This window comes from Lampris incognitus, chromosome 18, assembly GCF_029633865.1.
Source record: "Lampris incognitus isolate fLamInc1 chromosome 18, fLamInc1.hap2, whole genome shotgun sequence".
Lineage (NCBI taxonomy): Eukaryota > Metazoa > Chordata > Actinopteri > Lampriformes > Lampridae > Lampris > Lampris incognitus.
The window spans coordinates 37,382,830-37,454,024 of NC_079228.1; the positions used below are offsets into that span (position 1 = coordinate 37,382,830).

Consider the following 71,195-nt stretch of genomic DNA (forward strand, 5'->3'; position numbering starts at 1 on the left):
GCCAAAACATTTCTAAGTCCCAGAAATTTTTTTATATAGGTGAAAAAATCATAGATGCTCAGAATCACCTGAAACGCCAAGAAAAGTGGTTTTTAGCCATTTTAAAAAAAAAAATGCATATTTTGCATAATTATGCATAATTATCATAATTATATTTTAATTTTCTGCTATTTTTCTGGTCCTCTCTGGAACAATACCTACCACCTCCAAAAAAATGAGGATCATAAGTGCATTTTTGCAAAAATGCATTTATTTTGCATAATGCCAAAACATTTCTAAGTCCCAGAAAAAACATTTTATAGGTGAAAAAATCAGATGCTCAGAATCATCTGAAATGCCGAGAAAAGTGTTTTTTAGCCATTTTTAGAAAAATGCATATTTTGCATATTTATGCATAATTATGCCTAATTTTAATTTCCTGGGATTTTTCCCCTTACTCTCTGAGACAATACCTACCACCTCCAGAAAGAATTAGGATCATAAGTGCTTTAGTTTTCGGTCCCGCTATCCACACTAACACCACACACACACATGACGAAAATATGAGCAGATTGTGTATTCGAGGACCTCACCTCCTGTCCAGAGGGGGGTGGAAGTGAACGGGCCTACACGGACGGTGGCAGGACCAGAATCGCACTCTCAGAAGACCTGCTCCGCAGACACGCTGGCTGCAAAGCGTCCCGTTGAGGCTCCTTTCTCGCCTCCTCGCCGTCTCTCGCCGACTGCTGGTACTGATCACAACTACTTGGCCACGCTGCTTTCAATACATATTTATTGTGTGTCAGCAGACTGCGGGTTTGACAAACGTTGCTTTGACATTTATATTCACGTGTACAGAGCGGGGCGTTCAGGTTTCACGCCTGTGATGAGGGGAAATGTGCCAACCATTCACCCCCCCCCCCATCACTTAAATACCTCTTCTCCCCTCATCGTCTCTCACAAAAAGTAGAACACACTGGCCCACACCCGTAATTTTAGTTAACAATCAAGCCAACTGGTTCAGTTAAGGCCGTGTCGGAGGATTTTATTTGTATTATTTTAGTTATTTATTTTTGCCACGTCGTTGTCTACTTGTCTTCCTGCAGAGGACATGAAGAGATGGAAACGGATGATCAGCTGTGGCGCCCCCTAACGGGAGCAGCCGAAAGTAGTGTAACCGGTTATTTTCTTGCCCGGTGCGGGATTCGATACGAGGTGTACTGCACCACAAGGCGACGTCACTAACCGCTCGGCTAAAGGGTCAGACCCGTTAGCTAGAGGCTAACGTGTCTTATTAGTAGTTTACAGTAGTCACCCTCCCCGGAAGCGCGGCGCCCTCGCCTTTTGTTATTCCCGCGCTCCGAAGAGACTTCCGGGGATCTGCACACTTCCGGATCCCACCGCTGCCGCCAAGGTAACCGGTTATTTTCTTGCCCGGTGCGGGATTCGATACGAGGTGTACTGCACCACAAGGCGACATCGCTAATCGCTCGGCTAAAGGGTCAGACCCGTTAGCTAGGGGCTAACTAACGGGTCTTATTAGTAGTTTACATTAGTTATTTATTTTTACTACGCCGTTGTCTACTTGTCTTCCCGCATGGAAACGGATGATCCGCTGTGGCGCCCCCTAACGGGAGCAGCCGGAAGTAGTAGTAGTGTCTACTTGTCATCCACCCATTTTGTTTGGGGGACACGTGGTTTTAGCCTCCTCGCTTAGCGCCGGCGTCTCGGGCAGCGGTCACGCATGCGCGAAATGAACCCTGGCGAATATTCGCCCTCCCGTTCACTTCCGTTCTGCGCCAGCGACCGGGTGAATAATGAACAGTTTATTAATCACGCCAACTCATATTTCGCGGTATTCGAATACTTGCACGCCAGTGTTCTTCGTCTGTATTTGTTCGTAAAACTATGGCAACGCACACAAGCGAGACGCTTAACTGAAAAGATTCCTCTTACACCTTCTCGTCGCGAAACCAACGGCCGCTCAAAACGGACTACGAACCGGACAACGGACTTCCGTGTGCGTCACATCCTGCACTGCCCACATTCAGCACGACACAAGACACGAATTTCGCCTCGGCGGGCGACGGCCATTCACCTGCTTCTGCGCATGCGCGGCCGTGGCTTTACAGTTTCTGGAACGGATTTCTTTTGCCGTCTTGATTTTTTTTTATATTCCCATTAGTTTTTATTTTTATTTTACGGTCAGCATTTTCAAATACATATTTTCTTTTCTTTTTCAATTTAATCAGTTGTTTCTATGTTTAATCCTTAATATAATCTTCAGGGATAATCTTACATTAAATTGATGTCACACAGGGCAACTTTTGGGGCAACTCCGCCAGGCAGCAGTTTTCCACATTGTGGCCACGTCACAGAATATCATTTTGGAGGCTTGTTGTTGCTAGGAGATGAGGGTTGCTAGGATATTTTTGACACCGTCTCATTTCACCGAGGGTGTCGCTGGTATGTGCTGCCTCAAATATTGCCCTGTGTATCACCGTTTCTTGTGTTAAACATTTCACAACTTCACAATCTCTCATTCGTCTCATTCTGTGCCTCATTCACCAACAAAGCCCCATTTACCTCCACCCTTTCCCCTCAGTCCCAACCCTCCTCCTCACTCCCTCCTTTCCTCCATCTGCCCTCTGCCAGTCTCTTCCTCCCGAATCGAAACCCGAATCCTCCTTTCTCCCGGCTAAAAGCTTGGAGCCCCCCGGCGATGGAGGTGAGAGCCTCGTTCCTCTTCCCACCTTCCCCTTCATTATCTCCTCTCCTCTGATAATGAAGGCCTTCCAGCGAGAGGTCCCTGGGAAAAGGCAAAAGTGGCCAGGCCATCAGCTCCCCTCTCTGGCTTCTCTGGATCACCTCTAGCCCCCTGCCCCCCCGTCCTCCTCCCCCTGGCCTCTGGAGTAGCAGCCCCGACCGTGGGTCCTCCTCAAGCCTAGCAACCCTGGAGTCTGGATGCCTGAGGCGGTCTGTTTCCCCAGGAAGGCCCAGTGCAGCGTGGAGCTGGAGGAGATCCCTCTCCCCGTCAGGCGTGTCCAGGGTGGGGGGTACGGCTGTGGAGAAGCCAGTATGTGGAATCACAGTCCCCGGTATAGGGGTGAGGAGCACCACCGAAAGGAGGGTCAGCATGGGCTGGGAGGTGCAGGGAGGGAACGACAGTCTCATCTGGTGAAGGAAAACGAGTTTGTGACGTCAGCGACTCCTTACATCTTTTCATTGCAGACTTTACCAAGGCGTTTCATTTCAGCACTTACATCTAAACACTAAACCAACCTGAATAATCAAGGGGTCATTAAAAGGTCAGAGGATGAGCCATTTTACAGAGGTGATCTTATAGTGAGGCGCAGAGAAAGACTCAGTTCAGGGAACATCTTTCACGGACAGACATCAACAGTAAAACATCTTGGGATATCCAATAAGTACTATTTGCATAATCAGACATGAATTAATATTGTACAGCTGTGAGCTACTCGACTGGAAATCACAGTTTTGCAACTTTTTTAAATCGACTTACTATCCGCTACACATCGCAGGTCCTTGTTATTCGTGTCCGCTCCTCTGCAAGTCTTAACGGAGATATCGTTTGCAGCATTACTCTTCACTCACCTAAACCACTTTCAGAAATGATCATTAGCTCGTTTTAAACTTGAAGTTAACATTTAAAAGCTTAACTCTGGTCAACGTAGGCTGTCTACAGATTCTCCCGTGTTATCCAAACCTCTGTCTCTTCTGTCCCGTAATACTTTTAGTCAGCACTCTCCAGGTAATACTCTCTACATATCCTCACCGTCTTGACTCTCTAACACAGTGGTTCTCAACCTTTTTGGGGTCCTGGACCCCCTGTGTATTTTTGATCTACCCTGAGGACCCCTCCACCTGATCTTGGGGGAGGGGGGTTGCAATTTGATAGAAACAGTAGAAACTGCATTTTAAATTGCATTATAGCATTTATTCACTCTTTGGGGCAAAAATAAGAGCTTTCAGTTGTAACTTAGATATAGTTAACAAAACAGAATATGTATTCAGTAACTTTCAGATATATGTAACAAAACAGAATATGTATTCAGTAACTTTCAGATATATGTAACAACACAGAATATGTATTCAGTAACTTTCAGATATATGTAACAACAGAATTTTTATGCAGTAACTTTTAACAATGCAAACGGGAGCGAGATCTCTTATTAAAATACAACAAATTACACTTGTGAAACAGATGTAATTAGAGAAAAAGTCCTGTTACCCTTTATAGTTTAGGTAGATAAAGGTCTCAGTCACATTTGAGTAAAATAATCCTATTTCTATAAATGTCATAGGATCTTTTTTTTAAAGATATTTTATTTTCACGGACCCCTTGCAATTACACCACGGACCACTAGGGGTCCGCGGACCCCCGGTTGAGAAACGCTGCTCTAACATACACGCCGTTGTTTTGCTGGTCTCCGAGTTTCCCTCCCAGGTGTCAGTAGTGTAAATGTCATCTTACCTTGCACGGCGGCGGGGTAAACTCGCCGACTCCTCTTGGCGTCTCCTTTCCCACTGAACTCTTAAATATCTCCCCCCCGGCTCGACGACTCGTGCAACGTTCTGGCTCCTCTCGCCGCCCATTGGTCCCTTCAGCCCTGTGACGCAGTGTGGTTATAAACCGCTGTCTTCTCCACATTCTTCCAGCTGAGAGACCGAGGGCCCGCCTCGATGACGGGGCCGCAGAGTGTCCCAATTATCGTCGCTTGATTGGGGGAGCCAATTGATGAGACGGCGGTGACCAATTCATTAAGGCGTTTGAGGAGAGAGGATTAGAGAGGGAGTGGAGGAAGAGGGCACAGTCGGTGTTTTGTCAAGATGTCATTGTACTGAAGGTCATCTCGCAGGGGGAATCTCATCGTCCTGTAAGAATGTCACACGGGTCTCTTAATTGCACAGAATTCTGTGAATGACGAACTGTCGTTAACGTAACGCTGGTCACTTGTGCGCAAAGTTGCCGAGGCTCAGCGATGTCCTCCCTCCCCCCCCCCACCCCCACTTTTTGTCTCCCCAATTGTACTTGGCCAATGACCCCACTCTTCCGCACCGTCACCTCCTCTGCCGATCCGGGGAGGGGCCGCGGACTACCACATGCCTCCTCTGATACAAGTGGAGTTGCCCGCTGCTTCTTTTCACCTGACAGTGAGGAGTTTCACCAGGAGGACGTAGCGCGTGGGAGGATCACGCTATTCCTCCCCATTTCCCCCCCGAACAGGCGCCCCGACCGACCAGAGGAGGCGCTAGTGCAGCGACCAGGACACACACCCACATCCGGCCTCCAACCCGCAGACACGGCCAATTGCGTCTGTAGGGACGCCCGACCAAGCCGGAGGTAACGCGGGGATTCAAACCGGCGATCCCCGTGTTGGCAGGCAGCGGAATAGACCGCCAGGCCACCCGGACGCCCCGATGTCATTTTCTTAATGGCCGTGCATCCATTTATGAGCAAGGAAGACATGTCCTATAAGGGCCTCAGTTGTGGCAGAGTTTGGCCTTTTTTATCCTATTTTGACCCCTGAGCTCACGTCCAACTTACTCAGCCCTCAACGAACGGCAGTAAAAGAAACCGGCCCGTCGGTCTGAATCTCCAGAGCTCCTGGGAAAGTCTGTCTGGAGCAGGTGTGAAAGTACTAAATATATTAACAAGCGCTAAACATACACAAGTATACAAGTAACCCTCGGCTCTAAACCCACAACTGCTCCGGCGGCCGTCAGCCAAGGTTATTCAAAGCTCGTCCTCACCAGAAAGTCTCAACACAGTTTACGTCAAAGGACGAGGCAAGCGCAGCAGGACAGTCAGGGGTCACGGTGGGCCAAAAGAAAGCGAGAAAACAGCCGAAGTCTTCAACTGCCGCAGCTTGTGGTTTAGCCGGCTGCCACGTGTGAACGTGGAGCCTACGCGTTGGACGCTGAAAGACAAAGCTGCCGTCTAGTTGTGAGCTTTACTGGGTTTCTTTTTCTGCAATTTCACTCATTTTTCCTGCTGTCTTTTTTTTCCAGCTTGATTTTACGACATTGATTCATTTACCTATGCATGCATTTGATTAATTGAGCACACATTCCTTCAATTAGGACTTGGATTTGTGGTTTCTTGATAGTGAGTAAAGGCATGTATTGGAGCCTCTCACGTGCCTGGTAGGAATATAAGAAATGGTGGTTTCGACGGTAGCTTCCCGCTCTGAGCGGTTTCGAAGGAAGTGCAGAAATGCAGGGATCAGCGTCACAGCTGTTCATTTATTCACCACTCAAGTGCAAAGTCAAAGGACAACAACCATACGGATCTGTACACAACAACGGGAGACATCTAATGAAGCTAGCCATCTTTAGTATATGCAGCACACCTCTGTTGTTCTACCAAAACCGCGAGTCTTCAAAATCTGCTACTTTTTTTGGGAATGAGAAAAAAATACTTATTTCGTCAGGGTTGCCTAATTGTTCCTGAAGACAGACATCAGGATTAAACGAGCTCTAAAGGGTTCAAGGCTAAATACATGTATCCGAGGTGTAGGTGACTGTTAAATTCAGTCAAACGAAGAAAACAACACGGGGGCAAATGGAGGGTAATGGGTTTTACCTGACGTGAGTATTTCAAAGTCTCTCTAGAAGTGAAAATAAAGCCATCTACAGCCGACGCATTTCATTACACCAGTCCTGTTCCTCAGAAACAGCAGTCAGGACTCACGCTTTCTCCACCGTTTAAGAAGTTTCGTTTTTTTGGGTGACCCAAGGCCATTTTTTACTTTTTTGTCCAAAATGATCTCATCCAGTGTGTTCCTATTGGTTTTTATCTAACCTAATCTAACCTAACCTAACCTAATCTAACCTAATCTAATCTAACCCAACCTAATCTAATCTAATCCAACCTAACCTAATCTAATCTAACCTAACCTAACCTAATCTAACCTAATCTAACCCAACCTAACCTAATCTAACCTAACCTAACCTAATTTAACCTAATCTAATCCAACCTAATCTAATCTAACCCAACCTAACCTAATCTAACCTAACCTAACCTAATTTAACCTAATCTAACCCAACCTAATCTAACCCAACCTAATCTAATCTAATCCAACCTAACCTAATCTAATCTAACCTAATCTAACCTAATCTAACCCAACCTAACCTAATCTAACCTAATCTAACCTAACCTAATCTAACCTAATCTAACCTAACCTAATCTAACCTAATCTAACCCAACCTAACCTAACCTAATCTAACCCAACCTAACCTAACCTAACCTAATCTAACCCAACCTAACCTAACCTAATCTAACCTAATCTAACCTAACCTAACCTAATTTAACCTAATCTAACCCAACCTAATCTAACCCAACCTAATCTAATCTAATCCAACCTAACCTAATCTAATCTAACCTAATCTAACCTAATCTAACCCAACCTAACCTAATCTAACCTAATCTAACCTAACCTAATCTAACCTAATCTAACCCAACCTAATCTAACCCAACCTAATCTAATCTAATCCAACCTAACCTAATCTAATCTAACCTAATCTAACCTAATCTAACCCAACCTAACCTAATCTAACCTAATCTAACCTAACCTAATCTAACCTAATCTAACCCAACCTAACCTAACCTAATCTAACCCAACCTAACCTAACCTAATCTAACCTAACCTAATCTAATCCAACCTAACCTAATCTAATCTAACCCAACCTAACCTAATCTAACCCAGCCTAATCTAATCTAACCTAATCTAATCCAACTCATTTCACAGCTAGTAAACTACTGATTAGTTTTTCCTTCAGCCTGCTTTATGCTTGGCAGCATAAAATAACCGCTTCAGTTAGAAACCTTTTCTTAAATACAGCAAGTCACCTTTCCATGACCGACATGTAGGTCCTTCATCGGTGTTTGAAAGAATCAAGAACAGTTTGCTGACATTTCTGTCACGTACTTGCACACACAAAAGAAACAAAATTTTGTTTCACCCAGCCCACAGCAGTGCAACACAAAAGATAAAAACACACGTCCAAAACTTCAAAAAATGACCCCACCAAAAACATACAAAAACAGAGAACAAAGCAAAAAACAAACAAACAAACAAACAGTCAACAACAAAGTGCACTCAGTGCAACAGTCCAAAAATTCCACTGTCCAAACTAACCAACAAAAAAAAAAAAAATCACTGTCCAGGAGGACAAACGCCAGGCAGGATGACTGTCAGAACTGGCAGTCTGCATACGCTAGCAGTTAGCTTAGCTTGCCCCGCTTCCGCGTCCTGTCAGACCGCCCTCGGTGCCTTCCCCCTGGGTGCAGCTCCAGGCAGGGCTGTGGTCCCTGAGCCCACAGGACGCAGCAGACCAGGCTCCCCCAGCCAATCCAACGCCAGCTCTCCCTGCCAGACACCTTCGACACACCTCCTCGCGCTCCACACGACGACACTAAAAACACAGTCAAGGCTACGCGAGGCCGCCACCAGACCGCCCTCGGTGTTATCGGTACTGCCGGTCTGCATGAGCTAGCGGTTAGCTTAGTCTGCCCCACTTCCGCATACTGTCAGGCTGCCCTCAGTGTTACCTCTTTGGGCGCAGCTCCAGGCAGGGCCGTGGTCCCTGGGCCCACGGGACGCAGCGGACCAAGCTCTCCCAGCCGAACCAGCGCCAGCTCTACCAGACATCAAATGGAGAAAAGAAAAAATCAAAGCTCAAAATAAAAACTTCACACGATGACACAAACTTAGACGCAGACGTAGACATGGACAAAGACACTGCATAGTCGGTGCTGAGTGAAGCCGCTGCAAACGTGAGTTCGTGCCGCCATCTCCCAAAGAAAGACAGCTCTTTCTCCACACATTTCAGTCCACCCCAGCCTGAGCCCTGACACACAATGAGAGACCTTTACTAAAAGACTACCTCACTAACAGTCAAAGAGCTTCCTAGGAAAATAGGCAACACTAGTCAAAGCCCCACTTCATTATCAACATAGTTACGTAGCCACACGTTCACATGGTAAATCGGTGTCAGGGGAGGAGAACGGTGATGGGAATGTGTGTGGGAGAGAGCGAGAGAGAGAGAACCTGAAAGACTTGGAATGAACCTGGATGGGATTTTAGCCAGTTTATAGTCCACATTGTATCCAGAAGTAATTTGTCTACGCTGCATTTAGGCTACATTTATTATCCGGCGGCTATCCTGTAGCGGGGCAGGGATCTGATATCACTTCCCCAAGCATTCCTAAACTATGGGAAAATTCTTTTTCCTGGATGTGTCTTCCTTGTTTTGGGGGGGGCACAGAGACAACGTGTGGTTTTGGGGATCCGAATACCTTCCCCCCCCCCCAATAATTGGATTATATCTGTCCCAAATGCATCTCATGAGCATGTGCATGTGCGTTTTTACCCGAATAAGCAACTGAGTTAACCAAGATGTGTTTCAGTACCCGGTGTAAATGGGGTCTTTTCCTTGTATTCAAGTGCTTAGATTCCTGCCTAACAGTAATAAGGCCTAAGAGCCATGTCAGAGTCCTCATCTCTCTCTGCTCCCCCCGCCGGCTCTCCAAACTCCCCATAGGCCTCCCGGAGGGAGCTACTGCCCGATGCAACCTGGGAAACACAGTCCAGGAAGAAGGAGTCTTTTAGCTCTTGTGACTGCTCAAAGGTTGGACTTTGGGGCGGTATGCCGAGCGGGGCAGTGATTAAGGAGAGCTGTAGATGGTCGATGGTGGTGGTGTGGAAGGCCTGCGATTGGCTGGGGAAGCAGGTTGGGGGCGTCGAGTTGGTTGCCATGGTTTCGGCTCCCTGAAGAGCACAGGGCGAGTCGTTCGGGGAGTCGTCAGACGAGAGGGACCGCCTCAGTTTGGCCCGAGCATTCTGGAACCACACCTAACAGAGTGTGTGAGTTGCGTGTTGTTTTACACACACATATATATATATATATAGATATACATACATACACACACACACACATATAGACAGGTGACAAATGAGAGTAAAAACCCGAATGCTGTGGGGGGCATTTTGATGGCATGGTTTGGGTCCTCGTGCCCTTATGCCCCTTTTCCACTGCGTGGTACTGGCTCAACCTGACTCGACTCTATTCGACTCTACTCACTTTACTTTTTGGGATTTCGTTTTCCACTGCGGATAGTATCCCCTCATGGCGAAGCCCCGCTGGTCATTTGTGGGTGTGTTGACTAGTTTTTTTTTATTTATATTCAAATAAATAATGTACATATATTTATATTTTATTTATTTATTTAAGGTGGTATTTTCATGTCACCTTTTAGTATCGGCTCAGCTCACTTGGAACCTCGCCGGAGGTGGTACCAAAAAAAAGTACCTGGTACCGGGTACGATCCCTAGCTTTTGCCTAATGGAAAACCAAAACTAGCGAGTAGAGTTGAGCCGAGCCGGTACCATGCAGTGGAAAAGGGGCATTAGAGGGAAGGGTCACCGCAGAGCCTTACAAAGTTATTCGGAGTGATCACCTTTATCCTATGATGAAACATTTCTATCCTGATGGGAGTGGTCAGTTTCAGGACGACAACGCCCCCCATCCGCAGGACACGAGGGGGTCACTGAACTGAACACCTATGGGAGATTTTGGACTGATGTGTTGGACAGTGCTCTCCACCACCACCATCCAAACACCAGATGAGGGAATATCTTTTGCAAAACTGGTGTTCCATCCCTCCAGTAGAGTTCAGAGACTTGTACAAGCTGTGAAAAGGAGCACCGAAGCTGTTCTGGAGGCTCGTAGTGGCCCAACACCACACTATACACTTTACGTTGTTCTTTCCTTTCATTTGTCACCCGTCTGTCTGTATGCGTGCGTGTGAATACACACTCATGCTTTCATGTATGTGGATTTTCCTACATGTGGGTGAGAGTGCATGTGTGTTTGGGTGAGTATGTGTGTTTAAAGCCATAGGAGTGGGTTGCACAGTATTTGGTTGAGTGTGTGTATATTTGAATGTGCGTTTGCAAGAGTGCGGTTGCGTGAGTTGGTGTGAAAGTGCATGAGTTTGTGTGTAGAGTATGTCAGTGCATCACAGGTGATCAAATGTGTGTAAGTATCTGTGTGTATGTACTCTTAAAATAAACTCTGTGGCTTCTCCTTTACAATAACTGAGCCCATGCCACGTTTCATATCAATTACTTTACCTTACTCGTTTCTATGTGTACACTACATCAGCAGTTCTTTTATTGCTAATTTTAGGGGCAATGTGAAATGAAAATTAACTTTTTTTTACTTGTTAACTCTTTCCCCAGTCATATTACGCACCTATTCAACAACTACTGCCAGTAATATCATAATAAGAGGCTCCTAAAATTCAGCCTTTATTCATTTCCATCTCACCTGCAGGACTCTCTTAGGCAGACCGGTCTTGTGGGCAAGGCAGGTCCAGTCTTTGCCGTCCGGATTGTGTTTCTGGGTGAAGTACGACTCCAGCGCTCTAAGCTGTTCGCTGCGGAAACATGTCCTGATTCGCTTGGTCCGCCTGCGGACCCGCCCCTCTGCCGCCCTGTCGTCCAATCGTGGCTCGGGGCTGCTGAGGGACTCCTCCCCTTCGACCGAAGCTGGATGAACAATCCGAGGGGATGGAAAGGATGAGGGTGAGGCTACGACAGGGACATGGGCATCGGTTTGATGTGAGAAGTGCTGGGGACAATGACGGGTTTGACATAATACAGCATGGTAAGGTAGACGGATTTGCGTCTTTTATTCTAGTGTTTTGAAAATCACGGTCATGTAAAACAATAAAACGTTTATGAAAACCACATAACCGACACGTCCACGTTATGTCTGTGAAGCACAGCACCTGCAAGCCATCAGTGCTGACATCAACAAGGTTGTCACCGGTAGAAGGTACATCCATCGTCCGCCCCCAGACATGCTGACATTAGATAGCTAAGTGCAACACAGTCCCTAGAGTAGATGAAGGATATCCCAGAGGCGAATGCAAGCAAAGGACAGAGTAAAGGTTCAGGATACCAAAATGACCTGTGTAGTTACTTATCCTTTCTCTGCTAGATGCCAATATGAAAATCAGCTGAACTTGCTATACGCATCAGTCTGAGTGTACACAAAATAGCCCAATATTTATCTTATTGTTGCCTGTAATAAACAACCAGCTTAGTTAATGTTAGCTATCTAGCACCAGCACCTTCTTGCTGCCTACCTGTAATACCCATGTTTGGCTAGGATAGCTAGCTAGTGTAACCGGTTATTTTCTTGCCCGGTGCGGGATTCGATACGAGGTGTACTGCACCACAAGGCGACGTCACTAACCGCTCGACTAAAGGGTCAGACCCGTTAGCTAGGGGGCTAACGTGTCTTATTAGTAGTTTACACTAGCTAGCATTAAAATACCCCAAGCAGTTGTTGGCAAATACACGTCGAATTTAGCAAACAACAGCAAAGCTTATTAATAAACCAGTCTTGCTTTCATATGGTCTCTCTCTCTTAATATGCACCAACGTGATTTTATTCATTATTAAGTTCAACTAACTAAAGGCTTTCAACAAGCGTTGGGGACGAAATGGACCGCGACAAAAAGTGGTGGGGACATGTCCCCAGGGTAAACGACGCCTATGGTTGGTACATACATCAAGAGAGAGACCCAATAGGCTTACTGATGGGCAAATCTAAATCGTAACACTTCCGTCACTGCTGTGCACTGTATGACACAACAATATAGTTTTAGTTTAAACACTACCCCCCCCCCCGAGGTAACGTCACACCAACAAATGGTTGCTGTCCGCAAGCTGTATCTGTTATAAACAAATCCACACATCATTTTCATATTCATTAGCAAGGACAAGGCCTTGTCTTTAAAATTTAGGTCAATTTATTTTGAGGCAGAAACAACCTTTCAGTCACCAGGTAGGAGCTGCAATCAGTTTTTGGCGGAAGATCACTTTTTTGGCACAACACCGGCCTCAGCAAAAATGAAAAGGAAGGAAGAGAGTTTATGAGCGGCCGTATGCAGAGCGTGAGATCTCTTAACAGAATGAAAATTCCAACTGAAGTTCAACGTATCCGTATCGAGAAAAAATGCCTGGCATTAACTTGGTGATTTTTTTTTTTTTTTTTGCCCTCATGGATCTAGGGATTGGAAGCCGCATTGCTTTTGGAAAGCATCATACTATGAAACAAACTATGGACACCAAATAATGTGTATTTGCCAACAACTGCTTGGGGTATTTTAATGCTAGCTAGCTATCCTAGCTAAACTTGGGTATTACAGGCAGCAGTTGACAGCAGGAAGTATTTGGTGCTAGATAGCTAACATTAGCTAAACTGGTTGTGTATTACAGGCAACAATAAGATAAATATTGGGCTATTTTGTGTACAGTCACAGACCGATGGGTATAGCAAGGCCAGCTGATTTTCATGTTGGCATATAGCAGGGATAAGATCAGTAACTACATGGGTAATTTTGGTAGCCTGAATCTTTACTCCACCCTTTGCCTCCATTTGCCTCCGGGATATCCTTCATCTATTCTAGGGACTTGGCCATTAGTGTCTAAGGTCCGCGTGTTTGGGGGCGGATAATGAATGTCACTTCTACCAGTGACAACCTTATTGATGTCGGCACTAATATCAACATTACTTGTTTCTAATATGCTGCAATATGGCTTTGAGTAGTGGTATCTATAAGTCAGACACAGTCTCAGTATTTGAGAAAACATGCATAGGTGGTGTGCTTGACAGATAACTTAGACATGTTGGTTATGTGGCTTTCATACATAAACTTTTTGTTTCCTATGACTGTGACTTTCAAAACACTAGAATAATAGATGCACCTTATCATGCTGTATTATATGTAAGGGGGTTAACGCTGTAGCATCATAACACACATAAAAAGTGCAAGCAGCTTTTAAATGAGTAATGAGTCAAAATTGGAGCTCCAGGCCTGCCTCGACTGCACTGACTGGAGTATTTTTGAGGCTGCATCTACAGACCTGGACGTACTTACTGACACTGTGACATCTTACATCAGCTTTTGTGAGGACATGTGTGTGCCCACCAAAACCTTCTGTACCTTTAACACAAATAAGCCCTGGTTCTCATCTAAACTCAGGCAGCTTCGTCAGGCCAAAGAGGAAGCCTACAGGAGTGGAGTTAGGATTCGGTATAACAGCCAGAAATACACTCACAAAGGAGATCGGAGTGACAAAAATGTGCTATTCTGAAGGGCTGAAAAACCGGTTTTCTGCCAACAACTCATCATTAGTCTGGAGTGGTTAGAAAGACATTACCAACTACAGGAGACCATCCCACCACACTGTAGGGAACCATCAACTGGCTGATGACCTAAATGGGTTTTACTGCAGGTTAGAAAAAGCAAACTTTCACACCCCTCACCCTCTCCAAACACTATACACAACCAACTGCACTCCCTGCCAGCCACTCTCCCCTCCCCATCAATTCCTCACCCGCACTCAGGATCTGTGTTGAGGACGTGCGCCAGCTCATCCAGAGACAGAAGACCAGGGAGACACCAGGCCTGGACGGCGTGTCACACTCCTGTCTTAAAAGTCTGTACTGACCAGCTGGCCGCCATTTTCACACTGATCTTCAACAGATCACTGGAGCTGTGTGAAGTCCCCTCCTGCTTCAAGAGCTCTACTATCATCCCGGTTCCCAAGACACCCTGTATCACAGGATTAAATGACTACACCTCGGGTCTGCGGTGGTGTAGCGGTCTAAGCATCGGCTTTGTGTCGATGCAGTTACCCACTGGGGACCGGGGTTCATGCCCCGGTCTCGTCAGATCCGACTATGGCCGGATTCGATGAAGCAGCAATAATTGGCACCGCTGTCTTCGGGAGGGGGGTGGAGTCGGCTTGTGTTTGTCACATGAATGCGTCTCTGTGTGTGCGTCGGAAAAAGCAGTGGTTCGGCCTGGGTTCACCTTGTCACGAAAGTGGCAAGGCGTCTCCTTCGAGACTGCCGGCCGGAGAGACGCAGTTGGCGAATGCATGCGGTACGAGGGAGGGTTTTTGAACAAGAATAGGGAGCGATTGGCCACTAAATTGGGAGAAAAAGGGAAAAATCAGAAATAAATGGAAAAAAAAGACTGCATCTCGACCCCCCAGGGGGACACATGCAAGGGTCCTGTTTGTGGACTTCAGCTCAGCCTTCAACACCATCATCCCAGATATCATCCACTCCAAATTCACCTAGCTCACTGTACCAGCCCCCATCTGCCAGTGGATTAAAAACTTCCTGACAGACAGGAGGCAGCTGGTGAGGCTGGGGAAATCACATCCAGCACCCGGACAATCAGCACTGGTGCACCCCAGGGATGTGTGTTCTCCCCTCTACTCTTCTTCCTCTGCAAAAATGACTGCACCCTAGGGCTTGCACAGAAAAGTCGACTTATCAACGCGTCGACGTCACTACCACAAGTTGACGCCTACCGGGAGACGTCGACGAGTCGTTGACCACTTTTCTTTTTTCCTGTTAATACATTCTTATTCATACATTCTTCCTTCTTAATACTTTCTTAGAATTGTCTACAATTTCCCCTCCCAATTTGGTAGCCAATTGAACACCTATGAAATCTCCGACCCCCCCCACCCTCGGAGCAACGAGCCAATTTGTCGCTCCTATGCGCCGGCCATGAGTCGTTGACCACATGATCACACAGCATTATTTTTTTCTGCAATCACCGCAAATGCAGATGCCGGTGGGGGGGGAAATTAAGCGATTTCACACTGACACACACACACTAGAGGTCTTGTCAATACAAGTTGCTCATTTTTGGACAGCCCATTCTGTCTGTGTTTTTTTGCGTGCGTGTGTATGTGATGACGTCATCAACGACGCGTCGACGTTACGTCGACTTTATTGATAGAAACGTCGACTTGAAAAAATCAGAAGTCGTGCAACCCCTACAGGTGACCCATCTGTAAACTCCTGAAGTTTGCAGATGACACAACCATCATTGGCCTTATCCCGGATGGTGAAAAGTCTTCATATAGACGGGAGGTGGATCAGCTGGCCCTCTGGTGTGGCCATGGCAACGTGGAGCTGAACAAGCTCAAAACAGCGGAGATGACAGTGGACTTCAGGAGGAGCCCCCAAACTCTGTCCCCCCACCATTCTCAACAGCACAGTGTCTGCAATGAAAACCTACAGATTTCTGGGTTCCACAATCTCCCAAGACCTAAGGTGAGCATCCAACATAGACACAATCATCAAAAAGGCCCAGCAGAGGATGCGCTTTCTCCGCCAGCTCAGGAAGTTCAACCTGTCTCAGGAACTGCTGATTCAGTTCTACTCTGCAATAACCCAGTCTGTCCTCTGCACATCCATCACTGTCTGATTTGGATCAGCCACCAAGACAGGGACAGACTACAACGGAGTTAAATCGGCAGAGAAAATCATTGGTGCCAACCTGCCCTCCATTCAGGACTTATACATGTCCAGACTCAGGAAATAGGCAGGCAACATCACTGCAGACCATCACACCCTGGTCACAACCTGTTCCAACTCCTCCCCTCTGGCAGGCGCTACAGAGCACTGTACCCTAAAACAACCAGATATAAAAACAGCTTCTTTCCACAGGCTGTCATTCAAACGAACACTTAATAATGTCAAATAAATCCATGCATGTTGTGTATACTGGACTGTACATTGTATGTATACTGGTACACTCTGTCATGTCCTCTACCTCAGGCATGTATGTAAGTAACCTGCCATCATCTATTTCAGCATTTCTGATATATTCTCTGCACCACTGCACTTTATTGCCTCTTATTTCACCTGTATAAGTTAATCCTTATAAGTCAATCCACTACAACACAACAACCTTCAGATTGTTGTGTTGTAGTGTTGTTATTCTATGTTAAGTGCACTACAGCCACGAAACCGGAGTCAAATTCCTTCTATGTGCAAACCTACACGGCCAATAAACATGATTCTGATTCTAAAGGGATGCCGTTTACATCTATCAGCAGCATACGGCCCACTGAAAAAAGGTGCGACCATGTCAAACCCGTTGTTGTCCCCAGCACTTTTCAGAACAAACGGACGCCCGTGGTACCAACGTGATTTTATTCATTATTAAATTCAACTAACTAAAGGCTTTCACAAAGTGGCGCGTAAAAAATGGGCCACGAGAAAAGGTGGCGAGGACATGTCCCCAGTGTAAATGACTCCTATGGACAGGGACCCTCTGAGACCCCAGTTCCAAATTCTTTGTATTACCGCTCAGTATCTGTAAACCCTTCAGATACTATGTCAGTTTCCAGACTGGTGAAAACACATCTTCCTTCTTTTTATCTATGTTAATGGTTTAGCAAACATCCCAGAACCCCATTAACCATAAACGCTAAATCTTTAGAGAATTCAGAAAAACCCAATTGTTTCTCAACCTTGATACCAAGTTATGTGCAAAATATCTTTTATCTCTTTGTATAAACAACTCATTAAGGGCAAAATGCTTATTATCTCAGTCACAATTATAATCCAGAAAATATTGTCTATTTTAGGAATCAAATTAAGAATGCTTACTTTCTTGGACAAAGAATTAAGCTATCCTTAAAGAGTGCACTTTGGGAGGACGGTTTATTTCAAAACCCCTTAAGGTCGCGGAACTTTTTTTTCCGAGCTAAAAAATGTAAAATATCACTCAGGTGTTTTCTTCGAGATGGGATTAAATGTACGTTCTGTTTACATACAGAGCCCAGGAGCGTGTCTATCACTCTGCTGCTTTTTTAAAAAAAAAAAATTCCCACTTTTTCTCCCCAAATGTACCTGGCCAATTACCCCATTCTCCCGAGGCGTCCCGGTCGCTGCTCCACCTCCTCTGCCGATCCGGGGAGGGCTGCAGACTACCACACGCCTCCTCCCATACATGTTGCCAGCCGCTTCTTTTCACCTGACAGTGAGGAGTTTCACCAGGGGGACGTGGTGCATGGGTGGATCACGCTATTCCCCCCAGTTCCCCCTCCCCCCTGAACAGGCGCCCTGACCCACCAGAGGAGGCGCTAGTGCAGCGACCAGGACACATACCCACATCCGGCTTCCCACCCGCAGACACGGCCAATTGTGTCTGTAGGGATTCGGACTGGCGATCCCCGTGTTGGCAGGCAGTGGAATAGACCGCCATGCCACCCAGACGCCCCGCTCTGCTGCTTTTTACCACGTTCACATACACACCGGTTTAGACAAGCACATGTGCACAAACCGGTACACGCACCTCTTGAATTTGGTTTAGGGTGAAGATCGTGGGATGGCTGAGCACTGCCGTTGCCATGGTAATGTGACTGACAGTAGAGGTCCTGGCCTTGCATGCAATACAGGCTCCCAGGCGTCAGTGTGGCATCACACTCCTTCAAACATAACAACAGAGTACATGCATGGAGTTTAGTGACCGTGACGTTAACAGACGTGTCCACCATACGGCGCTCTTCCTCACAGTCCGCTAACACGCTGCCAAACGAAAGCGGGGAGAGGAAAAGGGGACGCTCGCGGTTTGTGAAACCTTGTGGATGAGAGGGGTTCTCAGTCCTGTCCGCCCTGTTAAATCAGGTTTCCCACTATTTCCAGGGGGCGCTGTTCTGGGTTAACATTGTCCTGTGACCTCCCCGTGGAGCGGGGGGTGGGGTAGAAAGAAGAACCGTCCTCTGTGGAAGAGTGAAGGGCTGTGTTAGCGTCCCTTCACTGGCTACAAGCTTTTCTTGTCATAAGACTGTTGATCTGAGCTGGACACGGGACCCCACCTTCCTTCTGAAACCATCTCTTAGACAGAAATGTCTTAGTGTACAACACATTCACTCTCCTTACTTGCCCTAATTTGTACTTCAGGTTTTGTCTTATTTTATTATATCAGGTGAAGGAGTTCAAGTATCTCGGGGTCTTGTTCACGAGTGAGGGCAGGATGGAGCGGGAGATTGACAGGCTGGTTGGTGCAGCATCAGCAGTAATGTGGACGTTGTACCGGACCGTTGTGGTGGAGAGGGAGCTGAGCCGGGAGGCAAAGCTCTCAATTCACCAGTCAAGTCTTCGTTCCAACCCTCACCTGTGGTCATGAGCTGTGGGTGGTGACCGAAAGGGTGAGATCTTGGCTACAAGTGGCTGAGATGAGTTTCCTCCGTAGGGTGTCTGGGCTCAGCCTTAGAGATAGGGTGAGGAGCTCGGACATCCGGAGGGAGCTCGGAGTAGAGCCGCTGCTCCTTCGCATCGAATGGAGCCAGTTGAGGTGGTTCAGGCATCTGATTAGGACGCCTCCTGGGCGCCTTCCTTTGGGGGTTTACTGGACACGGCCAACTGGGAGGAGACCCCGGGGTAGACCCAGAACCTGCTGGAGGGACCACATGTCCAGTCTGGCCTGGGAACTCCTTGGGATCCCCCAGGAGGAGGTGGAGGGCCTTGCTGGGGAGAGGGACGTCTGGAGTGCCCTACTTAGCTTGCTGCCACCGCGACCCCACCCCGGAGAAGCGGCTGAAGACGAGTGAATGAATGAATGAATTTATTATACTATCTGTTCCTGACTATCGCTGAATGCAGTTAGGGCTGTTTTTGGAAGTGACCGTGTTAGGTTGCGGCGCCATGTCTGTTCGTTACTCGCAGAGAACACTATTTTTGAAATCTTTGGCCAAATTACTCCTTTGTGTAGTCTGTAGTTGTGCTACTTTATTGACTTTTGTGTGTTTTTTTACCTGTTTGCACTGTTTAACTCTGCGTTGGTGCTGTTTTTCTTAATGTCTGCTTCCTGTTGCAAAATTCTGTTTTCTTTTGAGGATTAATAGAGTTCATCTGACCTGAAATCAAACCGTCTTATATTACATTTCCCTTTACAAAAAAAAGAAGAAGAAGAAGAAGAAGAAGCTCACCTGGCAGGAAAAGCACTGGGGGTGAAAGGTCAGACTGCCAGATCTCATCACCATGGTGGACGATGGGATGGGCTGTGAGCATCGAGCGCATCGTCCAATTCCAAACAGCCTTAACAGGGAGAGGAAAATGCCAGCCGGGTCAAGGGTCAGGGAACTGCGAGTTTTAAGGATCAGTCGTCTGATTAGGGGAAGTTTTAACTTTCCCTCACATCCCTGCTAACAAATCTCAAGTCTCTCCCACCTTCAAAAAAACCTTCATCTATATCGCATTTACTAAGCAACAGCTTTTATTTTGGCGCTGATGTCCATACTGTCGTTGTTGTAAATGTAAACAATTGAATTTTTCTCTTTTAAATCTATTTATTTTATTTTACTGTAGCCTGACATCTTAACCTGCTGGACAGTATCTTGTTAAACATGCACACACACATTCATTGCTCCCCTAACCAGACCCAGGTTTGTACCCACCACCCACACTCGAACCGGGGTTCATATAAAACACACCCACTCGAACCCGGGTTCATATAAATCTCTCTCACACACACACACACACACTTGAACTGGGGTTCATATAAACACACGCACACACACGCTCGAACCAGGGTTCATATAAATCACACACACACACCCACACACTCGAACCGGGGTTCATATAAACCACACACACACTCGAACCGGGGTTCATATAAACACACCCACACTCGAACCGGGGTTCATATAAATCTCTCACACACACACACACACACACACACACACACACACACACACACTTGAACCGGGGTTCATATAGACACACACACTCGAACCGGGGTTCATATAAATCTCTCACACACACACACACACACACACTTGAACCGGGGTTCATATAGACACACACACTCGAACCGGGGTTCATATAAATCTCTCTCTCACACACACACACACACACACTTGAACCGGGGTTCATATAAATCTCTCTCACACACACACACACACACACACACACACACGCTCGAACCAGGGTTCATATAAACCACACAAACCAGGGTTCATATAAACCACACACACACACACACACACACACGCTCAAACCAGGGTTCATATAAACCACACACACACACTTGAACCAGGGTTCATATAAATCACACACACACACACACACACACACACACACACACACACACACACACACACACTCGAACCGGGGTTCATATAAATCACACACACACACACACACACACACACACACACACACACACACACACACACACACACACACACACACACACTCGAACCGGGGTTCATATAAATCTCTCTCACACACACACACTTGAACCAGGGTTCATATAAACACACACACACTCGAACCGGGGTTCATATAAATCTCTCTCACACACACACACACACACACACTTGAACCGGGGTTCATATAAATCTCTCTCACACACACACACACACACACACACGCTCGAACCAGGGTTCATATAAACCACACAAACCAGGGTTCATATAAACCACACACACACACACACACACACACACACACGCTCAAACCAGGGTTCATATAAACCACACACACACACTCGAACCAGGGTTCATATAAATCACACACACACACACACACACACACACACACACACACACACACACACACACTCGAACCGGGGTTCATATAAATCACACACACACACACACTCGAACCGGGGTTCATATAAACCTCTCACACACACACACACACACACACACACACACACACTCGAACCGGGGTTCATATAAATCACACACACACACTGTAGAGTGTAGGTGAATGCTTGTCTTGACTGACTGATCGATCCGTCCGCCCGCCCGCCCGTCCGGACAGGATGCCAACTGACCGGCAGTAGTCCCGCTGGCAGTAGATGTTTCCTTGGCGCCAGTAGAGCGACGGGTGAGTCTGGAGCTGGCAGTGACACTGGCTGCAGCACAGGCAGACGCCGTGCCACACTCGGCCTGCCGCCAGCAGGAAGAAGCGGTCGCACACTCGCTCGCCACAGCCGGCGCAGATCATCATCGGCTCCTGGGTGCAGGAGGCTGTAGTCTGCAGTGAGAACAGGGAGGAGGTGGACGGACAAAGGTGAGAGACGCACACAAAGGAAGACTTTTAACCCCAAAATGTGGCGTCCGGGCGGCGCGGCGGGTTTGTTGACTTCAGGCGGGGCCCTCGAACGACCAGATTTCACTTGGCCCTCCTTCCCTCCAGCGGGTAGGTCAGAGGTCAAGGGTCAGAGTCTCTGGGAGGGGGGATAGAGGTTCGGTGTCTTGCTCCGGGGCAAATGAGCCTTAGCAGCCGGTTAAAGCGCTGATGACACAGCTGGTTGTAACGTTGATCTGAGGGCGGTGAAGTTTAAGAACCTTTTGTTTTTTAATATAGGTTTGGTAACACTTTAGTATGGGGAACGTAGTCACCGTTAATTAGGTGCTTAATAGCATGCAAATTAGCAACATGTTGGCTCTTAATTGGCCATTATTACGTACTCATTAATGCCTTATTCTGCATGGCCTTATTATACAACCAGTAAGCCATTAACTATGAGTTTTCCCTCTATGACCTCAGAAGTATTGCTTATTAGTAGTACCATCTCAATATGCTTTGCTTAGTGTGGCCTTTATAAGGTGGTAGTACAACAAGAAGAGTTATTCTCCCTTACTAACACTTAATGAATATGGTCTGTTCTTACATAACAACACACAACACTACAAGTGTTCATAGTGTTAAATTACTCTACATTAAGTTGTTGTTACTTAGAATATGTTCCCCATACTAAAGTGACATCTTGATCATTACTAATTCACTAGTAATTAAGTTGTTGTTACTTAGAATATGTTCCCCATACTAAAGTGACATCTTGATCATTACTAATTCACTAGTAATTAAGTTTTTGTTACTTAGAATATGTTCCCCATACTAAAGTGACAGCTTGATCATTACTAATTCACTAGTAATTAAGTGTTTTTACTTAGAATATGTTCCCCATACTAAAGTGACATCTTGATCATTACTAATTCACTAGTAATTAAGTTTTTGTTACTTAGAATATGTTCCCCATACTAAAGTGACAGCTTGATCATTACTAATTCACTAGTAATCAAGTTTTTGTTACTTAGAATATGTTCCCCATACTAAAGTGACATCTTGATCATTACTAATTCACTAGTAATTAAGTTTTTTTAATTAGAATATGTTCCCCATACTAAAGTGACATCTTGATCATTACTAATTCACTAGTAATTAAGTTTTTGTTACTTAGAATATGTTCCCCATACTAAAGTGACAGCTTGATCATTACTAATTCACTAGTAATTAGGTTTTTTTATGTTCCCTATACTAAAGTGACATCTTGATCATGACTAATTCACTAGTAATTAGGTTTTTTTATGTTCCCCATACTAAAGTGTTACCGCATGTTTAATTAGACGTTCTACAGTGAGGTCTTTCGCCACCAGTCCCACAGCACGGCTCTGCCTGCGTCTTACATCGTCTCCCTCGGCGCTCTCCTCCGCCCCGGTCGCACTGCCGTGCAGCTCCACCCTCTCCACCTTGTCGCCGCGGTGACTGCCGTACAACAGGTCCCAGGCTCCTTCCCCCGGTGACGTCATGATTGTCCTTGCTCCTGTCACCTGAGGACGGGGGAGGGGGGGGGGCTGATTTGATAATTTTGCCACTTCGCAATCACGGCCACGAGCAGAGAACTAAAATTAGACAAGAGCGGCTAATTAGTCCTATTATCATCATTGACGAAGCCGCTGTGGGTTTGACCTACCCGTGTCCAGTGAAAAGCTACAAGGCACACGGGACGAACTACCTCTTTAAACTTTCCACACGACTTGTCTGAAGTGGTCATGAAATAAAAAAACAAATCTCATTGACGACCCGGTTGAGATGAACCCACACATACAGGCGCATTTGTGCGTCATTGTTCCATCTTATCTTTCGTTCCAGGTATTTAAAACCACCACTGACCTCTAAAGACAGATGAGTGTCCATTGTGGCCCATTACGTTGCCTCATACAAATCTACTGTAAACTGCAAACAAAACGTGACGTAGCAATAAAACATATTGACTTAAGATGAGACGGATGAAAACACAAAGGGTATTTATCCTATTTCAGTTTTCCGTCTGGTCCGTTCATACCCACGTCCCTGCATCTCCACTAAACAGACTTCATAATAAAAGTCTATTTAGCAGATGGGAACAATGTGTGATGAAAGCACCATTTACCTACACAAATTAACTCATGCAGACTCACAATGGAAATGACAGCATGCTTACCAGACTTCCAGAAAGGTTACTGGCTGGCTTCTCGAGTAAGCTGTTTTTGAGAACCAGTTCCTCAACGCTGAAGATTTCCCCCTGCGTGACGGTCCCGGCCGTTCTCCCGCAGAACCTCACCAGACCACAGACTCGACCCTCTCTCCACTTTCAGTCCCACGATATCTCCCCAGACTGAGGTGCCGTCCAGAAATCCTGACTTGTTAAACTGTTCCTCCACCCAAACACCTGACCCTCCACCTGGCCATAATAAGCCGCCATATAAACAGACTGAGGATCGGTTTCCCCGAGCTAAACCCTGCTGTCTGAATCCACCGCGTCTAGAACCCAAAACCGACCGCAGATCAGCAACGGGGGCCGACTTATCCAACCTCAGCGGCCGTCCCAGGCGGCATCCTGGCACACCTGTAAACAAGAAGCCCCAGGTGTCTCTGCAGGCAGGCGAGAAGGCCTCTCATTGGCTGCCTGGTAGGAGGTTGGATGGGAGATGGTCCCTGGGGGACCAATTAAAAAAACAAACAAAACACAGGTGTTTAAAAGGACAGCTGGGATCCCCTCACTGGGTGCCAAACACAGACAACAGAAATCAAAATCGCTTTTCTTGATTCCTTGTGGGTCTGTCTAATATTGCTTCATACATAAAGAACTCGTTTATCTCAGATCTGAGACTGATTTAATCTAAAACCTTGAAATAATAATAATAATAATAGTAAACTTTATTTGTATACCACTTTTCGGAACAGGATGACAAAGTGCTTCACAGAACAGGATTAAAGTACAGGTAATATGCATGTTAATGTGTTCGAGTCATAGTTACAACTGACCGGCAGTAGTCCCGCTGGCAGTAGATGTTTCCTTGGCGCCAGTAGAGCGACGGGTGAGTCTGGAGCTGGCAGTGACACTGGCTGCAGCACAGGCAGACGCCGTGCCACACTTGAGTATTGTGAATCTCTTGGTGGTGCAGTGGTTAGCGCAGTCACCTCACAGCAAGAAGGTCTTGGGTTCGAACCCCAGGATAGTCCAACGTTGGGGGGGTCGTCCCGGGTCGTCCTCTGTGTGGAGTTTGCAAGTTCTCTGTGGGTTTCCTCCGGGTGCTCCGGTTTCCTCCCACAGTCCAAGGAAATACTATAAGTCAGGTGAATTGGCCTTACTAAATTGTCTCTAGGTATGAATGTGTATGTGTGGGCCCTGTGTGATGGCCTGGCGGCCTGTCCAGAGTGTCTCCCCACCTGCCACCCAATGACTGCTGGGATAGGCTCCAGCATCCCAGCGACCCTGAAAGCAAGATAAGTGGTTCGGATAATGGATGGACTCCATGACACATACCCGAATCCCGACTTCTGGTCCGTCTTCATTGTCTTCTGGCAGCGCTGGAGAAAAACTGAGGTTTGGAGGCGCCATCATGCCGTACTAATTCAACCATCATAGAATGCCGAATCGGTTCATCTGGATGAGCATGCATCGAGACATCTTTTAACCATCACATAGAACTTTAGCAGCATAACGATTGATTAGACAGTTGCTGCAGCACCCGCGCCAATCAAATCCATCCACTGACATGAGCCACTGATTGGCTTCATGTATCACAGCAACTTTACGCAATTGCATATTCAGTATATAAGGCGGCAGCCGTCATGGCAGCAGTGACTGTAGCCAGGCGAAGGCCTCGCCATGCCAGGCGTGCTCGGGAGCGGATATTTCGCAGGACAATGTCACGTTCTGATTTAACGGAGACCGGAATCATTCACAGATACGGGTCACCAGGTCAAACAGTTCTCGCTATACTTGATGACATCAAGGATGACAGTGAACCCGCCTACTGTGAGCTTGGTGCAAAGCCACCATTTATACTTTGCCACACGGATGGATAATTGACCTTGCGCAAAGTACCGCCCCAGAACGGTGCTTGTCCAATCCTACCTTAGCAACGGTTTCTATGTGAGGAGGGTCCGTCAAGCTTTCAAACAGGCAGGAAAATGCTGCACCGGTGTGCCTATGGGATCCGCAGATCGGATACTAGATATCTGAAAAGTTCGAGGGGGTGTATTTTTCTTTCCCTGCCCGAAAGCCGGGACGCAAAAAGCGCAATGTCAGCAATGGATCTGGCAGTATAGCAGACCCCACGGCCAGTTTAACCCACCCAAAACCACCAAAACCACCTGTCTGCTCCAAGCTAAGCCTGCTGCTAGCTATTATTGATAGCTAATACAGCTAACGTATTATCACTGCTACTTTTACCCACACGATGATTATTATCATTAGAAACATATCAACGTATTACTGGCTAACAAAATAACATTATTAATGTAACCGGTTATTTTCTTGTCCGGTGCGGAATTCGATACGAGGTGTACCGCACCACAAGGCGACATCACTAACCGCTCGGCTAAAGGGTCGGACCCGTTAGCTAGGGGCTAACTTGAAAGTCGTCACTCTCTCCCGGAAGCGCGCCCTCGCGCTTTGTTCTTCCCGCGCTTCGAAGAGACTTCTGAGGATCTGCACACTTCCGGGTCCCGCCGCTGCCGCCAGCATAACCGGTTATTTTTTGCCCGGTGCGGGATTCGATACGAGGTGTACCGCACCACAAGGCGACGTCCCTAACCGCTCGGCTAAAGGGTCAGACCCGTTAGCTAGGGGGCTAACGTGTCTTATTAGTAGCTTACAATGGTATTCACAGCAGGTTAATGTAACCCGTTCCGTATTAACGTTATAACCTCTAGAATTTACTTGCCTGACTATCACGACGTCTCCGCTAGCTAAAGTTAGCCTTCCCGCTCGTTGACTAGCATTGACAGGAGGTGGCAGAAATACATTTACTTAATTAAATGCACGTCTCAACCCCCCGGTTTCATCAGAACGACGCGTTTATCTTTTAAAAAAATGGGTAAGTACACTTTGTGAGGCAATTTACAAACCTGTGAGTGACGATGAATTCGGGAGGCTTCATCGACGCTGCCGCTTCGAAAACAAGCCCGATACGGCTGTAGCCCGCCATGGCCCTAACAACATATACACTCACCGGCCACCTTATTAGGCACACCTGTCCAACTGCTCGTTAACGCAAATTTCTAATCAGCCAATCACATGGCAGCAACTCAATGCATTTAGGCATGTAGACATGGTCAAGACGACCTGCTGCAGTTCAAACCGAGCATCAGAATGGGGAAGAAAGGTGATTTAAGTGACTTTCAACGTGGCATGGTTGTTGGTGCCAGACGGGCTGGTCTGAGTATTTCAGAAACTGCTGATCTACTGGGATTTTCACGCACAACCATCACTAGGGTTTACAGAGAATGGTCCGAAAAAGAGAAAATATCCAGTGAGCGGCAGTTCTGTGGGCGAAAATGCCTTGTTGATGCCAGAGGTCAGAGGAGAATGGCCAGACTGGTTCCAGCTGATAGAAAGGCAACAGTAACTCAAATAACCACTCATTACAACCGAGGTATGCAGAAGAGCATCTCTGAACGCACAACACGTCGAACCCTGAGGCAGATGGGCTACAGCAGCAGAAGACCACACCGGGTGCCACTCCTGTCAGCTAAGAACAGGAAACTGAGGCTACAATTCGCACAGGCTCACCAAAATTGGACAATAGAAGATTGGAAAAACGTTGCCTGGTCTGATGAGTCTCGATTTCTGCTGCGACATTCGGATGGTAGGGTCAGAATTTGGCGTCAACAACATGAAAGCATGGATCCATCCTGCCTTGTATCAACGGTTCAGGCTGGTGGTGGTGGTGTAATGGTGTGGGGGATATTTTCTTGGCACACTTTGGGCCCCTTAGTACCAATTGAGCATCGTGTCAACGCCACAGCCTACCTGAGTATTGTTGCTGACCATGTCCATCCCTTTATGACCACAGTGTTCCCATCTTCTGATGGCTACTTCCAGCAGGATAATGCGCCATGTCATAAAGCTCGAATCATCTCAGACTGGTTTCTTGAACATGACAATGAGTTCACTGTACTCAAATGGCCTCCACAGTCACCAGATCTCAATCCAGTAGAGCACCTTTGGGATGTGGTGGACCGGGAGATTCGCATCATGGATGTGCAGCCGACAAATCTGCAGCAACTGCGTGATGCTATCATGTCAATATGGACCAAACTCTCTGAGGAATGTTTCCAGTACCTTGTTGAATCTATGCCACAAAGGATTAAGGCAGTTCTGAAGGCAAAAGGGGGTCCAACCCGGTACTAGCAAGGTGTACCTAATAAAGTGGCCAGTGAGTGTATATCACACTGACACAATTTAGAGTTTGAAAAACAAATACAGAATTTATTTCACCAACTCATCCAACAGCAACAAAGTACGCCTACATAGGGAAGGCAGGCATTAATTAAACTCAATTCAAATTCTGACACGCCTATTTGTCTGGCAAATTAGAACATTTAAACACAACATTCACATTCAGAATACATACAGAATACAGGCCTATTTGACATAAACCAGTGTGTGTGTGTGCCTGTGCACGCCTGCCTGTTTCTGTGTGCTATTTATTTTGCTAAAACTCATCAAAGGCCAACAAAGTAGGCCTCTATATGGCAGGCACTTATTCAATTCAAATGTTGCAAATGCCAGTTCTGCGTTGCCAAATGCAGAACTATATATTATATTTAGTATTATATAGAACACTAGAAGAACCCCGCTACAATGTAGCGGTTTGGTTATCCACCCGTCTAAATCTCCCTCCTCTTCATCCTGCCAGCTAACCGCCTTCCCCCTGCCCCTAAACCCCCCCCCCACTCCAAACCCCCCCCAAATGCTCAGAATCATCTGAAATGCCGAGAAAAGTGGTTTTTAGCCATTTTTAGAAAATGCATATTTTGCATAATTATGCATGATTATTATAATTATTTTAATTTCCTGCTATTTTTCTGGTCCTCTCTGGAACAATACCTACCACCTCCAAAAAAAATTAGGATCATAAGTGCATTTTTTGCAAAAATGCATTTATTTTGCATAATGCCAAAACATTTCAAGTCCCAGAAATTTTTTTTATATAGGTGAAAAAAATCAAAGATGCTCAGAATCATCTAAAATGCCGAGAAAAGTGGTTTTTAGCCATTTTTAGAAAAATGCATATTTTGCATATTTATGCATAATTATGCATAATTTTAATTTCCTGGGATTTTTCCCCTTACTCTCTGAGACGATACCTACCACCTCCAGAAAGAATTAGAATCATAAATGCTTTAGTTTTCGGTCCCGCTATCTACACTAACTAACACACACACACACACACACACATTGTGAAAATATATGAGTAGATTTACAGCAAAGTTATGGCTAGCATACATATATGGGTTTGTGGGAGGGGCCAGTTGCACTGCGCTGATGCGTCCACGTCGAACGTTCACAGAACCAACAGCGTACTGGGTGGCCTCGACGCAAAGGCTACGCACACAGGCTGCACCGCGGGCTCTGCGAAGGTTCGCACGCAGAAGTACGTAAAAACAAAGTCGCTTATTATTTTTACAATCAAGCAACCAGTTTTAAAAACAAGCCCCAAAAAACGCAACCCGCGACTCGTCATCTTTTCAAGCAACTTCAACAAAACAACACGAAAAGAAGAAGCCCAACGCCGCGTATTAGAAGCGGACTTGGCAACTATGTGCCAGCCTGATGCAGAGTGGACACGTTTTGTCCATGCTGCACCGCCAGATGTTGCATTTTAATAGCGTCTCTAACCTCCAATTGCTTCAGTTCCAACTCCCCGCGAAGCTGGAATTCTCTCCCCCTTTCCCCCCCTTTTCCAACCAGAGGCCTAGAACCAGGAGTAGACACGCGTGACTCAAAAGTAGGCCTCGCTAAAACAAACGGACACCATACACGGGCCGAACGTTAATTGGCCTCCATTACAGCCACTCGACCTCACTAGTTTAAAGTCACGTCCACCGGTGGCCAATGACGGCAAGCTGGAAATAAAACACACAACTAGCCTAACAAACAAACTTCCCCGGTTCCTGCCTGGCTGAAACTTCACCTATGACCCATCTTCTCGGAGCGTGCCGGGCTCGGGGCGGCTTTAAAGGCCGAACTTCTGCGGCCTGAGCCCCGAAATGCCTACGCAGTGTCTGCAGGTATTTGTTGCAACCGTGCACTACACCACCTGATTAAACTAGTCCCTTTCCCTCCTTGATCCGGGAGGTGAGCTAATTAGTTAAATCAGGTGGTGTAGTGCACAGTTGCAACAAATACCTGCAGACACTGCGGCCCTTGAGGCCTGGAGTTTCACACCCCTGGTCCAAGCGTAAAACAATGGCGATTCCGTATGTGGCGGGAGTGTTGGAACAGCTGAGACGCATATTTTCCAAACACCACGTCTCAGTTGCTTTTAACCCCCCAAAACACGCTGCGCCAGAAGTTGGTCCACCCCAAGGATCGGGTCCCCTGGCACAAACAGAGCAATCTAGTGTATGCTGTTAAGTGCCAGGAGGATTGCCGTGACTTGTACATCGGGGAAACTAAACAGACGCTGGCCAAGAGGATGACACAACACAGGAGCGCTAACATGCCAGGCCAGGACTCCACAGTCTACACCATTAGACTGTGCCTGGGACTTTTATGCACTTTTTTGCAAATGTGGAGAATCACTTCACGGATAAATCTCATGACTTTTGCAGAAAAGGTAAAACTTCTGACCACTGATTTCATGAAGGGTACATGTTAAACATATGAAAAACAAGGTTAAGTTTTGTTCTATCCCTGATAGAAGAGTAGGACCAGGATTACAAGTGAATGATCATCAGAAAAATATACTTTTTGCTATTTCCGCCTATAATATGGCCTTGTATAAAAGGCTCCTGATACAAAATAGAACTTAATTTTGGCATCCTGGTTATTCTGGGATGTAGAGACACTACATGTAGACCTTTTTGAGCAAGTTCTATGTAAAAACAAGCATCAGGTAGAAAATGACAAAGGATTAACTTGGAACTCCCTCTTTTAGGGTAGGCGTTTTTTTTTTCTTCACTTTTTTCCCTATGTGGTGAATCACTTCATGGATCAATTTCATGATGTTTGCAGTAAAAGTAACACTGCTGACCATCCATTTCATGAAGGGGACACCTTAAAGTTATGAAAAAACAAGGTCAGCTTTTGCTGTACTCCGGGTAGGGGTATCTCAAAAACTAAGGCTCTTTTTGAGGGTTTGTTCCTCCACTGCATCTACAGGCCAGTGGCCACTCTTTCAAGGATGAGGATGTGCACATCCTTGGTATGGAGGAACACTGGTTTGAACGGGGAGTCAAAGAGGCCATCTATGTGAAGAGGGAACGACCATCCCTGAACCGGGGGGGGGGGGGGCTAACACTACATCTGTCACCATCTTACAGTGCTGTGATTGCAAACATTCCCAAGTCCTCTGAATAGCGGCCAATAGTAAGGGCATTTGCATAGGAAACTGATCGCTGGTTTCAGTCATGCCACTGTATTGTTTATAAGGGTGGGGGTACCTGCAGTCAGTTGAGACTGAAGACGTCACTTTTGCCCCCTTTCCACTACGTGGTACCGGCTCAACTCGACTCGACTCGCAGAGTGTCGTTTTCCATTACCGTAACAGTACCCCCTCAGTGCAGCTGGTCTGCATTGATTTTGGTATCCGCTCCAATTTTTTTGGAACCCCGACAAAGGTGGTACCAGAAAAGTGGTAACAGTTACCAAAATGCCGGTACTGGAAAACGAAAAAGTCGAGCCGAGTTGAGCCAGTACCATGTAGTAGAAAAGGGACATTAGATGAGTGATGAAGCGTTTCTCTCAATAAACGTGTCCAAACGAACTGATTCAACCTTCTGTGATTTCTTTACCTGGATTACTGAACATGCATGAATGTACAGTGCATCCGGAAAGTATTCACACCCCTTCACTTTCCCCACATTTTGTTATGTTACAGCCTTATTCCAAAATGGATTAAATTCCTTTTTTTCCCTCATCAATCTACATACAATACCCCATCATAACAAAGCAAAAAAGGTTTTGTAGAAATTTTTGCAAATTTATTAAAAATAAAAAACTGAAATATTGCATGTACATAAGTATTCACACCCTTTACTCAGTACTTGGTTGAGGCACCCTTGGCAGCGATTACAGCCTCAAGTCTTCTTGGGTATGAAGCTACAAGCTTGGCACACCTATATTTGGGGTATTTCTCCCATTCTTCTCTGCAGATCCTCTCGAGCTCTGTAAGGTTAGATGGGGAGCATCGCTGCACAGCTATTTTCAGGTCTTTCCAGAGATGTTCAATAGGGTTCAAGTCTGGACTCTGGCTGGGCCACTCAAGGACATTCACAGACTTGTCCCAAAGCCACTCCTTGGTTGTCTTGGCTGTGTGCTTAGGGTCATTGTCGTGTTGAAAGGTAAACCTTCGCCCCAGTCTGAGGTCCTGAGCGCTCTGGAGCAGGTTCACATCAAGAATCTCTCTGTACTTTGCTCCATTCATCTTTCCCTGGATCCTGACTAGTCTCCCAGTTCCTGCCGCTGAAAAACATCCCCACAGCATGATGCTGCCACCACCATGCATCGCTGTAGGGATGGTATTAGCAAGGTGATGAGAGGTGCCTGGTTTCCTCCAGACGTGACATTTGGCATTCAGACCAAAGAGTTCAATCTTGGTTTCATCAGACCAGAGAATCTTGTTTCTCATGGTCTGAGAGTTCTTTAGGTGCTCTCTGGCAAATTCCAAGTGGGCTGTCGTGTGCCTTTTACTGAGCAGAGGCTTCCATCTGGCCACTCTACCATAAAGGCCTGATTGGTGGAGTGCTGCAGAGATGGTTGTCCTTCTGGAAGGTTCTCCCATCTCCACAGAGGAACACTGGAGCTCTGTCAGAGTGACCATCGGGTTCTTGGTCACCTCCCTGACCAAGGCCCTTCTCCCCCGATTGCTCAGTTTGGTTGGGCAGCCAGCTCTAGGAAGAGTCCTGGTGGATCCAAACTTCTTCCATTTACGAATGATGGAGACCACTGTGCTCTTCGGGACCTTAAAAGCTGTAGAAATTTTTTTTTTACCCTTCCCCAGATCTGTGCCTCGATACAATCCTGTCTCGGAGGTCCACAGACAATTCCTTTGACTTCATGGCTTGGTTTCTGCTGACATAAACTGTCAACAGTGGGACCGTATATACAGGTGTGTGCCTTTCCAAATCATGTCCGATCAATTGAATTTACTACAAGTGGACTCCGATCAAGATGTGGAAACATCTCGAGGATGATCAGTGGAAACAGAATGAACCTGAGCTCAATTTTGGGTGTCATAGCAAAGGGTGTGAATACTTATGTACATGCAATATTTGAGTTTTGTATTTTTAATAAATTTGCAAAAATTTCTACAAAACCTTTTTTGCTTTGGCATTATGGGGTATTGTGTGTAGATTGATGGGAAAAAAAACCAGAATTTAATCCATTTTGGAATAAGGCTGTAACATAACAAAATGTGGGGAAAGTGAAGGGGTGTGAATACTTTCTGGATGCACTGTATATGATGTTAATGAAACCTGAAGTCTTTGTTCATTTAATTTCAACAGATCAATATTGAAGTCATCCTACAAGAACTTGATACTTAACTCACAGCATGTATCTAAAATACTCTGAGTGCGCGTGCACACACACGTTTATTGGGAGAAAAAAAACAGAAAAACCCACCCCACATCCCTACATACATATATATCCATAAAAAAGTACAAAACTCTCATAAATGCACAACATGAACATGAACACCATATTAAAAATACAGATACAATTTCATCCTCTGGGGATGAGAGGTTAAATCAGACATTAGTCAAACAAAAATAATAGAACTTTATGAAAAATGGATCCAACTGCCTCTTGACAAGTTGGGATAGAGTCTGTTTCATGCCCACCACCACCGTTCCTCCAGACTCCTCTTGGTCCCGTCACAGATTGTGCACGCCTCGGATCCTCCGGGCCAGCTGGATGTCGCGGGGGAACAGGGTGACCCGCTTGGCGTGCAGAGCGCAGAGGTTAGCATCAGAGAAGATCATGACCAGGAACGCCTCGGCTGCCTGGTGGCAGAGGAGGAGGAGGAAGAAGGGCAGAACATAAAGAAAAGTCCAAATGGATTTATGGAAAATTGAGCTTGATGAAAAACTGTTTAGATTGAAATGATTTTCTGCATTCTCTGACACCTATGTAAAGCTAAAAGTCATTTCAAGTAGTATCCAAGGTACGAGTTCTGCATTAAGACAGGAGTCTACCATAGGATGTCAAATAAGACTTTACCCTTTGGAAAAGAACTCACTTGGGCCTCAGTCGCAGTTGGCATTTTATTCGACCTGTGTCCAGATTGTGTCTGAAAGCAATTCATCCACATTGCTTTTACAGCCACACAAAATGTGTCACCTTCCAGAGCAACATGTAAAAGTTTCTCATCCCGAAAATAAGCTACAGCTTACCCATTTAGGAGCGTTTTTTGAGATGATGAATATGGTATTGAGAAACCGTTCTATTTGCTTGTGGTGAGCTTGCGGCTGTAATGTGTCTCAAACCAACGGCCATGGTGGTTTAACCAACTGTACTACAATCTGTCCAACAAGATGGGGTCTATATTGTCTTCTAGTATGTGGGCCAGCCTTATAGACTTATTCAAAGCTGAGAGGTGACAGTAAAATTAGAAACAATGGAGGTGAATAGGCGAGCTAGTTATGACAGGCATGCCGTATCATAGAACAAAATCACATGACACAGGCATGGCACACAGCGTGCAAGTTCAAGTTTTAGGTTGTTTTACTTTTTCCAAATTCACAACAATACAGCATGGCACGCATTAATGGTAAGGAAATGCTTAGGCATAAGTTCAGCCTAAAAAAAAAGCTAAAGAATAGGGCGTGTGGGTGGCGTGGCGGTCTATTCCGTTGCCTTACCAACACGGGAATTGCCGGTTTAAATCCCCGTGTTACCTGTGGCTTGGTCAGGTGCCCCTACAGACACAATTGGCTGCGTCTGTGGGTGGAAAGCCAGATGTGGGTATGTGTACTGGTCACTGCACTAGTGCCTCCTCTGGTCACTCAGGGCACCTGTTCAGGGGGGAGGGGGGACTGGGGGGAATAGCGTGATCCTCCCACACGCTACGTCCCCCTGGTAAAACTCCTCACTGTCAGGTGAAAAGAAGCAGCTGGTGACTCCAGATGTATCGGAGGGGACATGTGGTAGTCTGCAGCCCTCCCCGGACCAGCAGAGGAGGTGGAGCAGCGACTGGGATGACTCGGGAGAGTGGGGTAATTGGCCAGGTACAATTGTGGAGAAAAAGCTCAAGATTATGAGGTAAGTTAAAGCTAAACAAAAACCAACAAATAAATACATAAACTTCCAGCCTAAGAAACTAACAATAAAATTACAAAAAAATAGACTAAAAGTAAGCTAAAATGCACAGTGTATACAGGCCGGAGAAGAATAAACTTAAATTTGCATTAAAGTCACACACAATCTAAACAGCTGACATTGAAATATAACAGTATATAGAGGTATGTAGTTGTAATAAATATGTTAAATGTATCTGTACATAGTGCAGGAGTGGTATGGCAGAGAGAGACAGAGACGTTTTCATAGAAATCAATCTGCACTGTCAAGTAAATTTTATCTGTATAGCCCAATATCACAAATTACAAATCTGCCTCAAAGGGCTTTACAGCAACACAACATCCTGCCCTTAGAACCTCGTATTGGATAAGGAACAACTCCCTAAAAAAAAAGAAAGAAAGAAAAGAAAACCCTTTAACAGGGTGAAAAAATGGGAAGAAACCTCAGGGAGAGCAACAAAGGAGGATCTCTCTCCCAAAATGGACAGATGTGCAATGGATGCTGCGTGTACACAATTTACAGAATACAACATTAAAAGAGGATAACAGAATTATAAAATATATATGAAGAATATGATGAGGAGGATGCTACGCAGTGTCCAGATGCAACCTGTAACAACTCTTCTATTGCTGTTGTTTTTAACAACTCTGCAGTCTCGTGTCTCAACGGCTCATGGGATCAGAGATCACATCTCTGCCTTTCGGACAAGTCCGCCTCTTTAAAACTGCTCTCACTGAGAAAGATCCCAGACCTGATCTCACAAGGCAGATCCATGTGATCTACTCAGTGTTACTTTGGCTTGTGAGGCTACAGAAAACCAGGACAAGTGTTGATACACGTGCTTGTGTGTTTGTGTGTGTGTTTGTGTGTGTGTATTCACCTCCTGCAGGGCCATCAGACTGTAGACCTGCCACCTCAACGTCTGTGGGGAATATTGCTGACACACTTCCCGAACCTGATGTCAAGAGAAAGACTTTTAAAACTGGTGACTGAAGTGTAGCGTCCCCCTGTCCGTGAACCTCGTAGACCCAGGACGTAAGGAAGGTGTGAACTCAGGGGCTGCATCGCTGCATGTATTTGAAAGCACTTTATCTCTGCACTTGTCTGTGCTTTGCACGATGTCTGTTACTGTACTATAATACATGCACTTTTATGTGGCAGCCTTCATGTCCAAGACAAATTTCCCTCGGGACAAACAAAGTCATTTTGAATCTTGATGCCCACACTCACTTTATGACTACGACCACATTACTGTGGCACCCACGTACGGCGGGGAGGAGAAAAAAAAATGTCATGTTCGTGTCATGAAGAGGACAATTAGGTGACAAAGGGAAAACAGCTGAGTTGAGGTGGTCAAAAGGACAAAAACAAAATATGCTGAAACCTTTTCACTTCCTTTCTGACTCACCAAGCGAGCGAAAGGTGCCTTGCGGATGAGCAGATTGGTGGTTTTTTGGTATTTCCGGATCTCCATCAGGGCCCTGGTTCCTGGGCGGAACCTCCTCGTCTTGGGCAACACAGTGGTCGGTTCTGTGAGGAAACACCCAGAAACTTTTAATTACTGCACAGTAGCCTGGTATGGAAACAAAAAAGGAAACTTCAAAATCATGTAGCAGTAAGAACTCACTCATCTTACATAAAATCTGACTTACAAAAAACTAGGATACTTCCAAAGTCCTTAAAAAACTTCACTATGTTCACAACTCAGCTGCCTGCTCACACTCACGCTTCATATCACCCCAGCCCATCAGGATCCCCCTGACACACTACTACTACTACTACTACTACTACTACTACTACTACTACTTTTGGCTGCTCCCGTTAGGGGTCGCAACAGCGGATCATCCGTTTCCATCTCTTCCTGTCCTCTGCATCTTCCTTTGTCAGACCCAGCCATCTGCATGTCCTCCCTCATCACATCCATAAACCTCCTCTTTGGCCTTCCTCTTCTCCTCTTCCCTGGCAGCTCCATATTCAGCATCCTTCTCCCAGTATACCCAGCATCTCTCCTCCACACATGTCCAAACCATCTCAATCTTGCCTCTCTTGCTTTGTCTCCAAACCATCCAACCTGAGCTGTCCCTCTAATATACTCCTTCCTAATCCTGTCCTTCTTCATCACTCCCAATGAAAATCTTAGCATCTTCAGCTCTGCCCCCTCCAGCTCCGCCTCCTGTCTTTTCGTCAGGATCCCCCTGACACAGAGAGCACAAAATTATCTTCCTGTCCTCCTGAACTGCCACACCTCCATCCACTGCCCCCACAACAACCCCGCATCACCACATCCATACACGGACTAGACCTGGCAGAGCTTTAGCCAGACCAGCTGCATCAATCTGGACCTCTCCCCAATGTCAAATGAATGAGTAATTCACTTCTTAAAAAAAAAAAAAAAAAATCAGGAAAAACTGACGATCAGTATAAAACTGAAAATCTTTGCCATCTAAAACTCGGCCTGTCCTTTCGCTGCTGCTTCACTACAACTGCCAAAGAGATATTTAAGATGTTTTCACCTGTCGTTTGACTGTCCGCAAGATTCACTCTTCTATTCATGAATCTCACATCAGATGTCGACTCTTGATTTGCAAACTTATTTAACATCTGTTACAGTCGACAGTGAAGTGCCTCCAACCAGTCGAAAGGGAGAACGTCGTCTCTTCATGAAGAAAAAAAAAAAACCCTTCGGTCCTTTAAATTGTGTTGCTATCCGTTTTCCCTTCTTCACAGTTACTGCTCTACGGTTCACCACACACACCTTACCTGTCCTTCCACTTTGTCTTTGGGACGGGGGCCGTGAGGGCGAGGGGCCCGGGGCAGCCTGTGGGGGCCGGCGTTGAGGGGATTTGGCCTTTCGCCGATGCTTGGATGTGTCACGTCTCATACTTTCAGCGAGTAGGCAGGACTTCCCCGTGGACTCCAAAACCCTCCCTGCAAAGCTCTGATTTAGTCAGGCTGGCACTTCCTTTACTGCTGCAGCCCTCCTCCTACACGACAGACAAAACCTTCAAAAGGTATCAAGAAAGGTGGTACGCCCAACACCAAAGTTAGGCGAGAAGGCTTATTTTGTTCTCCGGACATTGAATTACACAAAAACTACACTGTAAATGTAACGCATAGTATTTGTGCAATTTCAGAAAACCTCAGAAAGATTTTTTTTATGACAGTTGAAATATGAGAATTATGAATGTGACTGCTGGGATAGGCTCCAGCATCCCCACGACCTGATCCACTAACTAGTCATGGTGACTAAAGAGAAAACGTTGATTTTCACAACGAAAAGGACAGTACAACACACACACAAAAAAGAGAAAACAGGATCACAATATGTTTAATGTTACAGTAAGATAAATGCCGGCTGTTTGAGTAAAACATAAGTGTTTTGGTATTTTCCTTCCTCTACTCCTCTTGGAAAAGTACCTTATATACTAGTATCTCTATCAAGTGGCCCCTTACATAAGCAAACACAAATACAATACATTTTCAATGTATTGTATTTGTATTTATACAAGTATTTTTTTGTATTTGGAGCTGCATTTAACTGAAGCGATTGTTCCCTGCAATAAAACCCCTCTCACGCCCACAGAGCTCAAGTGGGATGTTGGGAACGAACCCCTTACCTTTTATCTACCCATATTTGCACTATCGGATTAAAGACCCTGAAATTATATTTGAATGTCCCGTGTGTAATTCCCCCGGCTTCAAATCTGGGTTTTAATTAAAATTAAATAGAAGTGTTATTAAATGCAAGGGGGGCACTTGATTGATATACCATAAACTGCAAGTGCTCATTTAAGGTGCCTTTCAAAGAGGGGTAGAGGAAGGACAACACCAAAACACCCATTACGGTTTACTCACACAGCCGCCATTTATTTCACTGTAACACTGAACGTACCATGATCCTGTTTTCTCTTCTTAGTCTTTAAACAACCTGGGTTGAGGAAAGAATAGAAAATGAAAAGGCCTTTCAGAGCTCTGATGAAATAACCCCCCCCCCCAAAAAAAATAAAAGTAAACAATGTTCATCAACGAAGCATCTTCATCTCTGCCACCTCCAGCTCCTCCTCCTGCCTTCTCATCAGTGCCACTGTCTCCAGACCATACAACATAGTTGGTCTCACAACATGTCCAAGCCATCTCAATCTTGCCTCTCTTGCTTTGTCTCTAAACCGTCCAACCTGAGCTGTCCCTCTAACATACTCGTTCCTAATCCTGTCCTTCTTCGTCACTCCCAGTGAAAATCTTATCATCTTCATCTCTGCCACCTCCAGCTCCACCTCCTGTCTTTTCATCAGTGCCACTGTCTCCAGATCATACAACATAGCTGGTCTCACAACATGTCCAAGCCATCTCAATCTTGCCTCTCTTGCTTTGTCTCTAAACCGTCCAACCTGAGCTGTCCCTCTAATATACTCGTTCCTAATCCTGTCCTTCTTCGTCACTCCTAATGAAAATCTTATCATCTTCATCTTCATCTCTGCCACCTCCAGCTCCACCTCCTGTCTTTTCATCAGTGCCACTGTCTCCAGACCATACAACATAGCTGGTCTCACAACATGTCCAAGCCATCTCAGTCTTGCCTCTCTTGCTTTGTCTCTAAACCGTCCAATTTGAGCTGTCCCTCTAATATACACGTTCCTAATCCTGTCCTTCTTCATCACTCCCAATGTAAATCTTAACATCTTCATCCCTGCCACCTCCAGCTTGTCTCTCTTGCCTTGTCTCTAAACCGTCCAACCTGAGCTGTCCCTCTAATGTACTCGTTCCTAATCATGTCCTTCTTCGTCACTCCCAATGAAAATCTTATCATCTTCATCTCTGCCACCTCCAGCTCCACCTCCTGTCTTTTCATCAGTGCCACTGTCTCCAGACCATACAACATAGCTGGTCTCACAACATGTCCAAGCCATCTCAATCTTGCCTCTCTTGCTTTGTCTCTAAACCGTCCAACCTGAGCTGTCCCTCTAATATACTTGTTCCTAATCCTGTCCTTCTTCATCACTCCCAATGAAAATCTTATCATCTTCATCCCTGCCACCTCCAGCTTGTCTCTCTTGCTTTGTCTCTAAACCGTCCAATTTGAGCTATCCCTCTAATATACTCGTTCCTAATCCTGTCCTTCTTCGTCACTCCCAGTGAAAATCTTATCATCTTCATCTCTGCCACCTCCAGCTCCACCTCCTGCCTTCTCATCAGTGCCACTGTCTCCAGACCATACAACATAGCTGGTCTCACAACATGTCCAAGCCATCTCAATCTTGCCTCTCTTGCTTTGTCTCTAAACCGTCCAACCTGAGCTGTCCCTCTAATATACTCGTTCCTAATCCTGTCCTTCTTCATCAGTCCCAATGAAAATCTTATCATCTTCAGCTCTGCCACCTCCAGCTACACCTCCTGTCTTCTCATCAGTGCCACTGTCTCCAAACCAAACATAGCTGGTCTCACCACCATCCTGTAAACCTTCCCTTTAACTCTTGCTGGTACCCTTCTGTCACACATCACCCCTGACACTCTTCTCCACCCACCTCCACCCTGCCTGCTAGCTCTTCTTCACCTCTCTTGGACAGTTGACCCCAACTGTCCTCCGCTGTCCTCCCTCTCATTCACACACAGGTATTCCGTCTGGCTCCAACTGACTTTCATCCCTCTCCTGTCCGGCGCATACCTCCACCTCTCCAGGCTCTCCTCCACCTGCTCCCTACTCTCGCTACAGAGCCCAACGTCACCCGCGAACAAAGAAAAACAAATACGACGGTTCAAATATGAGGCCGTTATAACGCCACGCACGCGCCAGTCTTCCCCACGGAGCCTCGCAGGCAAAAGAAAAGACCCCCCCCCTTCGCTTGGACGGGCGGTAAGAGAACCCCGACATACCTGCGGACCGAATACTGCTTTCCAAGAGCGGCTCGGCAAAACCTGTAGGTTCGACCCACCGACCGTCAACGAACCGTCCGACCAAGACGATCAGGATTCAAACGCTGTTTCTCTGGTCTCGGCCAATGAGGTCGGAGTGGGAGGCCTCTCAGCCAATGAGATCAAAAAGGCAGTGACGCGTCCTCCGTTCTCGGTGTTTATTGGCGGTTGGCAAACGACGAAGCGGCACATTACCGCCACCCGCTGGTGCGGAGGGTGGACCAGAGAAACGCCTCACATCTTAAATTAGTTACTGTAAGAAAGCGAGAGAAGCTTTTATAACACTCAAGTTGAATTCTTCTGGAGAACATCTACTGAATCACACCGTGCTGTTATTTTCCTGAGAGTTTGAGTCCGGCGCCTTCTCTCTGCCTCATATTTCTGACAATATATCACGTTTCTTCTGGCCCGCAGGAGTCACATCTGCCTGTACTGTGTTTGCCTGTTTTGACAAGTGTGCTGTTGAGTCCCCTGTTTTCCAAAATCTGAGTCTTGAAATGATGGCCTCTCCTCTCCTGCTCCTTCCTGCACACCTCATTTCTCCCACTTTCCTCTGACCTCTGTAAAACCATCGGCCTTTCCTTATTTTATATTTATTTCAACGGACAGTATTAGATGTTTTACTTCAGATACATGTATTACAACTACATATTTCATTGTTTGTGCAAAATCATTTTTTAAAATGCATGCATATTATTGTTCACAACATGAGTTTTGTCAGCAGCCATCACGAGAACATTCAGGTCAAGGCCAGAAAGTTGCAGTATATATAAATATTAAATATATATATATATAAAAAACATTATCAATGAGCGATAATGACGACCCTAGGGTCATTATCGCCCTCTTGTGGCAAGACGGCGATAATGCATTATATTTTAGAATCAGATCAAATTACACAATTTTGCCTGACAACTTCAACAGTTAAAACTAGAATTATGAAGACAGAGGTGTGTGTGTGTGTGAATTAATTAATTGTAAAGTGCTTTCAGTGGCTGTTGCAGCTAGAAAAGTGCTATAAAAATGCAACTTCACTGACTGATTACATTTTTTTTCTTATTCTTTTACTTAACGCCATTTCATACTTCATATCAAGCACTGGAAGCACTGTGCATTGCTTTTGTTGTGGTAAATGAGCGTTAAAATTACATTTGCCTTGCCTTAAGATTTGGATGATACAGTTTCAGTAACGTTTTGCAGACTTTACAAATGTGTTTGCATTGTGCTTTCTGCCCGTGCTTTGGTCCAAGACTGGTTCTAGAGTGAAATGTTGCACTGTTGTTACTCAAGTACGAAACAGTCTTACTTATTTGCATTCCGTTCTTTATTGATTTTTCTTTTCAATGTGATATTTTTGCTGTGAAAAATGCATTGTCGCTAAAAAGACTGAGGAAAACATGGCTGTAAAATATTTCAAGTGCTTTACTTGTCCAAGAGAATGCACTTCATTCAGTATCCATGATCTGGACCATCTCTTCGACAATGTCCAGGTTGAGAGGAGTGACTGTTTTGGTCAGGACCGCTGTGGTACCAGGCTTGTACTTGTACTGTCCCTCTCTGAGAAAAGAAAAGTCAGACAAAGATTACTTCACCGGGGGCGTCTGGGTAGCGTAGCGGTCTATTCCACTGCCTACTAACATGGGGGATCGCCGGTTTGAATCCCCGTGTTACTTCCGGCTTGGTCGAGCGCCCCTACAGACACAATTGGCCGTGTCTGTGGGTGGGAAGCCGGATGTGGGTATGTGTCCTGGTCACTGCACTACCGCCTCCTCTGGTCAGTCAGTTAGGGCGCCTGTTCAGGGGGGAGGGGGAACTGGGGGAATAGCGTGATCCTCCCACGCGCTACGTCCGCCTGGTGAAACTCCTCACTGTCAGGTGAAAAGAAGCGGCTGGTGACTCCACATGCATGTGGTAGTCTGCAGCCCTCCCCGGATCGGCAGAGGGGGTGGAGCAGCGACCGGGACGGCTCAGAAGAGTGGAGTAATTGGCCAAGTACAATTGGGGAGAAAAAGCGGGAAAAATTCCCCCCAAAAAATGATCAATAATCATCAATAGGCTGATATGGAACATTTGATCATGATAACATTTTCAGCTGTGTCGCCCAGCCACATATTCAGTTCTATTCTACCTCACTCTATTCACCTACAGGGGGCAAACATACAGAAAACGACGGCTCTATTGTATTGTGTTGTGTTGTGTTATATTGCACTGTGTTGTATTGTGTTCTACTGTACAATAGTGTACCGTATTGTTCTGCGCTGTTGTGTTGTGTTGTACCACGATGTTGTGTTGTAGTGTATCATTCAGACATGTAACACACGGCTCACTTTTTGCCCTTCTCTGCAGGCTTGTCATAGCCTCTCAGGTACTGCACCCCTTTCTCTGTGATGACACAGAGGTCCACGTTACTGCCGGAGCCCAGGTCACAAAAGATCCCTGCTGTGATGGCGTCTTGCACCAGCTGCTTCGCCTCCTCCACCTGAGACAGAGACAGACAGACAGGGAGAGAGGGAGAGACAGACAGACAGGGAGAGAGACAGAGACAGACAGAGAGACAGACAGACAGACAGAGAGAGACAGAGAGAACCTGAAAGTCTGAGAACGAACCCGGATGGGATTTTAGCCAGTTTGTAGTCCACATTGTATCCAGAAGTAATTTGTCTACGCTGCATTTAGGCTACATTTACTATCCGGCGGCTATCCTGGGATCTGATTTCACTTCCCAAGCATTCCTAAACTATGGGAAAATTCTTTTTCCTGGATGCGTCTTCCTTGTTTTGGGGGGCACAGAGACGACGTGTGGTTTGGGGATCCGAATACCTTCCCCCCCCCCCACTAATTGGATTATATCTGCCCCAAGTGCATCTCATGAGCATGAGCATGTGCGTTTTTACCCGAATAAGCAGCCGCCCACCACCTCCCATCACCAAGCCAAGCTTTCACTCTTTCTTCCTCAGCCTCCATTGACTCCAGAAGTCAGAGAAGAACTTCATCACGTGTTAGCCATATACAGAGGCGTCAGTAGGGACGGTTGAGCTTGTGAGGAAAAATCTCCACTACTAAATAATTGTCTTTGATTTTGAGATATTTTATTAATCCGTGTGGTGAAAGTCCTCTCAGCATTTAACCCATCCCAGCTGTGTAGCTAGCAGCAGTGGGCAGCCGCCGTGCAGCACCCGGGGACCAGCTCCAGTTCGTCTCGCCATGCCTTGCTCAGGGGCACAGACAGGAGTACTAACCCTAACATGCATGTCTTTTTGATGGTGGGGGAAACCGGAGCACCCGGAGGAAACCCACCGCGGACACGGGGGAGAACATGCAAACGGCACACAGAGAATGACCTGGGATGACCCCCCCCCCCAAGGTTGGACAACCCCGGGGTTCGAACCCAGGACCTTCTTGCTGTGAGGCGACAGCGCTAACCACTGGACCACCGTGCTGCCATGATGATCTGAAAATCCAACAGGTGATATTGTGGACTTAATTAACCTGTTGTCCTATGTGTGATTTAGATCAATCCCATCCAACCTGGCTGCCCTCACACCAGCCTCGGCAGCTTTCCCCCATGTGTACTGCCTAACGGCTGGATTAAGTGTCCTCCGAACACCCGTGAGGTCGTCTTCTGCCACCACACTGGACAGAAATGAGGCTGCCGGTGGATGAGGCTCTTCTGAATTGCTGTCAACTGTAGGATGTGTAGTGCAGTTCCAGTCTCCTCCCACTAGTACCACTGAGCTGCTACTGAACTGTTGAAGTTTGTCTTTCAGTTTGCTCATCTCAAAGCATCAGTTCCAGGATTATAACTACACACCTCTATGAAACCAAAAGGTGTTTCTGGGCTTGTTGCCTGGACTACTTGGATTCTGCCCCGCTCCACTTCACCTGTCAAAACATGTTAAAAGGAGGCGCTGCGAGGAGAGAACAGCTACACCCGCACTGAAGCTGGAACCATGGCTCAAAACAAACTGGCCTGTCCAGCTCACTCCCCTCTCTGTCTCACTGTCTCCTGAGCTGTCTCACTGTCTCCTGAGCTGTCTCACTGTCTCCTGAGCTGTCTCACTGTCTCCTGTAAGAAGGACACGTCTGTGTTTTAGCCCTACTCAGCTCAGCTACCTCACCTCGCTTATCTCTATCCCGTCCTCCCTTTATATCTAAACTTCCTACCCGCAAACTTTCCATGAGAAAAGAAAGTGAAACCCTTTCCAGGAGGAAAACACCATTTGTGCATCGCCCATTTTTGATTTTGTGCATTGAGAGGAACCTTTCCTGGCTTTTCTTTCCCAAGTTTAGTCAGACTCTTCTTCGGACGAAACCTCTTCTGTTTACTGAGCTCTTCATATCCAGCCGTTTATCTGATCTTCACAACCGAGTTAACAAACCTGTCCACATCAGAGAGGAAAGCTGCTGTTTCCCCAGACTGTCTGCCAGAAGTTTCCTCAAGGAACTCGTTAATCCCCTTTAAAGAACATGACTGCCGATCACCCTGTCACACAACACCAGTAAACTGAGCCAGGCTGTCCTCCTCTAACATGTCCTCATCTTCATTTCCAGCGTTCTCACAGTGAGACTCCCCGTTGCAGAGGCCTGACTCTCAGCCTCAGCCGGGTGACTTGTCTCTCACTGGTTCTGTCTGTCCTCCGTCTCCGCATGCATCCATAACCTGTGCTGCAGGATCACTCGGACCACCATCATTTTCATCACTGCTGTCCTGCTCGGTTGTTCCACTTCTCTTCACACCAGGTTGCGGCTCACCGGTTGCGGTATCTCCTGCTGCCTGCTGCGGGCTACCGCTCTCAGCGCCACCTCCAGGCTGCGGCTCACCTGTCATCCTGCCCACCGTGGGCTCCCTGTGCGGGCAGGATGAACGTTTGCGGCCGACATCGCCACACTCAAAACCAGGGGTGGGCAGTCTGATGCAGAAAGGGCAGTTACACACCTGTGTCTCCTAATCCAGTTCCTCAGCAAAGACTCTGCTGGTTGGTCAGTGGGATCAGGTGTGTAACTGCTTGATCGGAACAAAAACCTTCACCCACACCGGCCCTTTCTGGATAAGATTGCCCACCCCTGCTCACAACATTTCATGCTGCCAGAACTTGCACAGAGGGTGTAGAAACCGTACTCGTGCTTGACTCTACAGGACACTTGTAGATGATGCGAAGCATCATTTAAACACACGAAGGCCCGTCTCCGCAGGGAGTCAACATGCTGCCGTCCAGCGCCGTCACAACCCAGACGAACTGCTCTGAACCCACTAGCAAACCCCCCCGAAGCCACTCAGTTCTCTTCCAATGAGCTCGTTCGGGATAAATGGGAGTACGCCTGACACGGTAACACGTGTCGATGGCACAAACAATGGAGAGACGGCAACAAACAGATCGTCCAGCACCAGGCCCCTCTCCACCAACGGGTGGACTAAACGCTCCTCTCGGACAAAAGCCGCCACGGCTTTCTTCATCCGAGGGCCGTAGGTGATGTTCTCATGGCCCACCTGTTCTCCTGCAGCCAGGAGAACCTGTTCCACAGTGTACCGCGAGTCAGCCACGACTCTAACCCCGTGTCTGATAGACAGGGGAGGCGAACCCTCACCAGGGAGGAGAGCCACACTGCACACCACCAAACTCTGACCAGCTACTCCAGTTTCCTTCCAACAACCAGCAACGAAGTAAAAGTAAACTCCTCTGACCTTGCCATGCAGAAAGAAAAGAGAAAGCAGTAGAAAAACAGTGAACCATCCCAAAAAAACACTCTTTACCTGCCTGCGCATTTATCGTGGCTCTATTTACACATGTGGAGGACTCAGGAGTTCACCACGTGGTTGTTTCCACTGGCTCACCGCATTTTCCTTCATTTGTACATTCTTTTTTTTGTCTCTGTTGTGTTTGTGTGGGTCGTTTTGTGTAATTGGTACAATGCTACAACACCAACTGCCCATCTGGGGAAAATAAAGTTGAACCTTGAATGCTGATTGAAAAAGTGAAGGGGGGTAAGAGGAGAAGCAGAAGAGAAATGTAGAGAGGAAAGGCTTTTGACAGTAGATAATGACATCATTCAGATGGCCCCAGATGAGTTCATCAGGGGACAGTCTGCACGACTGTGCAGCAGGAAGTCCCTCCCACCTCCATGTTTGGCTTGAACCGGTCCTCAAATATGGAGACCGCCGCCGCAGCTCCAGAGCCTGCAAGTCAGAACAAGACCTTTAGCTTATTCAAACTCCTAACACCTTCTTTAGCTTCAGTTTGGCTGTTTAAAAATTCAAGACTTTTTTCCTTTAGTTAAATCCAAAACAGACCTTTATTCAAACCCCAAAAGGAAGCAAAGACAGTTTTCGCTCTGTCGCTTCCTTTCTACGCGTCTCTCTCTCTCTCTCACACACACACACACACACTGTAATAGTCCCTCTCTCTCTCACCCATGGTAAGGAAAGGAAGTTTGTCATAAGAGCCATGTGGGTAGACGCTGTAGAGGTGAGCTCCGGTCACATCCACCCCTCCGATGATCACAGATGAGCCCATGTGACCCTGATATCTATGAGAGGAAGAACCAATCACTTTGTTTATATGGCATATTTTGTAAACTTGAATGCAATACAACACACTACACATTGAATAAAGGTGCACGGATAAAAAAGCAACGGCAGTGAAGGCGGATGAAGGCTGCAACAGAGGGTGGTCCCCAACTGTCTTGATTCTCCATGCCATTGGACTCTGGCCACCCCCTGCCAAGGACTCTACACGGCTGCAGACACATCAGCCACTCCACGTAAGAAGGACTGACCTCTATGCCCATCTGAGGACCCAGAGGGACCCAGAGGGACCCAGAGGGAGGACGGTCATACTCGACCCCGAGTGATCGCCGATGATGAAGATGTCACTTAGTGATGAAACGTTTCTCTCAATAAATGTTGCTCCCAAGATGAACCGATTCAACTTTCTGGGATTTCCTTACCTGGATTAGTCAGCATGCATAAAAATATATGAAATAGACCATTAATCCTTAATGAAACAGAGTGAGGAAGATATAAAAGTGTGGCAGAACTGCTGACTTGAGTTAGCCTAATTAACTCAGGAGAGAGAAACTTGGTCCACACCTCAAATAAAGACCTATCAGAGACTGGGAGAGGACTGGAAGTGCTGCCTCGTCAGGCCAGGACTCCACGGTCTACACCCACCTACAGGCCAGTGGCCACTCGTTCACGGATGAGGATGTGCACATCCCTAATAGGGAGGAACACTGTTTTGAATGGGGAGTCAAAGAGGCCATCTATGTGAAGAGGGAACGGCCATCCCTGAACCGAGGGGGGGGGGGATACCCTGCAGTCAGCTGAGACTAATGAAGTCACTTAGATGAGTGACAAAAAGTGTCTCCCACTAAACTTCGTGTCCAAATGAACTGATTCAACCTTCTGGCATTCCCTGTGTAGCTCAACCGGTGTAGCATAACACAAACACTCTTAGTATATGGAGTTCAACACCCAGAGGGACCATCCTGACGGCCTCATGGCATTGTGGCACCCGTCATAAAATCTTCCATTAAATATCAGCAAGATTCAGCGTTTTCGGTTTATATTTTTCAAATCCACCCAACATGCCGAATTTCGCCGCAAGAGGACACTGTTCCATAACCTCATATGAACAGGAACAACTCTTGGATCCGTGGAAACATAAAATCGGGGTGAAAATCAGTTTAAAAATCTGGGTATTTTTCGGTGAAAATCAATGAAATCAGAAAATGCTGAGCCTTGAATATCAGTCATTATGTAGAAAGCCCAACAGCCCGACTAAAGCGGGTGTTATACTTTCTGCGTCCGCTAGGGTGCGCATGACGCAAATTTCGTCACTACCCCAGCCCGTGGATATCCATACCCAGCTGTCCGTGCGCGGGCCAGGTTTTGTGACGGCGGACAACGCTGCAAGGGCACCAACTGCACTTGTGCTGGAAACCATCTTGAACGCTGCATTTGAAGAGAGGCTGTGTGAAGGAAGAGGTCCGTCGCTACCCGCATCTCTACAATTCGTCTTTTAAACTACATATATATATATATATGTGTGTGTGTGTGTGTGCGTGTGTGTGCATACACACAGGGTGTTGTGATGCGTCTAGTGCAGCAGTGTGTAGTTGGAGGGAAGGTGCATGTGTTCTTCCAACCCGCTTGTGTCCTTCCTGCCCTTAGCTTGCTGCCACTGGCTAGCCTTGGTGGCGAATAGGGAAGCATCCTAGCGTGTAAGCCTTCCCTTGCCAGGCCTCCCCGTGGCCACGTGTGGTAACTGGGGTCTTGCGGCCCCAGGCTAACTGGGCAGGGGATCTCGGAGCAGCAGTGGGTCCCAGAGATATGGTGTGCAGGCCCACCCTGGTGGACACGCCCTGGCACCTATCAACCACTGCTCCGCTGCCTTGTGGGTGAGTCTGGGAAGACATAAGGCTAAGGGAGCTTACCCCAACAGAAAAGCAAGCTGTGGCGGTACGCTTCGAGGCGGTTTCCGAAAAACTGGATTTCAGGCAGCCCCCTGCAGTTGTGTGGAGGTGCCGGTCGTCTAGGGATCCCCCTTGCTATCGGAACCATCTCCTCTACAATCAGGTCATGTGGCGTTGGGAGAAGCGCACCCCCCATGCCACTTTAAAAACCATCTCTGCGCAGGTATCTTCTGCTATCTGAGTCCTCAAAGGACCCACAAATAGAAGAAGATGGTCATCATTGGGCACGATGGACAACCAGCAAGCAAGCAAGTATGCGCAAACCTACATGGCCAATAAACATGATTCTGATTCTGAAAGATAATTACATGTGTACCCCACTTTCCTTTTTTATGTGTATGTGCTAAGTACAACAGACAGCTCTTCTTCCATGTATGACACCATTTTGATTTGATTCGTAGTGTGCACGCACGGGAACATGTCAGATGCCGATCTACTGCACATGTGCAGAAAGTGTCCTCCCAGCGGACTCCAGAAAGTAGCATAAACAGAACTACTGCGCGTCGTGGTGTCCGCAGCTGTCCATGTATGCGTCCGCCCAGGAGTGCCGATGCCCCGGATTTCAGTTTCAAGATGGAGCCAGTCAAGTTTCATGAAGTAGTCAAAAAAATAAAAACATGCTCAGGCCCTGGACTCAAATGGAGGAACCCCATTTATAACCCCATCTCACTCACCTGAAGAGCATCTGTTTCAGCTGCCTGGTGACCATGGCAACCAAGGGAGGTCGCCCGGTGTTGAGCATGTGCAGCTCCACGTTGGATGACATCATCTGGGCGGTGGTCGCCGCATCTGCAGCAACTCCTGCCCCGCAGCAGCTACAGGGCACACACCGAGGAGGTTCAGCATAAGTAACTTCTTCAGCTATTATCGATAAGTAGTAGAGGTCTTCAAGTTCAAAACAGCATTCCCAGTGAAAGCATTGTTTTACTGGGACCATCCACACACTGGTGACACTAAACCTTCATACCATTCATATCCAATACCTCCAACTTTTGCTACTAGTTGTTGTTAGCTTTCCTTGGTTAACATTGCAAAATTGTTCAAAATGTGACGAAATGGGCGTCCGTGTGGCGTGGCGGTCTATTCCGTTGCCTACCAACACGGGGATCGCTGGATCGATTCCCCGTGTTACCTCTGGCTTGGTTGGGCGTCACTACAGACACAATTGGCTGTGTCTGCGGGTGGGAAGCCGGATGTGGGTGTGTCCTGGTTGCTGCACTAGCGCCTCTTCTGGTCGGTCGGTCGGGGCGTCTGTTGGGGGGAATAGCGTGTTCCTCCCACGCGCTATGTCCCCCCTGGCGAAACTCCTCACTGTCAGGTGAAAAGCGGCTGGTGACTCCACATGTATGGGAGGAGGCATGTGGTAGTCTGCAGCCCTCCGGATCAGCAGAGGGGGTGGAGCAGCGACCGGGACGGCTCGGAAGAGTGGGGTAATTGGCCAGATATGATTGGGGAGAAAAAAAAGGGGGGGGTGTGGTGAAATGACTGCTTGAGTTTGGGCTCTCCTCTGGTGGAATGAGGCTGTGACTGACCTGACGTTACAGCGTTATTCCAAGTCAGCCGGCAGCATCACATGTGCGGACAGCGAGACCATTTCTTTCACACTGAAGCTGATGAGCGGTGAGCGCGTTAGGTGTGTTGTTGGCCAGTGTGTCGTTGGCCACGTTCATTCATTTCACTTCACCACCGAAGGTTAGCAGCACTGAAGTAATTTTGTACAGTTTCATCTGTTAATAAGAAAATCACCACTACAGACGGTGTTGAATTGGTACCGTCGGCATGCCAGCGGGAAAAACACCCAACGCGGCAAGCCCACGGTGCCAAAACAGGCTGAAGAACAGGTCAGGAGAATACAATAAAACCCAGTGAAACTTTACAATTATGTTGTATTGTGTTGCAAGCTGCTCTGGGGTAACCAAGGTGTACTCACTATATCTTGGGAGCAATGTAGTGGATCTTCTCGCAGTTCTTGCTAGCCACCACCATATCGTCTGTAGCCCTTGTGTCAGCTCCCAGGATCACCCCATCCTGCAGGGGGCCACAGAGAACGGTAATGAATGAATCTTTGCAATCCATTAGGAAGTTTGTCTCATCCAATCAACGGTGGCAAAAGTACATGGTCACATGTTCTATCCATCCATCCATTTTCCAAGAGGCTTATCCTAATTAGGGTCGCGGGACGCTGGAGCCTATCCCAGCATTCACTGGGTGGAAGGCGGGGAAACACCCTGGACAAGTCGCCAGTCCATCTCAGGGCAGACACAGTCACACCTAGGTGTGGAGTCCTACTTTTGTGGATTTGAGATTTGTGATTGTTGTCCATCATTTCAGTTCCTCACTTACTTGCCAATCAGATGTTTTATTGTCCTCGGCTATCAAGTTATTGCTAGATACTCCTTGTTTTTCTACTGTGTTTCTATCTTTATCTTTATGGTGACCGCCACACCAAGACTATGTTTAAACTTACATGCCTGCCAATACACATAAACTTGAACCAGATCCAGTGATGGCTAGCATGTGTTATCAACCTACAGACGGAGCTCTGATTTCTCTCTGTCGCTGGTTTTAACTCCCCAGCGGTTTTTACGTTTATGTTCGTACATTGAACCACACAAATAAATGCAGCTGGACGTAGCGTCCTCGTCTGTTTCAGTCCCACATTGTTTTCTTTGGGGGATTTTCCCAATTTTTCTCCCCGATTGCATCCGGCCAATTACCCCACTCTTCCGAGCCGTCCCGGTCGCTGCTCCACCCCCTCTGCCGATCCCGGGAGGGCTGCAGACTACCACACGCCTCCTCCCATACATGTGGAGTCGCCAGCCGCTTCTTTTCACCTGACAGTGAGGAGTTTCACCAGGGGGACGTAGCGCGTGGGAGGATCACGCTATTCCCCCCAGTTCTCCCTCCACCCTAAACAGGCGCCCCGACCGACCAGAGGAGGCGCTAGTGCAGCGACCAGGACACACACCCACATCCGGCTTCCCACCCGCAGACACGGCCAATTGTGTCTGTAGGGACGCCCGACCAAGCCGGAGGTAACACGGGGATTCAAACTGGCAACCCCCCGTATTGGTAGGCAACGGACTAGACCGCTACGCTACCCAGACGCCCCAATCCCACCTTGTTGTCCTAATGCTGTTCTGTGGTGATGGCGCCGTTATTTTAATGTTTGTCGCACACTCTATTCATATTGTGGTACTCACGTCAAGGTCTACTATTCTGTCAGTTAGTTGTTCACTTTTACACCTCGTGACCGACGATAAACCCATGACCTACATTTGAACACCTGTATGGCTGAAATGACAGTAAAATTCTTAATTTGACTTGACTTCACTGGCTGTCAATGTGGCCCAAACACTTGAAACACACAGGCATACAGCATATCCTTTCTATGGCAAATCAATAAGTGGAGATGGTACTGTACTTAACAGTTCATCATAACGTAGACAGGTTGTGCCCATCCGTATGCTCGTGAGTGCAGAGTGCTGGCTGCATTGACAGAAGGTCAAGCCAGATCAAATGGAGAGTTTGTGCGACATGGTTTGGATGACATTTGCTTTGAAGCATTTTGCTGTGGAATTCTCACCTTGAAGACAATACCAGCGATGGTGGTCCCCGTTTTCCTGGCTGCAGGAGCCTTGTAACCCAACTCTGATAAATTGGACTCCAACACTGCATTCCTGATGGCAAAAAAAACAAAACAATTATAGTCAAAAACTGAAACACAAGAAAATGTGCTTCCTGATGCACGGTAACTTAAGTTAAACATCGTGTGCACATGTGCATGTGTGTATAACAAGTGACTGGAGTGGACTTCAGTGGGCATGTTGGTGAAGGGAACTGAGGTGATGAGGAGGTGATGGGTAGGTATGGTGTCAAGGAGAGATATGTAGATGGTGGTGGATTTTGCAAGATCAATGGAAATGGCTGTGGTGAATACATATTTCAAGAAGAGGGAGGAACACAGGGTGACGTACAAGAGGGGAGGAAAGTGCACACAGGTGGACTACATCTTATGCAGGAGGCGCCATCTGAAAGGGCGGCGGTTCCCGGGTGCCCCCCCCCCCCAATTCACTACATTGGTGTCAGAAGTGGGACCGTGAGACCGTGAGGCCATCGGAAGCACGTGCACCCAGCGGAGTGAGGGAACGGGGTAGTGAAGCGACCAGGAACAATAGACTGGCTAGCCCTTGGCTAAAGAGTCGGACCCTGTAGTCGCCTGTGGTGCGGGACACATGGGTTCGCGTCCCGGCTGTGGCAGTTCCCGGGTCGCCCCCGACCCCCCCCTCGAATTCGCTACACCATATTACTGGTGCAATATTTAACCTTCAGTTCAACCTGTACATAATAAGTGTTTAATGGCAGCCTTCCTGAATCCCTACCAACCTTTTTCACTAGTGTTTAACTTCCCTCGACTCCAGAGTCTCTCTGCTGCTGCTGCTGTGTATCATCTAAGGCTGATCCACTTGGCCATCATTCTGATTCCTGCCATGTAGTGGACGATGGTAAACACACCTAAACCAAGTTTCCTAAACTTTCTATTAGCAGACTACATGTTCACCCACTTCTTTTTTCTTTATAGACATAAATTCGTGTAAAAACCACAAAATGTCAAAGTGACGTAACGCTGACTTGTACAGAATGACGTATTTCACCGGGAGAACACGTCAATTAACTGCCATGTCATGCTGACGTCGGTTGCCTAATGACGACCACCTCCCCCCCTCTCTCTCTCCTTCTCCCTCCTTCCCTCCCCCTCTCTCCCTCCCTCTCCTTCTCCCTCCTTCCCTCCCTCTCCTTCCCTCCCTCTCTCTCTCTCCTTCTCCCTCCTTCCCTCCCCCTCTCTCCCTCCCTCTCCTTCCCTCCCTCTCTCGCTCTCCTTCTCCCTCCCTCTCCTTCTCCCTCCTTCCCTCCCTCTCCTTCCCTCCCTCTCTCTCTCTCCTTCTCCCTCCTTCCCTCCCCCTCTCTCCCTCCCTCTCCTTCTCCCTCCTTCCCTCCCTCTCCTTCTCCCTCCCTCTCCTTCTCCCCGCCCTCTCCTTCCCTCTCTCTCCTTCTCCCTCTCGCTCCTTCTCCCTCCTTCTCTCTCTCCCCAATTACCACCCACAGACACGGCCAACTGCGTCTGCAGAGACGCCCGACCATGCCGGAGGTAACGCGGGGACTCGAACCACCGACCCCCGTGGGCAACGGAACAGACGGCGACGCTACCCGGGCGCCCTCCGATGATGATCACGGACTGAAGATCACATTTATTTACTACGTCACCGCGACTTTTAGGTTTAATGGCGGATTTATCGTTGAAAACGGAAATGGCGACGTTTTACCTGCGAGAGTTCTCGAAGGAAAACCCTCCGGACCGCAGCTCACAACACGGCCGCGACACGCTCAGCATCCCCCCAGAAAGCAGGTGGCGGACTCCCGGCGGAACCCCAAAACCTCCTGGACGCTGTGCCGCGTTCGTAGGTGAAGTTTAACTGGCGGGACCTCGCCGGCGTTTCTGACGAGGGACAAAACTCCGTTTCACTTTCACTTCGTCTTCCACCTGACGCCGCCCCCTCCGCTCCGGCTTGATCCGGCCTCCGGGTCTTACTTGCTCCCGCCCTCCGGGTCTTACTTGCTCCCGCCTCCGGGTCTTACTGCTCCGCCCTCCGGGTCTTACGGCTCCGGCCTCCGGGTCTTACCTGCTCCCGCCTCCGGGTCTTACTTGCTCCCGCCCTCCGGGTCTTACCTGCTCCCGCCTCCGGGTCTTACTTGCTCCGGCCTCCGGGTCTTACTTGCTCCGGCCTCTGGGTCTTACTTGCTCCGGCCTCCGGCTCTTACTTGCTCCCGCCTCCGGGTCTTACCTGCTCCCGCCTCCGGGTCTTACTTGCTCCCGCCTCCGGGTCTGTTGTGTTGGTTTACGTCGCCATGGTTTAAGCCTTTCGCTTCTTCTCTCCCGGTGATCGACACATGATTTTTATTTATGTACTTATATACGTACCTTTTGTAGACCCCCCCCACTATTTTATTTTATTTATGTATTCCGTCTACATATATTCGTATAATAGAAATATTGTGTTATGTTATATCGCGAGTCATTGTGTGTTTTTTGAACGTGTCCGAAAGAAGGGTCTTTACGGCGGCTGACGGACACCCCTGCACAGCGCCGCGTCATCGCCGCTCTCTTCCGCTTCCGGCAGGTGAGACGGTTTGGCTCTCTTCCGCTTCCGGCAGGTGAGACGGTTTGGCTCTCTTCCGCTTCCGGCCGGTGAGACGGTTTGGCTCTCTTCCGCTTCCGGCAGATGAGACGGTTTGGCGCGTCCCGCGGGCGGAGGACGGGAGAGTGTGTCGTGGCAGCCTCGGGGCGCGCAATAAACGTAATTACTTCCCTCGCAGTAATTTGATGTTTGCGTGTTTGATGACGGCAGACTCCCGAACCCGTCACGCGACTCTTATTTCCCGTAAACGCTCCCCGCAACTGCGGTATGGCGGCGAAAAGACCCGGTCTCACCCGAGTCAAGACCACCGAGTCCCCCCGTGTCCCACTGAAGGGTTTATTGGCTATTGATCCGCATCGATTGATTGCAAAGAGTGGTCCCCTTCTTGGCTTTGGGTGTGTTTCTTTAATACAGGGGTCCCCAATAGGCGGCCCGCGGGCCACGTCCGGCCCGTGACGGGTTGATTTATGGGCCGCGATAATTTTTGGAGAAATGCCAGATTTTTTTTTATTTCCCTACAAAAAAATGTAAAAAATAGATGAAAAATCTCTGTTTAAATTATAATACCTGCAACGTATCGACACCAAAACAAACTAACGAACAACATGCTGCTGGAGGTTGAGTGGCCCGTGGTTTTAAAAGTGGCCCGCTATGAAAAGTAATTGGGGACCCCTGCTTTAATACATCGATTCTCAGTTGATCCATCCATCCATACCACTTATCCTGCTCTCCTGGGAGCCTATCCCAGCAGTCATTGGGCGGCAGACGGGGAGACACCCTGGACAGGCCGCCAGGCCACCACAGGGGCCTCCACCCACCCCACCACACCACACCACACCACACCCAGGGACAATTTAGTACGGCCGATCCACCTGACCTACATGTCTTTGGACTGTGGGAGGAAACCGGAGCACCCGGGGGAAACCCACCCAGAGAACATGCAAACTCCACACAGAGGACGACCTGGGACGACCCCCGAGGTTGGACTACCCCGGGGCTCGAACCCAGGACCTTCTTGCTGCGAGGAGACCGCGCTAACCGCTGCGCCACGGTGCCGCCTCCTCAGTTGAGCCGTAAGATAAGTTTAAACTCCGTCCACTTCTTCATTCCCCTCACCCCCTGCGTGTCTCATAGAAAACCAGCTAAGCGTCCAAGCCTGTCGGTGGTCTAAAGACTCGTCACCACGTCTGTAATTACATCTGGTCTGTCGTTTGAGATGCAGTAACGTAAGCAGCTGTGGGGTCTGAACGCAAAATATCCAAGAGGCACCACCCGTTTATAACTGGACTGGGCTAAGAACACTGATGCCCTCTACAAGAAGGGACGGGGCCCTTTTTGAGGAGGCTGAGGTCCTTCAACATCTGCCACACAATGCTCAGGATGCGGTGTGAGTCTGTGGTGGTCAGGGCTGTTGTGTGTTGGGGGGGGGGGCAGCAGGTTGAGGGTAGCGGATGCAAACAGGCTCAATAAACCGATCCGCAAGGCCGGTGACGTTGTGGGGGTGGACCTGGATTCTCTGGCGGCGGGTTCTGAGAGGAGGACGCTGTTGAAGTTGCGTGCCATCATGGACGATGTCTCCCACCCGCTCCATGACGTGCTGGTTGGGCACAGGAGTACTTCTAGTAACGGACCCATTCTGCCGAAAAGCAGCACAGGAGGTCGTTCCTGCCTGTGGCCTCCAACTTTACACCTCCTCCCTCAGACTCAGACTCTCTTGAGTTAATGGTCACTGGACTGGCCCGGTCCAGTTGTGTTTGTGCTGCTTGTTGTGTGCTGCGGTAGTGCAGTGTAGATAGGGTGTTATGTGCACCATGCTTGTTGGTATATTTTGTTCTTATTTCTATTTCTTATCCCCCCCCCCCTGTTTGTTTGCGTTTCTATTTTCTTATTTTGTTAGTTTGTAGTTATTAGAGCGTGAGTGTCTGTAACAGAACTCAATTTCCCCTGGGGGATGAGTAGAGTGTTCTGGTTCTGATTCTGAGGTCCAAAGCCAGATTTTCTGCTCGCCGGACCTCCCCGTCTGTGGAAATCTGACGGTATGATCCCCGAATCTGACCGACGGACACGGGCTCAGTTTCATTCTCACGCCCTAAAATGTGGGTTTACCGGATTTCACAACACACGGATCGGTTTCATTTCCCCCCCCCCCACCTCTGATGATACACCGGCTGCAGCGGATGGAGATCCTCGAGATTCTGTTTGTGCCACCGCCAGTGACGCGCCTGAGTTGTGACTGATGCGGTTTCTAATTTTGCATCGCCGGAGGAATATGTAAGCCCACATACACTAACCGTGACGTCACAACGAGCGTGATTTTGGGAGGGGTACCAAACTTGTCAGAGCACAACAGACAGCAGTGGCTCCTCGGTGAGTCTTCGCAGGAAGAGAACTAACGGGATAAGAAACAACTCAAAACCCACAAGCGACCCTGACGCAGAGTAAAAACAGCTGCAGGCGTTAAATTTTAATGTTTTTCTGAAGATTGATGGGAGTTACAGAACCGAAAGAGAAGCAATAACTTATTTCATAGCGCACTCTAGTGGTCGGTTCACGAATTACGCCTATTCTCCACAATAAACGAGTTAGGCCTTCACTAAGAACATGGGTTTGTTGAAATACTGTTTAGTCTCTGTATTGTTACTTGTAGTCCTTTTTTGTTGTTGCCCCCCCCCCAAGTGTACTTGGCCAATTACCCCACTCTTCCGAGCCGTCCCAGTCTCTGCTCCACCCCCCTCTGCTGATCCGGGGAGGGCTGCAGACCACCACATGCCTCCTCCCATACATGTGGAGTCGCCAGCCGCTTCTTTTCACCTGACAGTGAGCAGTTTCACCAGGGGTGAGCAGTCCCCCCCCCCCGAACAGGTGTCCCGACTGACCAGAGGAGGCGCTAGTGCGGCAACCAGGACACACACCCACCCACATCCGGCTTCCCACCCGCAGACACGGCCAGTTGTGTCTGTAGGGACGCCCGACCAAGCCGGAGGTAACACGGGGATTCGAACCTGCGATCCCCATGTTGGTCGGCAACGGAGTAGACCGCCACACTACCCAGAAGCCCTTGTTCCTTGTAGTCTGACAGTGAATACATACAGGTGAGGTCCATCGTGTCCACAGGGCACAACTAATACTACAAGCACTACGACTACTACTACAACAACTACTAATACTGCAACTAACACTAATCCCATCCGTCCGTCCATCCATCCATCCATCCATCCATCCGTCCGTCCGTCCATCCATCCATCCGTCCGTCCGTCCGTCCATCCATCCATCCATCCATCCGTCCATCCGTCCATCCATCCGTCCATCCATCAATCCATCCGTCCGTCCGTCCGTCCGTCCATCCGTCCATCCATCCATCCATCCATCCATCCATCCATCCATCCATCCATCCATCCATCCATTACCTGACCCGCTTTCCTGCTCTCAGGGCCGCGGGGATGCTGCAGCCTCTCCCAGCAGTCACTGGGAGAGCACAGACGTAGTTTTATGGCACAATAAATCACTGATCGACACATCTTCAACGACAAGTCGGGGTTTTTTTCCGTTCTTCAATTATTTATACCACAATGTCATTTTCAATCATTTTATTATTGTAGCCTTAATGGGCGTAACAAAAAAAAACAGGACAAATATGATGTACAAAAAGACAAAAATCTGAGATGGTCAATAGTTAAACCAAGAAACGACAAACAGAAATCTCAATCGAGCAACCGCTCGTTACTGTGGCTGGACCACCGCGGCGAGGGACCAGTGCATACGATGTAGTTTACAGCTCATAACAAGGGGCAACATTACGTACGCTTCATAGCACAGCGGCCGAATCAGGGTCGGCGGTCTAAACTCGGGCCGTCGCAATTATGCTTCGCGGTCCATCCTCCGGACTCCGGGCAGTTACAGAACCGCCTGTTTCGATGCAATTCGCTGATGGGCGGGAGCTGCGTTGGTGTAAGTGGAGAGAACGTTCCAGAATTCAGCGGTAACACCTTGCTGTCTGCATCCAGAACAAGCCCTGTACAACAAGCCTGCATGTGAAAGGCTGCTGGATGGGTCCAGCTCTGATGTCCGCCGTCCTAGCCGGAACATTCTGGCTGGCCGGAGACGGACTTCTGTGTAATAACCTCAAAGAAGGGAATAGTGAGACCAAGGTAACGGGTAGACTAGGAATATGCTGACTTCGGTAACCGGCGAACACATACAGGGCGCGGATCTTACCCTTCGCTGGCCTAGAGTGTTCTGACCTCCTTACTAGGTAACCCCGTGCTCCACCTGGTGGTTGAACTAGAATATAACACCATGCTAACCACGCAAAGTCGCTATCCCCTTTCGGAACAGCAGCCGGTCGATTCACGATAGATGTTTTTTCGGTGAAAATACATCCTGGCATTTTTTGGTACACCAAATTTTGCTCCATGTTATGACAATGTTGACGTAGCGTACTAGAAGCGGGGACTATATAATACGCCGCTACAGCTGCAGTATGGGGACACGGCCCGGCATTCGAGGGGCCGGGAAGCGCCGTTAGGTGGAATGTGTGTCGTCGCTCGTTTTGCCTCCCTGTTTCTAAAAGTCTGCCGGCCGCCCCAACGAGAAAGAGGTGCAGCTCCCGCCACGTCACCGCTGCACCGACTCACACCACTCATGTGTTGTGTTGGCGGCTTGCGAGGCCTCCACAAAGCCACATCTCCGCTACTTTTTCTTTCCCCCTTGGCCAAAATTCACCCCGATTCAGTAAGCCGGTCCAGAGGTGACCAGCTGTGCTGGAAGCTCCTCTTTTGTGTTTTGGACAATTTAAATGAGTTTGGTTACGATGGTTTCCGGCTCGGCCTTCGGAAGGACAGAACCTGCGGCGTTGCACACGCGATCCTGACGAATCTCTGCAAAAAATGTGGGCGGCGCTGCTTTAAAGAGCGAGAAGTATAACAAAAAAACAACATTTAAAAAAGCAATCTGAGAAACTGTACAATCTACAGTAACACACTGACGACCGACCACGAGCCACACGAACAAACAGGTCTTCCTGCTGGAGTGTGAGCCGAGGCTGGGGTGTGTGTGTGTGTGTGTGTGTGTGTGTGTGTGTGTGTGTGTGTGTGTGTGTGTGCGTGTGCGTGTGGCTAACATATGTCGAGGTTTGAGCCAAACCACTTTCTGTTTGCCGATTCATGAAGCTGTTGTTCTTTAAAATGCAGAAAAATACCTGAAAAAAAACTGAAGAAAGGTGAGTACTGGATAAAAATACCTGAAAAAAACTGAAGAAAGGTGAGTACTGGATAAAAATACCTGAAAAAAACTGAAGAAAGGTGAGTACTGGATAAAAATACCTGAAAAAACTGAAGAAAGGTGAGTACTGGATAAAAATACCTGAAAAAAACTGAAGGAAAGTGGATACTGAATAAAAAGGGTTGAGAACTGAATGGAAAAACGGGAAGCCGTTTTAATTGTGCTTTATCTTTTGACGGCATGACAAGTTGACTGACCCCCATCCCTCTGTGTGTGTGTGTGTGTGTGTGTGTTTGTGTGTGTGTTTTGTGCACATGCATCCTTGTGCATGTACATGAATGTTTGCGTTTGGATCCACACATCTGTGTTTGGCTGTCAGCACCCGTGTCCGTATGTATGTTTAAAGGTTCATACAAGTTCATAATTGGTTGTGTTCATGAAGAAGCCTCTCTCTCTCTCTCTCTCTCTCTCTCTCTCGCTCTCTCTCTCGATCCCTCTCTCTTCCTTGTCATCCCAGAGCAGGAGGACTGAAGGCTGATGGCCTCATCTTCATCTCAGTGAAGGGGATGGAGAAGTCTTGCCCTTTCCAGGAAGTCCAGATTATTCCCTGGGAGAGACACCAATCAGAAATGAGGTGGTGAGGCGAGTGTGAAGGACAGTCAGCAGGGCGGTCGTGGTCAGAAACAAACCACAAAACCTGGTGTGACCGGGGTTTTACTTATGGGTGTAGTACTATCTGTTGGTGGAGGTCTTCTACCAGCTTGTTCTGCCACATCTGCTGGTTACACACCACAACTTCACTTCTTCCTCACACTCAACACTACCTGCCTTCTTCTTCCTCATTTGAATGCTACGATGAAGATGGGGAACACCATGCCCCCTGTCATTTTTCCTGGCAGAGTCCTACAGACACCAACCATCCACACCACACGCTTCTACAGTCTGCAGGACGTGGAGGTTTGTGGAGGAGCTGCCGACTTAAACAAGCGAACAAGAGAAACGGTCAGGAAGGAAATCTGCTACATGGAAATCTGCTATATGGAAATCTGCTACATGGAAATCTGCTACATGGAAATCTGCTACATGGAAATCTGCTACATGGAAATCTTCAGGATGGTGACTTTAAAAGTATTTCTCCCAATGAGAGCAGGACCGTGACCTGATGACATCACAACAGTCGGAACATCTCACCGAATGTTCACCAGCATGTGGCTGCTGGTCACTTCTCACCCTTTTCGGGCTTTTACAAGGGCCTAGCAAGAACCTAAAGAAGGAAGGATTTCTAGATTTCCTAACAGCATCCAAGCCCGACAAAAACCCAAACACCTCACCAACAGTTATACATTCCATCTCATATCCATATCACTCTGGACGACCACTCACATTTCAGAAAGCTATTTTGAACCTTGGCCTGACATTTTCCAAATACGGACGTTTAGTATTTTGAAACTGAAATGAAATGAAAATGTCCCCATGTCTTGCTCTACCTGGTGTTTGACGTCGATGCCGTACAGCCCGTTGAGGTTGGCCTCGTGGCAGTTCTTGTACCACCAGCCTCCGCGGTACGACATGGCACAGCGCGTGATGAAGGGCATCGGGTCACGGTCCTTGGTGGAGAACAGACGGTTGTTGTGGTAGGTCATGGAGTCACCTGGAACGAGGAACGACGGACGAAGACAGAGAGAAGAAACAGGTGGAGAGTGGGTCGAAGAGGGAATAGAGAGAAAAGGGGCGTGACAGAAGAAGCATTTTAAGGATGAGATTTGTGTTATATATATTTTTTACAAAACGTCAACACAACACACGGCTAACCGGAACAGGCCGGCGTGGGACAGCTGTGCAAGGGATCTTCCTCCTATTCTGACAATGATTCAGACTGAAGGTAGTGTTGGACAAGGGCTCACAATCTAGCACAAGAACAGACATAACATGCACATACGGCCACAGAGAGAAGTGCAGTGCAGTTAGATAAAAATAAAGAGAATTAAAAAATCAATAAGAGCACTTTGATCAAATAATCTCCTTCTTTCAGCTTTTCCCCTGTTTTTCAGGGGTCGCCACAGCAGATTTTACAGTTTCCATCAGGACCCTGTGAGGGCACAGTACCAGTTCGATCCGGTATGGTCTTGTCAATCTGCATATTGATTTGGCAAAATTTGACGCCGGATGCCCTTCCTGACACAACCACTAACCAACCCTATGGACGGGGGCACAGGTAAAGCGCCGGATGCCACCCCAGTATTCATGGACTTGCGCCCATGCCTGTCGCTATATATTGATAAAATAATAAATAGAAAATGTATTAAATAAACAATTTATTAAATAAAAAACCAATTCATTAAATAAATATAAATTAATTATTCAAATACGGTAAATTAACAAGAGAACTGCCCGCAGGAAAACCCTTCCCTAAATGGAGCCGAGTTATCGAACAGCTGGCTCGAAGAAATGAAACGACGACTGAAAATATCACAGATTTGTTCTTTTTCCCGAGATAAGGGCAGAGTTTAGAGGAGGATGCTTGGGTAGGGAGAAAGCATGTCCGTGATTTAGTGCCTTGATTTTCCCCCAAAATGTGGCTGGATTACTACTACGGTCAGGCGGAGTATCGACACGACTGCACTTGTGACTGCCTTGTCAGTAGTATTGCCAGTTAATCCCATTCAGGGTTGTCGGGGGCTGGACTCTATCCCACAATGCAATGTGTGGAAGTGAGAGGGACACATCAGCAGACAATCACAGTACACACACACACACACACCATTCACAGCTATGGATCATTTAGAGACTCCAAGTCACCTAACATGTAGTATGTGTTTGGACTGTGGGAGGAAACCAATGCTAACATATGAAGAACACTTATGGCTCAAGTTGTGTCCCTCACCAGCGGTGCCGCTGTATCCAGCCACCGTCAGCTTGTAGTTCCTCTTGGCCACCTCGAATGTGGAGTATTCAGCGAACACCTCCTCGTCTCCGGCACGCAGGTCCACGCGTAGACCCATCCTGCTCATCGCCGTGAGGATGTGGAGGTTCTCCAGGCCTGCCAGGATCATATGAGGGAGATGAGGGAGAGACGAAACAGCGCCTTACAAGTACTTTCAAGCGTGTAGTGCAGTGTTTCTCAACCCAGTCCTCGAGGACCCCCTGTCCTGCATATTGTCTTTGCAACCCTGAATAGGTACCTGTTTGTAGTTATTCAGCCAATCAGCAATGAATGTTGTCAGATGTTGCACACCTTGCATAATGAAGTGCTGCGAGATGATTGGCCGAGTAAGTACAAGCGGGGCTACCTATGCAGGGTTACAATGAAAACCTGCAGGATAGGGGGTCCTTGAGGACTGGGTTGAGAAACACTGATACTTTCTCGACCGCCCAGAGGAGGCGCTAGGGCCTCGTGTATCAATCATTACAATTCCTGCGTACACACTCAAGGGATTTCTTAGCCCTGGAGCTTGTCTCGGAGACCACCATAGCTCCTGGGTAACCCCTGAATTTAGACACCGGTTGGCTAACACTGATGTGTCTGCAGGCCTGGGTGACTGCTCGTTGCAAGAGGTGGGCAATAGACGTTAGGACAGTGGTTCTCAACCCAGTCCTCGAGGACCCCCTATCCTGCATATTGTCTTTGCAACCCTGAATAGGTGTACCTGTTTGTAGTTATTCAACCAATCAGCAATGAATGTTGTCAGATGTTGCACACCTTGCATAATGAAGTGCTGCGAGGTGATTGGTCGAGTAAGTACAAGCGGGGCTACCTATGCAGGGGTACAATGAAAACCTGCAGGATAGGGGGTCCTTGAGGACTGGGTTGAGAACCACTGGTGTAGAGGATTAAAACGCGTATTCTGTGTAAAACTGAATGTTGGGTTGATGATGAGGTAGTGAAACGCCCCCTAATTAATATTCATCCCTACTGACTGCATGAAGACCACCATGGCTAACGCTGACAGGGGGGGGGGGGCTGCAACAGAAATGTCGCACAGCGTGACATCGAAGTCGTTGGGGAGGTTGAGACAGGTTAGGTGGACGCAGCGTGGCAGACGTGGTGAATGCTGCCGCCTCAGAAAGTAGGGCGGTCTCCGAAAAGACAGTTGCAAAGTGTTTTACAACAAACACAAACCACATTTAAAACAGAGACAAGACGCCTCAGTGGGCTTAACAGCAACACAACATCCTGTCCTTAGACCCTCTCATCGGATAAGGAAAAACTCCCTAAAAAACCCCTTTAACAGGGAGAAACAATAAGAAGAAACCTCAGGGAGAGCACCAGAGGAGGGATCTCTCTCCCAAGACGGACAGCGTGCAATGGATGTTGTGTTCACGCAATTTACACAACACAACACTGAAAGAGGATAACAGAATTATAATGGAAGTAAAATTTACGAAGAACACGATGCGCAGGATGCCGACATTTGCTTAGAAAGTGGCGGACGCCTTCTTTTGTGCGTATGCAATGTTTATAAACGAGGGCCCCGTGTACTTCGTGACGATAATTCGTTAACCTCTTCCATTTACACCACTCTGTGGACTTTAAAAGGACAGTAGTGGTTTAAGTGGTTTAAGATTCGGGGGGGGAAGTTCGACTCTTTTTACCGAATCGAGTTCGTACGAGTCACTTACTGAAGAGAGCCGGGTTTTCCGGTCACTCAAGTCATCGAGTCAGTCACCCAGAGCCCGGGCAATCCCCCGCTGGCCCCAGTGCCTATAGCAGCATGCGCACCAGATTCCCACCGGCCCAGCTGGCTAACTTCCGGTTTAGCTCTCCTCCGCGAACTTGGATGGGATCCAATACTACTGGGTCTACTTTTGGTTGCTCGGTCTGCGAGGACGTGAGCGAGGACTTTGCCGGTTGTTGACAGGAGTGAGACACCCCTGTAGTTTCCACATTCCACCTTGTCCCCTTTCTTGAATATGGCCACTAGTAGAGCATCCCTGAGCTCTGATGGAAGTTCTTCTTTTTCCCAGACCTTGAGGAGGAGGGCGTGGATGTGGTACAGGACCTCTGGTCCACCTTCCTTTAAGATCTCAGCTGGGATCCCATCTGGACCGGCAGCCTTGTTGTTCTGAAGGTTCCTGATGGCCTCTTGAACCTCTGTCACGGTGGGAGTGTGTCTTCCCCGGTGTCCTCTCTGATGGGAGTCTGGGGAATGTGGCTGGCAACGTCTGGTTCAGCTGTGCTGTTGCGGTTGAGGAGTTCCTGGAAGTGCTCCTTCCGTCGGGCGTTGATGGACTCATTGTCCTTCAGCAGCTCCTGCCTGTGCTTTAAGTGCAGGGGGTTTACGCTGTGGTTGCTTGGACCATAGACGGCCTTAGTGGTGCTGAAAAAGCCTCGGGTATCACCCAAGTCTGCCAGTCGCTGGGTTTCCAGAGCCTTTTCTGTCCACCAAGAGTTCTTAAGCTCCCCCCTCACCCATCTCTGGACGTCTGCCTTGGCTCTGGACTGAGCCTTTTAGCCTTACAGGTCGCACGCATCATGTTGCCAGGCACAAAAGGCTTTCCTTTTCTTGGAGATGTGCAGGCTGTCCCAGGTCCTTTCTGTGTCGAGTCTGCATGGGTTTTCTCCAGGTGCCCCGGTTTCCTCCCACCATCAAAAGACATGTTAGGGTGCACGTTAGGGTTACTGCTCCTGTCTGTGCCCCTGAGCAAGGCAATGGAAAGAAGAACTGGAGTTGGCCCCCGGGCGCTGCAGCTGCCCACTGCTCCTATACAATATGATGGGTTAAGTGCAGAGGGCACATTTCATTGTAACCTACAATAACAAAATAAAGCGACTTTCTCTCTAATTAATTTGATGCATTTCACAAATACAGCTAATATAAGGGTTGCACAATTACGACACGTTGTCTCGCCTCGTCTTCGCGGTTTGCGCTAGCTAGCTGGAGGGGAGTGAACGAGTTAATGGAGACGAGGAATTGCAACTCTGCAAAAAGAGTCGCTCGTTTCGAACAATTCATTCATGACTCGCACATCACTAATACATCCTCTGTTAAAAACCAAACCGGGTAGTTTTTGGATCCAGACTTCCTCATCATATAACCACATATATTATGGACCCAAAGAAGTACTAAATATAGTTTGATGTAGGGTTCAACAGAGGGTGTTACTGAACACATGGTTCATTACCGTCACCTGTTGTTCCAGATGTTCCAGATGTTTAATCAATGTGTTATTAAACTTGAAACAAGTGACTTTAATAAACTACCTGACAGAATAGAAAACCAGCAGTATTGGTGGTACCTGAGGACCTGGTTGAGAAGCCCTTGTTGATCGAGAACCAGCTTCCCCTTTTAGAGGAGAAATTTGGGTTCTGAATACTTCAGATCTGTTGCATGACGAGAAACAGATATTGCAGTGTGAATCATGTTAGTACCACTTATGTACTTTCACAGAGAGGGCCGTTTTACTAAAGTGGCCCTTGGACTCTCAACTTGACTTCCGCTTCTCAAGTAATCGCCGATCTTACGCTTTTGCAGTAGCAAGACTGCCATAGTCCAATGAACCCAGACACTCCATTTGATATTTAATATGAACAGTCTGAAGCTACTTGACCTTCATGGACCCCTGGCTATGCCTCACAGGCCCTGGGGGTTCCCAAACCCCTCTGGATGTGCTGATGTAGGACACAGATTTAAGAAGGGATGACAAGCAAAGCCGGTCCTCCATGGAAAATTCAACTAAGGATGTTGTGTTGGGTTCAACACTTCATGTACCAGATTACACTTGTTGAGGCGCAAGGCTCCTCAAAAGATTGTGTGTGTGTGTGTGTGTGTGTGTGTGTGTGTTGTGTTTTTAGGTGTGCTGGATGGTTGTAGTGTTCTCACCCAGCCAAAACTCCCCACTCAGGTCTCCAAATCCTTTGGCATAGTCCTTCCAGCCTTTGAAGAAGTCTACTGAGCCATCTTTTCTCCTCTGGAAGACCTGCACAGGGGGAACAAAGACATCCATGCATGCACCCACCCACCCATCCACCCACCCACCCACACACAAACACACACACACACACACACGACTGAATTCATTTACAAGACAGAAGTGGAAGTTTTCCCTCGCTAATAAGCCTCCTATATATGCGTCTCCTCAGTGTGCCTTGCTCGAGGACTCTGGCAGTGTAAGTGAATTATGTAAACATAATTCTGGTCACCAGCTCACAGTGGGAATATGCCCTCATGTCACCGTGGCTGAACCAACAACATTTCTGTGACTAACGAGCTCCATATTAGCTGTGGAGATTACTACTATCGAAGTTTGGTTAACTTGATGAAACATTTTTAGGTGCGCTTGATTTACCGTCCAGCCGCCCCCGTCCGTTTCCATGTCGCAGTAGACCATCAGAGGTGAACCCTGTTTGCCGTTAGGGAAGACCTCCGCCTCACCCGACTCCTTGATGCCATTCAGCAGCTCCTGGGAGCAGTCGGTTGGGAAGGGAAACCGCAGGGAACCTGAGACAGACAGAGAGAGACAGACAGAGATAGGCAGACAGACAGACAGACAGACAGATAGGCAGACAGACAGACAGACAGACAGACAGACAGACAGACAGACAGACAGACAGATAGGCAGACAGACAGACAGATAGACAGACAGAGATAGGCAGACAGACAGACAGACAGACAGATAGGCAGACAGACAGACAGACAGACAGACAGACAGACAGACAGACAGATAGGCAGACATACAGACAGACAGACAGACAGACAGACAGACAGACAGACAGATAGGCAGACAGACAGATAGGCAGACAGACAGACAGACAGACAGACAGACAGACAGATAGACAGACAGACAGACAGACAGACAGACAGACAGACAGACACAGACAGACAGACAGACAGACAGACAGACAGACAGACAGACAGGCAGACAGAGACGATGTGACAAAAAAATTTTAAAGGTTAATTTACATTTTGTATGTTGGGCGCTCAGTAACACCCTCAATCACTCAGACAATACATGTGCGCACTAACACACAAGCGTGGTCTAGTCTCAGTCAGAAACATACACACTCATTTACTAGCTTTCGCACACACACACACACACACACACACACACACACCATCACAAGGCCAACATGCACAGTCACCCATGTGATGTCTCTGGACTGTGGGATAAACCCACGTGAATGTTAACATGTCAACTCCACAGAGACAAACTGGAATCAAACCCACGACGCCCTGACTGCGAGTCCAACAGTACCGAAGATTAAACCATCGTCCTTTCCAGACACGGAGGCACCGATTCTCCTCCCCGTGTATCTTACCTGTGGTGAAGTCTGTAGAAATGGCTGTCGTGTGGACCCCTCCCGTCTCCGCCTGCAGCTGGACGGTGTATTTAGAGCCTGGGTGAAGTCTGGCCAGACTAAACTCTGTTACTGCACCGTCAACGGTCACTTCCTGTGAGACAGGATCCAGGGGTCAGATAACGATGTCTGACAACCGTTTGTGTGATCGTTGTTTTCACATGCTTGCAAGAATAACCTGAACAGGGTTTAATCAGATAACCCCGCCCCCCTAAAGTTATTTCTATCTACCATGTGGTACCACAGGTCAAAGGTCATAATGCTGGAACATCATTACATAATGTCCCTGTGATCCTTGAAATGTAGTCCACCTGCAGCCAAACTTGACCTGACCTTTGCTTCTTGACCTTCCGTCTGATAGGTCAGTTTATAGGTGCCCACAGTAGCGGCGGGTGGTTTCCACGACAACAGGGTAGTGCGAGGGGTCACTCTGCTGGCCTGTAGATCTTGCGGTCCCCCGCCATCTCCCCCGGAACCTAAGGAAAGGTCAAAGGTCAAACGTGGGTCAGTCTGTGCTTTAGACGGAAACCTCCAGTCAGTCAGGTCTGTGACTGTCCGTCTGTCCCTCAGACAGGCAGACGGGCAGGCGGCTCCTCCGCCAGAGAGCGACAGGACAGGTAAAGTCACTGTTCTGGTTTGTTCAGATGTGTTACTGCCCCAACCACTCGCCGAGTCTCACAAAGGTGACGACAACTAGCCGGAGTACTCTCAACGGCTTGTGTGTGTGTGTGTGCATACTGACCCCTAGTGGTGGTGAATGTAGTCGTGGCAGGGGCGCTCCCCAGGTCTCCCAGCTGGCTGGTGATGGTGACGGTGTATTTTGTGGACTCCTGCAGGTCACCCAGCTGCTGCTCTGCTGCATTTCCAGACACCGTGATCCTCACCTCTGAACCTGGACCGACAAGACGAAGGTATTCAGCACTCCCACCCTACTCCACCTTCACTCCCCACCCTTCCCCGGCTCCCCCGGTCAAATCCCCTCGTTTCCTATAAAATCCTCTTCCTCACCTATAAATCTCTCCATGCCCTTATTCCCCAGCACCTATCAGGCCTCCTCAACCCCGATATTTCAACCCGCGAGCTGCGGTCCACAGACACCGACTTGCTTTCCATCCCTCACACCAGCCTGTGGACTTTTGGGGATAGAGCCCTTAGTGTGGCGGCCCCCCCACCCTGACCTCTTTGTTCAACCATGTTTTCTGTGGTTTTATTAGCTCGTATAAGAAACACGGGGAGCATAGTGAGGGAAGTTTGGATCTGTAAGTTGTTTTAAATAAAATAAAATATCCAAAAATAAGCTAACAAAACACAATAACCTCTCATACTTCAATCCAAATTGTGTTAACTCCTGAATTATTGGGGCTGACACCCACCTACACACCCCCACAATTATTAAAGAACACACACACACACACACACACACATATGCTAGCTCAGTCGGTAGAGCATGAGACTCTTAATCTCAGGGTCGTGGGTTCGAGCCCCACGTTGGGTGGGTAGCTTGTCTCAACTCAAGATGGCTGACAGATGAGTGACAAACTCATACTGTAGATGGCAGCGTTGACTCTGCTTACGGGCCGTAGGTCGAGCAGCTGGTGCAGGGAAGGCTGCTGGACTGGCGGCGAAGCCCCACCGCGGTGGATTGCTTAACGCCGACAGTGTGCCAGGAGAG

The 71,195-nt window shown here is 47.7% G+C and overlaps 4 protein-coding genes and 1 non-coding gene across 5 annotated transcripts in view; 1 reads left to right on the forward strand and 4 right to left on the reverse strand.

Moving 5' to 3' along the window:
• Window positions 1-9,464: 9,464 nt before the first annotated feature.
• Window positions 9,465-27,110, reverse strand: LOC130128444 (LIM/homeobox protein Lhx9-like). The gene is made up of 9 exons (XM_056298053.1): window positions 27,031-27,110; window positions 24,933-25,020; window positions 24,487-24,609; window positions 23,319-23,462; window positions 21,680-21,882; window positions 19,827-19,935; window positions 18,191-18,323; window positions 11,335-11,543; window positions 9,465-9,857 (listed from the first exon to the last, which is right to left on the reverse strand). The coding sequence occupies exons 1-9, from the start codon at window positions 27,108-27,110 to the stop codon at window positions 9,465-9,467; spliced, it is 1,482 nt and encodes a 493-aa protein (XP_056154028.1).
• A 6,630-nt stretch (window positions 27,111-33,740) lies between these two features.
• On the reverse strand, window positions 33,741-41,374 carry LOC130129085 (histone H3-like centromeric protein A). Its single transcript, XM_056298881.1, has 5 exons — window positions 41,300-41,374; window positions 38,189-38,412; window positions 36,837-36,958; window positions 36,309-36,383; window positions 33,741-34,134 (listed from the first exon to the last, which is right to left on the reverse strand). Exons 2-5 carry the CDS (start codon window positions 38,307-38,309, stop codon window positions 34,006-34,008), a joined length of 447 nt encoding a protein of 148 aa, XP_056154856.1. The 5' UTR covers window positions 38,310-38,412; window positions 41,300-41,374; the 3' UTR covers window positions 33,741-34,005.
• Window positions 41,375-42,640: 1,266 nt separating this feature from the next.
• On the reverse strand, window positions 42,641-55,382 carry psmb10 (proteasome 20S subunit beta 10). The gene is made up of 8 exons (XM_056298112.1): window positions 55,135-55,382; window positions 53,397-53,490; window positions 51,741-51,838; window positions 50,485-50,625; window positions 47,748-47,863; window positions 47,455-47,513; window positions 43,666-43,817; window positions 42,641-42,895 (listed from the first exon to the last, which is right to left on the reverse strand). Exons 1-8 carry the CDS (start codon window positions 55,200-55,202, stop codon window positions 42,784-42,786), a joined length of 840 nt encoding a protein of 279 aa, XP_056154087.1. The 5' UTR covers window positions 55,203-55,382; the 3' UTR covers window positions 42,641-42,783.
• A 5,848-nt stretch (window positions 55,383-61,230) lies between these two features.
• Window positions 61,231-71,195, reverse strand: part of LOC130128445 (tenascin-X) — a 64,846-nt gene continuing 54,881 nt past the window's right edge. The window contains 8 exon segments of the mRNA XM_056298054.1: window positions 61,231-61,834; window positions 62,715-62,878; window positions 64,112-64,267; window positions 68,049-68,145; window positions 68,515-68,666; window positions 69,485-69,617; window positions 69,857-69,999; window positions 70,266-70,415. Of these exon segments, the coding sequence (XP_056154029.1) occupies window positions 61,736-61,834; window positions 62,715-62,878; window positions 64,112-64,267; window positions 68,049-68,145; window positions 68,515-68,666; window positions 69,485-69,617; window positions 69,857-69,999; window positions 70,266-70,415 (1,094 nt within the window). The 3' untranslated portion in view covers window positions 61,231-61,735.
• Window positions 70,945-71,018, forward strand: trnak-cuu (transfer RNA lysine (anticodon CUU)). The gene has a single exon. It is a non-coding gene; the product is annotated as a tRNA-Lys (tRNA).

Excerpts from the sequence above, each read along its gene's own strand:
- LOC130129085 (XM_056298881.1), bottom strand. The coding sequence starts at position 38,309 with ATGAGACGTGACACATCCAAGCATCGGCGAAAGGCCAAATCCCCTCAA. Across the intron at positions 36,959-38,188 it reads AAGACAAAGTGGAAGGACAG|AACCGACCACTGTGTTGCCC; the intron begins GTAAGGTGTGTG and ends GTTTCCTCACAG. Across the intron at positions 34,135-36,308 it reads GTCTGATGGCCCTGCAGGAG|GCAGCCGAGGCGTTCCTGGT; the intron begins GTGAATACACAC and ends CTCTGCCACCAG.
- psmb10 (XM_056298112.1), bottom strand. The coding sequence starts at position 55,202 with ATGCTGAGCGTGTCGCGGCCGTGTTGTGAGCTGCGGTCCGGAGGGTTT. Across the intron at positions 50,626-51,740 it reads TACATTGCTCCCAAGATATA|CTGCTGCGGGGCAGGAGTTG; the intron begins GTGAGTACACCT and ends TGTGCCCTGTAG. Across the intron at positions 47,864-50,484 it reads CTGAAACAGATGCTCTTCAG|ATATCAGGGTCACATGGGCT; the intron begins GTGAGTGAGATG and ends TTCCTCTCATAG.
- LOC130128444 (XM_056298053.1), bottom strand. The coding sequence starts at position 27,110 with ATGGCGGGCTACAGCCGTATCGGGCTTGTTTTCGAAGCGGCAGCGTCG. Across the intron at positions 21,883-23,318 it reads AGAGCGCCGAGGGAGACGAT|ACTACAGCCTCCTGCACCCA; the intron begins GTAAGACGCAGG and ends TTCTCACTGCAG. Across the intron at positions 9,858-11,334 it reads TGCCTAAGAGAGTCCTGCAG|GTGTGGTTCCAGAATGCTCG; the intron begins GTGAGATGGAAA and ends ACACTCTGTTAG.